The sequence below is a fragment of the Conger conger genome, chromosome 11 (assembly GCF_963514075.1).
Source record: "Conger conger chromosome 11, fConCon1.1, whole genome shotgun sequence".
In the NCBI taxonomy this organism is placed as follows: domain Eukaryota; kingdom Metazoa; phylum Chordata; class Actinopteri; order Anguilliformes; family Congridae; genus Conger; species Conger conger.
Window position 1 is genome coordinate 32912223 of NC_083770.1, and position 72089 is coordinate 32984311.

Below are 72089 nucleotides of genomic sequence, written 5' to 3' on the forward strand. Positions count from 1 at the left end.
TTGTGATGTTTATTTCAAAGGTTGACATTTAAATGCAGTGTTTAAAAATGAGCGTTTTGTGTCACGTTTGACTGTTAACAGTTGAGTCAGACACATGCTATTTGTACTGTATGTGATTTGTGAAGTCTTATCCAATCTATTTCACTTTCGGGACTTGTTAACAGAGAACTAATGCTAATTGTTTTCATTTAGAAATGTTTAAATGTTTCATTTAATCCTTTGTATAAATGATTTCAGTCTTACTTTTCCTACATACCTTTTTTTTACACTTAAGATATGTCATCTGATACTGAGTTTATTTTAAGTTTACTTTTTGCCTCAGAGTTGCCTCAGAATTACAGATGCATCCTTATGAAACAAGAGAGAAATCTTTACATCAGTTTAAATAACGCCATATAATTGAGATAAAATGCTAGCTCTGATAATCAAATCAAATCAAGTTCCTGGAAAATAATTTCATTTTTTTAATTGGAAAAAAAAACCTCTGAAGAACTGAAGATGTCCTTAGTGTATTTTAGGAAAATGTGTAATTTAAAATGACCGGTTATTTAGATTTTTGTTCAAACATTGTATTTATAGGAAATAAAAGACAATTAGATGTGAGCTCCATTTTGAAAGGTACAGATCAAGTATCCACGATACTTTTTTCTTACCTTTGATTGATACATTTTGAAATGTAGGTCTAAAGGTAAGCTAACGAGAACAATCTAAGACTATGCAAAGTTACGAACAGTTCCAAACAAAGACTCACCATCCTATTAACCATAGCCCTGGTGATGGTGTACATTGCTCATTCTATTTAGCATTCAATGTATAGCAAATAAGAGTAACTTCAACTTTTGACTGAAAGTACATTTTTTATTTAATTCAAAATTAATCTCACACTGAGAGTGGGTACTCAAAGCTAGCAGCTGAAAACCTCCTCAGATTTCAGTTCAAAAATAAAACTGTAGTGAATGGCAATTTCATTCTCACTCTTCAGTCTCTATATAGTCACAGAAGTGAATGGCAAATTATGTCTTTAACTTTGGGATTGTTTCTGTTTATCAAATTCAAAGAACCAGGAACATTTCTCTAATTTCTATTATTGGAAAATAGAAATGACTGTGATTATGATCAGCTGATTGTAGTATGTGCAATTCACCTCACACCCACACAGGAATAACAGGATACCATAATAGCAATGTCAGTGGTGGAGTAAAGGATAAAGGCAGTTCAGAGACAGTGTGAATGAAATAGAAAGATAGAAATAGAATGAGAGAGAGAGAGAGAGAGAGAGAGAGAGAGAGAGAGAAAGAGAGAGAGAGCAGTTTTCCTTGGGTGTTCGGAGCTTGGATATGTGGGGGAGAGAAGCAGGAAGCCATCTTTGGCAACAGCATTTTCTCTGTCCAGATGGGGAGTGTAGGAGAAGATGGAGCACAGAGAGACATCACAGACCCACAGCAGCCCTGATCTCCACCCATGTGTGGACAGGAAGAGAAGAAGAAAAACACGGCACAGTCATTTCACTTTCAGAAGATGTTTGGGGAAAAAACAAGACTCATTAATAGGAGTATGGCTTCTCGTCTGTCACCAAGGATCAGGGAAAGGTTGATGAAATGAGTGCTCGTGCTTGGATCTTTTTATAGTCAGCTAACAAAGAAGAAGAAACCATGTGTTGTACATGTAGTTTTGTCACATTAACCATGCATTTTCAATGGTGTACTTGTAGATAGGGAGAAAGGGGATTTTATAATACATATTTGACAATCAGAGCATTTCTACAATTCTTTTGTTGAAATGCCCCTATATGGGCAAATGCTGTACTTGAATACGGATAAATGAAATATATTCTAGATTGATTTTTACATTGAATGATTCAATTAGAGGCTGTCTGTACAGCACAAAAGTCCCTCTCACTGTGCAGAAAATGCTTTTTTTTGTGATTAAATAAAGAATAGGTCTAAAATGACAACAGCCAAACGAGGCACAGAACAGAGTAGGAGAGGGGATTGTCGATGAAAGGGACACCACGCCTACATGCGAGTGGCTTGCACAGGCACACAGACATGCATTCCACACACACACACACACACACACACACACACACGCCTACACACACACTCACATGCACACTCACTCAAGGGACAATGACGCATGTTCTCCTAGCCCAAGAAAAATGTACTTTACAGCTAACATTGTGTGCTCAAATACATAACGGACTGATTTTAAAGTGAGATTAAAAGGCATGTGGCATTAAGTAATGAAGAGTGTCATCTGAACCAAGAATATTAAAAAGAAGTTAATAGACACACCAGTTAATATGTTTATATCTCATGTATATATGCAAACATACATATACAAAAGTGCTATATATACAGGCTGATATTGTAAAATAGACTGCAAATACATTATAAATAAGAGAGATGTCTTGTATTGGAAAAAAATGCATTATTATAAATAAGCACATATAGGGAAAGGGTGGAGAGAAGGGGATGGAGCAGGGGTGAGATGCTCTATTCCGTGTATCATACCACTGCGTTCATAAGGCCTGCAATGAACACTGCCCAGTCTTACCCCGGGTCCTGGTCCGCCAGTTTGTGCAAAGATTATATGAGATTATATGAGATTATTTGGTTATTGCAGACAATCCAAACCCCCGCCTTAATGCGTTTTTGACCTGTTGGTATTAACTCTAGTTTCTACATGTGGAAATGAGAGCTATGGCCTGCTGAGGGCGGTCTCTACTGTACAGAACATTTATATTGTCAAATCTTCAACTAATGTTTACTGTGTACAATACTGTACTGAGAGCCCTTAAAAAAAGTCATTTTAAAGTTTGAAGGGAAAACATGCACATGTGCTGCATCTGGTTTTTGAGGCATGTCCAATACTACTACAATTGTCAGTAGGAAGGCCTCAAACCAACTGCACACACATGGTGGGTTTTACTCATCTGTGTCCTTTACTGCTGGTGGGGGGTCTTTGTTTCCATGGGAACCCCCTTATGGTCAGGTGACAGCAGGAGTGGTCTTGGGTCATGTGATGCACGGGAGGTCATGAGCTGCTCAGGGCTACACCCTAAACATCACCCCACAGTCTGCTGCTACTCCTCCTTCTCAACTTTCAACACGCGCGCACACACACACACACACACACACACACACACAAACGATGAACCTGTGTTTCAACTGTATTTTATTGTAATAGTTTGAAATCAATAAATGCAATTTAGTAAATATATACATGTGTCAATCATTTTCATTTTATTTAAATAAAAATATAACTCTTTTTCCAACACTGGGAAGAAATTCTGGAAACACTGACAACTGTGCTACAGTACGTGTGTCCTCTGATGTATTTTACTCGTGTGATGACATAATGCACCAGTTATTGTCACTGAACACGGGTAGTCAAAGTCACATGACTGTTGTTGCCTGTTACATGATGGTGAATAGGAGGATAAGCTCCACCCAACTCAATCATCAATGAATCAAAAATAAAGAAATGAAGACCCTGGTCGCAAAGAATGGTCAGGTACTATATGTACACATTTATCTAAGGGCCATCTTTCCCATGCGGATTGTACACAAAGTAGCACAATAAAGTAGCCAGTAAAACAAAAACATGTTTTATAAAATTCTGTGTTTAAAAAAGAGGAAGCACATTATTTACAAGCCAACTGGACGTGTACAAAGATCTCCAGATAGCAGAACCACCAAAGAGTTTACCGCACAGGACCACAGGGAAATGGGGGCCAGTGTATGACCACAAAACCAAACCCCCAATAAAATTCTAGCGCAATGTACTAAGCATAAAATTATACATTGTGTGTGTGCGTGTGCATATATGTGTGTACAGTGTTGGTGAAACTATTCTGAAATAGTTATACAAACTTACAAATACTTCACACTAAAAGTAGTTGAACTACCCTGACAAAGCTACCCTAAAGACAAATGTAACTTGCAAAACTACAATTACTCAAAACATGATCATTGCATGTTCCCCAGACATGATGCATGTGTGAATGATGACCTTTATACCACTCAGTGGGCAGAACCAGCGATGTGTGGCAACTGGCATTGGCAACTGTAGTGGAATGCAGTGCTTCTCACCAATCATGATTACAGGGAAAAGAGAAAGAGGAGGTGACATTTGGTCAAAGGGTTTTGGAAAAATCTATATTTTCGGGCCAACAGTACACACATTTGAATGTTTAACTATCAGGGAACTGCTGCAAAATGTATGTAAACTAATAGTTTAACTACACATATAACTACACATAGTAAACCAACTCCCCAACATTGTATGCATGTGTGCATATATACAGTGTAGTGTATATTGAAGGTTAAATACAGTGTAACGTAAGGTAAACAAACAAATGAGCATGTGCCTTCCTTCAGCAGAGGAAGGAACATGCTCATGGCAACATTAACAGACACGCAGTTGAACTGACCTAAAATTCTGTGTCTGTATGGAACTGAGCAGTGTGTTTTAGCAAGACTTGTTGGTAAATGCAGTATAGGTTGCTGGGGAACAGGCTGAAAAAAACATTACATCCCAGAGTAGCCCTGATTGGTCAGAGAGCTTGTAGGCCTTGTCCAATGAGTGTAGCAGCTGAGCAGAATAGTTGTGGGCAACATTAAAGTTCAAGGGAGGAATCTCAATCCCAAGGGACAGAGATTTATATTTTATATCTGACTGACAAATACACATGCTGACAATCATATTGTCTGGTCATATGCTAAAAAGACATGATTTGCAAACAGATACGAGAAGATTGATTGGTTTAATTGCAACAATACTACTGTACAGTACATGACTCTTACAACAAATACCAAAATGAGCATACAAATAACAGTAGAAGGCGCAGTTCTTTTTTCCCATGACTTTTTTCATTAAACAGGAATTGCCGTGATGTTTGGAGATTGAAGCCAGTGTTTAAAATCGTTGGCTCAGTGGAACGTCCATTTCCCAAACAACAGGTGAGTCTTGACCCTGGGAACTGAAAACTGGAACACAGGAGGATAGAGGGTTGGGGTGGGGAGTGGGGGGGGTTATGGGGGGCATCCTCTTCTTAATCTCCTTAATACTTCCTGTGTGTACCCACATATAACCAATCACCATTCTATAGCTGTATGTTGTTTCTTTGTGTGTGGTAGGGAACATATACTGCATGTGTCTGTCACTCTGCACTTCACAGAGCACATGTCTTTGTCTGTTCAGTGGATGGAGTTAGCAACCTGTAGAGAAACAGAAATAGATATTTATAAACAATAAGTAAATTATACACCCCCTGCACACACGCACACGCACACACACACATACAGGCTTGTGCAAAAATAAAATAAGCTGAAATCCCCCACCTCTCTCTCTGTCCTCATTCGCACATACACACACACACCCACACCCACACCCACACAAAGAGACAGAGAGAGAACGCAATAGAGAGAGCTGCTTAAATACCACAGCTGAGTCTCTCACAGACACAAAATAAAACAGGGGCCAACATTTCATAAAAGTAAATAAATAATAAAACACAGCTGACGTCCAACGCTGAATCCAGCAGAGAGAGCCAGCCTCGGAGCACTTAATGAGAAAAGCTCCCTTTCATTGCGGAGCGTTTGTGTTTCTCTGAACTGGAGGGAGAAAGCCTCGTCAGTCCCACAGGGGGAGCAGGTGTTCGAGTGGCTGATGTGCGCCGGACTGAATGTGCTTCTCCTCCTGACGGAGGAAATTACGCTTTTCAACGCGTTCGCAGCGCGACAGTGCTGCCGCAGCACAGTGCCTCAAGAGCCACTTTAAAGCCATTAATTGGTCGTTTGACATAAAGGGAGTCTGCCAAAATGTTGATCACACGGACACTAACCATGTTGAAAAACTTTAAACACCCGAGTCTCATCCCTTAGGGACGTTATAAATCGAATATGCATTGAGGAGAACCCCCCCCCCCCCCCCGTACCCAGAACCACAATATAAAATGACAACAATGTCCTTCCAACCATTCAGCCTATAGAATTCATACTTTCAATAGTCTCCTAGACATACAGTAGTGTACCTTTTGCGTCAACAAACAGATTGCCTGCAATCTGTGTTGATTTGCTTTGCTCATAGTTATTGGCAGGAAATGAAATCTATCTGCACTTGGGGTCTTCATGGCTTTCTCATTATCAACAAAATTTCAATCAGGTTCATTAGGGAATAATGGGTCTTAAATTAATTGTTAAATTAAAAAGTTACTGAAGGGCACCACACTCTCAATGCGTAAAGGTTTATTTCAGTCCCAATGTTCTGGTTGATGTTTTCACTGTAAGAAGAATCCAAACAAATAAAGCACAAAATAATATTCAATGTTTGTCCTGTATTTCCAGGACATGAAACTGGTGAAAAAGGACCACTTCCTTCCTGATATCCTAGTTTTCCAAGCTGTTAACACGTTACTATAATTTTAGTCAACATACACTCAGTGAGCAATTTATTAGGAAGACCTATCCATCAGCTTGTTAATGAAAATATTAAATCGGCCAATCATGTGGCAGCAACTAAATGCATAAAAGCATGCAGACAAGGTAAGGTGTTCAGCTGTTGTTCAGACCAAATGTCAGAATGGAGAAAATATGTGATCTTAGTGACTTTGACTGTGGAATCATTGTTGGTGCCAGACGTGGTGGTTTGAATATCTCAGAAACTGCTGATCTCCTGGGATTTTCACACACAACAGTTTCTAGAGGTTGTAGAATGGTGCAAAAAATAAAAAAAACATCCACTGAGTAGCAGTTCTGCGGGCAATAATGCGTTGTTAATGAGAGAGGTCAGAAGACAACTGCCAGACTGATCGAAGCTGACAAGAAGGTGACAGTAGTGCAAATAACCATGCATTACAACAGTGGTGTGCAGAAGAGCATCTCTGAACACACACCACATCAAACCTCTAAGTGGACAGGCTACAGCAGCAGTTGACCAATTAGTCTAAAAAAAAGTCTTATAAATACCTATTAAAGTCCTCACTGAATGTATCTTCTGCTGGTACATTTTTGTGGCTTTATTAACATGAACATGAAGTAGCCAATATTGCTAATGTTTTGTTACTGTATTTTTTAATGATTGCATTTGAATTTAGGAATTCATGTTAAAGGAACCATGTTAGTTACTTCTACATCTGTTGTAGATAGCCTAATTAACATGATTATCTATTATTAATGTATTCTTAATGTGCTGCTAAATAATTTGCTAATCATGCATTGCATCCTGTTAGTTCATGGAATCGTTTTACTTATTATGAACAAAGATCATATAAAAAAGTTTTTGTTAATGCATTTTTGAAAGCTTGGTTGACTTGAACAAGTATTGTGCTTTAATATAGTACTATAGTACTTTAATATGCTAATAATTCATTATTTAATGAATGCTAAGGGGTTTGTTAATGTTAGTTAATATACTCTTACTGTCCAGTATTGCCACCAAGCTTTTGGTAGATTTTGGCACAACAAATAAAAAATGTGTTAATTAGAGAATGTCTTAAAATGTACCAATTTCCAGTTAAAATGGTCAAATCAGTGGTTTCTCCATAGGTTAAAAGCTTGATTTATATGGAACTAATCTTCTGAGCATCATGGCCCATTGCATTAATGCCTGGACTTGTGACATAGGAAAGGTGGCATGGCAGAGGTGGAAACTCTGCCCTGAACACCTGCACAATGTTTTTGGATGACTGCATTTATCTGCTGAGGATGTTCCTGATGGAGACGAGAGCAAACAGTACTTTTCCACAAGATCACAGCCAGACACTGTTAGCATTTATACCGATTCTTATGAACTTTTACTTTGTCTCCCTTTTCAAGACATAAGTGAAAGTAAAGCACGATAGTCATATGTTTAAGTGGATGGTGGATAGCCCCAATAAGTGCTACCAACAGGTGTTGGTTGTTTATCCTGGCTGTTTCTTTGTGTGCCAACACAACCCAAAGAAAATGGTGCAGGTCTGGTGTCCCAGCAGAAACTGGCTGGAAAACCTCTCAGCATTATCAAAAAATGTGAGAGTGAACTGTATAAAATATGCCCCATATTAATACTGTATATTCTGATTTTTGACATCAGTAATGGGAAATAACTAGAATTATGACTCCTTCAGCCTCAATTGAGTTACATAGTTTTGCCTTGGTGAAGCATTATTAATACCCACTTAAATATACCTTGGGGCATCAGGATTTGAATACTGGTTTTAATGTTGCATTATTGGCCAGAGATATTGTGATACTTAATTCAGACTTGACCAAAGCTTGTGTTCCAGTACCTGATGGCTTGAAGGCTGTCAGTTGAACCACCTGGCGAGAGAGAGAGAAATTAAATTCAAGGTTGGAGTAATTACTGTATATCATTACAAACATTACAAACTGCTGTCACAGTGACAACCCTTCAATAATTATAATGAGTTATAAGAGAGACACAAGGAATCTAAGAGCCAGGTCTACACCTGTGTAAGATTTTGTGTAAGATATTTGTTCATAATAATACATATCACATGACCCAGCATCACAGCATTAAAAAACCTCTGTCCTTTACATTATACATAAATAAATATTGGCAGGCATGGGACATAGTCTGTGGAATAATTCTCATTAAAATCCATTACTTGTACATATGGTAGAGTGACTAAACTAAAATGGCTGTTTTTCACATATTCTCTTATTAAGGCCCATGTTCTATTCAAACCACTGTCTAGCGTTAAGGTAAATGACGGGGACCCGGAAGGTGGTTCAAGCCCTGGTGTAGCTACGATAAGATCTGCACAGCTGTTGGGTCCTGGAGCAAGGCCCTTAACCCCACATTGCTCCAATATGAAAATTAAAACTACCTCACATTTGTTTTGATATCATGAGTTTGCAGAGGCTCTTTATTGGAGAATTGGAGAATGGGAAAATCTGATTTGGAATACTGAACTCAAACCCCTTCACATCCACAGCTAATTTATTACTATCTAACCAGCCAACTATCCAACCATTTAACAACTGTCCATAGTAGCACTAAAGCCTGGTGTTAAGAAATTATTTAAATTGAGCTGGACATGTTTTAATTCGCCAGGGCCTTGAGTCACCGCTAATGTCTAACAATTGCATTTTGCTTGATAGAATAGGGCCCTATAAGATGGAAAGTCAGAAACATAAATTCACCTGCAGTGTGATTTTAATAATTTGTATTCTAAATGTGTGTTCTTCGATGATATACACAACCATGAGACTGTGCATTATTGTGAGACATCAGTACAGCTAACAAAAAACTTTAAATCTAGCTGTGTATGTGACTGTCCAGACAGAGATTATGTCTATTTTGCTCTGGGAAAAGGTCTTTGTCATTGAGTGAAAATTTTATTCAGAGAAAGTATGCAGGAAATTGCTACAATATGAAAATATTTCAAATGCCAGATTTCTTTGTTCATTTTTGCTAGGCAAACGCTATTTTGTTAGTTTTCTATTCTGAAAGTCAACTTGTTAAACAGAAAAAATGACAACAATGGCAAAGACATTTCTCAGGCTTCTACTGAAACCATGCATGTTACACTGTATGCATTTTTCAGTCAGTACAGGGTGAATCAAACAGAATAACTTAACTTGACATACTTTGAAATAAAATATGAAAGGATGTTGGTGCACTGATTGAAAGTGCATTCTTAGCATGAATAAACCAAATATGTACAAAAAATTGTACATTGCAGTATAAAAAGCCACCTATATCAAACAGGTCACTTCCAGTAGAAACTTCCAGAAATCCTATTGCGGTGTGCTCTTGTCAAAAACATTGACAAGAGCAGCATATTGAGCAGGATGGCTTTGGTTAGGGAAGAACAGGGAGGAACGGCGATGTTTTGTATTTTGATCAACATCTAGGCGTACTGGATTAAATCCTCCCCCTTAAAAAGCTGTGCTTGAGGATAATCATATAACAGGGATCTGTATTAGAGCAGATCCTCCACAAGGTCATTAGCTGCAATTACGGCTCGATCAAACTAAAACGAGGTGCTCTTCTTACACAATGGTCGCATTGACTAATCAAACATAGTAGTCATTAAAGGAAGTCAAAGAAAAAAATAAATAAATGTAGAACTATCATTTATTTGAATGTTTTCCCTCAAATACCATTTGTTTCCTTTTGTTTTCATTATACAAAGTTTTGCCATTCCAACAAAAGATTTTCAGCTGTGTAGGAGCTACGTTTACAGAAAGTTGCAGAGACAATAGAATGCAGTAAGGAACCATTTCTGTTGCAAAACAACCAAGAATATAAAAGTAAATGTGTCATAACTGCTCCACGTTTACATCTGAGGCAACCACAACCAACAAAAAAACCAGCTTTAGAAACTTTGTATAGTTTATTCTTTTGTCTTTATCTTAGTTAATTTGCTTGTGCTTTGTGAAAATTATTCTACCAAGTAATTTACTTCCTTCTGAAATTGAACCCTTTTATAAACTGAAAGTTTTTTGATTTTGCCTGTCCTTCCAAGAGGAAGGATGCCTCTCAAGACACCATTGACTGCTAAGACAATTATCTGTTCATCCATTCATGTGAAGCACCTAGCATACCAAATCAACTACTGGGTACTTAATGGTCTGTCTATTCATGGGGACAAATGAACATTTTAGTATCATTAAGGTCATACACATTACATCTACTCATGCCAGCAGGTCTTTTCACTGAGTCTCAAAAAAAAAAAAAGCTGACAGTTAACACTGAATCAGAAGGTTTGTTTTTCCACTACACATCAAAATCCCATCGTCTCCATAAATTGGATCAAGTATGACTAGACATCCCATAATAGGGCACATCATTACCAAGTTGGCTGGATCTTCTTCATCTCATTGTGTAATGATGACCCTCTTTTGAATTTAGAGTTAACGGCATGTTATTCTGCAAAGACATCTGCCATTCTGCAGAGTAGTTTGCACAAGGTAAATTATGTAAATGGTGATATATGCTATAGTAATTTAAATCCCTGTGCTCCCATGATATCATGATATTTTAGACTCCAAGATTATGTACCGCACCCTTAGTTGGTTTGTTCCAATGAGCTGGAGTACAGAGCCAAAACCCATTGTGCCCTGAATAAAATGTTGCCCCCATAAATTCTACGAGTGCCCCCCCGTCTATATTAAATTAATCAATACTAATGTATGCAGCACTCGAACATACTTAGATTCCGGGACATTTCGTTTCATTCTTTTTTCCAGGACAGACAACAAAAATCTGCGACAGTCCCGGAGAATCCAGGACGGGTGGCAACCCTAGCTTATGATATTATATATTTAGATTTCCAAAAAGCATTTTATAATGTACCACATGAGAGACTTAGCAAAATGGGGATGGCAGGAATTCCAGGAGACATTTCAGAGTGAGTTTGGAACTAGCTAAGGGACAGAACACAAATGGTTGGTTTAACAGAGACAGATTAAGCCTAGTCTTAGACTAAATTGAATTTTGAATGACTATTCCATACGAAACTCAATTGAGGTTCTCATGTGGTGAGTGTCAAGGTGAGTGTTTCTCAACTCCTGACCTCAGGACTCACCTGCCAGAAGGTTTTTGGTGCAACCAGAAGCTCACAAAATGTTCTTGATTAGTTCAATCAGGTGTGTTAGTTCCTGGTTACAACAAAAACCTTCTGGCAAGTGAGTCCTGAGGTCAGGAGTTGAGAAACACTGGTCTAGGACTAAGCTTAATCATTGTTTGTAAAACTGACCCAAAATGCAGTAGTTGGAGGGAGCTTATTTGAGCCCGGTATTGTGGAAAGCAGAGTACCACCAGGATCGGTGCTGGGACCACTGTTCTTCCTCATTTATATAAATGACCTTGACAGGGACAGTGAAAGTACACTAGTTAAATTTGCAGATGATACTATATTGGGAGGCTTAGCAATCAGATTGGAATCTATCAAAATAAATCAGGAGGATTTAAACAGAATCCGGAAGTGGGCAGAAACCTGGCAAATGAAATTCAACATGGCTAAATGTTGGCTAAGAGTCTACATATGGGAAATAAAAACATAAAGAAGGATAACTTTTTGGCTACCCATAAAACAACACATCCATTTCAAAATCCTTCTACTCACCTACAAAGCCCACCACAGCCTCGCTCCCCCCTACCTGTCCAACCTCCTCCGCCCCTACACACCCGCCCGCCTCAGATCTTTTTCGACCAGCCTGCTCAACATCCCTCCTTCCACTGTAGTTTTTGTGACCGAGCCTTCTCACATCATCCTTCACCAGTCTTTTTATGTATCTATGTGTATTTATGTATCTACTGGCATTTATGTTTTTATGTACGCATTGTAAGCATATTTGGGTTCTTGAAAATCGCTATATAAATTTAATGTATTATTATTTAACTGGAATGTGTTCATTTGAAAGACACAGTTCATATGAGGAACAGGTGATCAAACATTTCAGCTCCCTACTGTGCAAATAAATGCACACTGATGTGCTCTCCAGCAGGCTGTTGACTATTTTTCTGCATTTTTTTGGAAGAGAAACAAACATGATGTCTTCAGTGATGACAACAGGAAGCCCATGAACACTTAATGACTCATTTAACCAAGTGCCTTCTTTCATCTGGCAACATTTATATTTTATTTTCACTTTTGTGTACGGAAAATGTTGCTGACGTAACAGGAAGGTTAAATCTATTAAATCTTTTTATGAATTAAAATGCAAGAAAGAAGCAGACGCATACTGTAACAGAAAGATAAAAGTGAAAGAAATAATGTAGAGAGAGAAAGAGAGAGAGATCTAGGTGAGGGCACAACACTTGATACATCTCCAGGATTAAGGTGGAACATGATAATGCTCTTGCTCCATCCCACCAATATCATTTGGATTAGACGTACATCCGCCACTTGGCCGGTTGAGGTTTTTCATAGCAGATGGGAAACATTTTCCCCCTGATTTGTTTTGATTTCTACCTTCTATCTGATTGTGCTCTCCGTGCCAAAGTGCTGGCACAAGGTGGGCAGAACGGTAAACAGTCCTGTTCTCCAGCTGCCTGAACTCCATCTGGACCCAACAGCACTGCGGTCGTTAAAGGGATAGTTAATTTCCTCTTTTATTCTACCTTTTCAATTGGCTCAGACAGCTTTGTATGCGATTAAGGGCATTTCACATACTTATGAACATTTTTCATGACCTGCCAGTTTCACAATGGCTGGTGTTGGGGCATTGAGGGGTTATAAAATATTGAAATAGAGATGGATCAGTCCATACCAAGTCCAGTTTATTAAGCAGTATATTAAGCTGATATCTAATAGATCTACATGAATAAATTAGTATGTTTTGGTGTCTGTACTTTTAGTTCATTATTTGATGTAAGCATTAATGCATAATGCTTCAGAATGTAAGATTAAGTAAGCCTATGGTATCCCACAAGGACAATCAGCCTTCACATCTGCCTACATTTTCTAGCTAACAAAATGATTTTGGTTCATTGCTGTGGATAATAATAGGACTTGATGTTGATGATTTTTAGGACACTGCCATCTGTAATATTTTATTTTGGCCTAAACTTAAAAATGCTTCCTAATGTCTGTGCGGAATGATGATGATGAATTTATTCATCAATACCTCCATCATCACCACTATGGTCATCATAATTCATTCATCATCATCATTCTCATCACTCTCTCCCCGCAATACGGTATGTTCATATACCATAGCAGTATTAGGAACGATGTGTACTGATTATATTGGATTATACTGAAGGCACAGGAGTGATGCTGACATTGTCACAGTGACATTCAGAAAGTACGCATTTAGAGGATTACGTGTTCATAAATCTGTGAAAAACCAGGCTTGGCTCAAGTGTACCAAGACTTCAGCTATACAAGTATGTGATACATAATAAATGACATGGGTTCTACCCCCAATCTCTAGGTCCCCCCAGTGTCATTTTTGCAGTTTACCAAGTTCAATTTTTTCAAAGCAAAAATTCATGATATCACTCTATTAAGCATACCTGATTTTCTGCAGCCGGTTTCAAGGAGAAGCTCACAAAGCTCTCTTTCCTGAAACTCTCTGAAAGACAGAATTGATAATATTGAGATCGCTCCGTGCATCAGTACTGGTGCAGAGGTTGAAAACGTGAGGTCAGAAAATGGCCGCCACCCTGCCCTGTGCGACCCACCGTTCTTAATGACCAGGGAGCTGCAGGAGGTGCTGCCTGGAGCGGAGGTATCGCTGGTCTCTGGGCTGGATGTCGCCCGGGCACTGTGGGTCCAGGAGGCAGCAGCCGTTTTCTGCGATGGAAGGAAGCTGATTGGCTGGGAGCAGTTCTGAAAAGACAAGGAGAGGAATGAGACCACCTGAGTCTCACGGACCAGATCCACTCCAACGCACCAATCCCGTCTGTGTTCAGGAAAGAGTACAATAGTAATCATAGTTGTAAATATTGACTCTTTTTCCATTTTGCTCTCTCTGGCTACGTTTACACAGTCACATATCTGGTACACAAAATGCACTGTGCATTCAGACACATTACAGTCTGAAGCAGAATGTATAGACAAAATGAACAAATTATAAATAAACGAAAATCTAAACATTTCCTTATAGGGCACTGCCCTATTTTTCCATTTGCATTGAAATTGTATAGGTTTGATATAATTCTTCCTAGTCCGTGACTAAATTCAATTTGGAATGGAGATTCTCCATACAAAGCTCAATTTCATCCAGGACTAAGCTTAAACTGTGTCCCTGAACCCAGTCCTGAAAGTTCCACAATAAATACCAAAGCATGACTAAGGTGTGTGTCACTGATTCAAGGCCCAGGATTATATAAAAGTTTTTGGTGCAACACAAGGAATGTTTTATTGGAGAAACTGTGCTGTATCTCCTTCAGAATCTAGGGAGGATAAGAAAATGGCGGTAGAGGTGGGTACATGGCAGAAGAATTTGGTGCTAGTCTATTCTGAAAAAAGTTACCTCACTGGCATTCCTTCACACATACACAGACACACAGTTGAAGTGTTGCTTTCTTTAGGCCAAGAGCAGACTTACCGTAAAGGACAATGCCTTCCTCTTTTCTTTGATCCTCCTTATGGCATTCCTCACCTTTCCAGACAAACAAACAGAATCCACATTGGCTGAGGTATTTCATATTGTATACTGTGGACAGAAGGTATTGAGCTACATCACAGAAATGCATGTTGTTGTTCTGTACTGTACTGAAAGTTCTCCAACTTCACTGACAATTAAATGTTGCTGAATGTCGGCCTGTTTTAGATAGATAGATAGATAGATACTTTATTCATCCAGAGGGAAATTTTAGTTTTCTGTGTTTTCTTCACAGGTAAACAAAAAAATGGTACTGCTCTGCTCAGGCTCAACAAAGGCTCTGTGTCTCAAAGGAAGGCTCCCTCTCTCAAAGTGTTTTCTACTGCGTTTTCTGTATGGCCTGTGAGCAAGTGCAGGCAGAGGGACTAGAAGACACAGTTTCACCCGACAGGTTCAGGTGGCCTAGAGCACATGATGACTCCACTTTCAGGCCTGAAGTCCCAAAAAGACACAGATGAAATGGTATGAAGGAGCACAAGCCTATTAACATGTTCAACCTAGACGATACATTGGCAACGTACCTCACTGTTGTAAACAGCATACACTAGAAAGATATAGAGGCCCTGCAGAAGAGGGGAGAAAAAACAAGACGGTGGCAGGTATTACACATTACAGTTGACAATAAAAAGGCAGTTTTTTCCTTTGATTGTATAAAGGGGGATCTCTGAACTTCAAGGGCCGTTCCTAGTTCAGAGAAAGGTTATATGGGCCAAAAAACATTGCCAAACTTTTATTTTCCCTCCACAATTATAAATAAGAAGGTTGGATATTCATATCTTGCATTTGGGGAGATTTCTTTAGCATTTTAGATTAAAAGAAAGAAAGCCTAGCCAATACCAAGCATGTGGCCAAACACTGGCCAATGAAGGATCATTTATAAATTTTTCATGGAGGAGCATCCATAAATGTAGTAAATATGCTTAGGTTGATTTTGAGATAATGGTGAGCAAGTAATGCCTGCCCACAGCACTACAGGAAAAGATAATATTTACCATTTACTTTAGAACATTTGAGCCATTTACTGAAATATCAACATTCAGTACTCTAATCTGTTTGATAAAATAATAAGGAAAACAAACTGTTATGTTCGTGTGCCAAAAAATGTGGTAAATTAAATTGTCCTTTTTGGTTTCTTGAAAAGGTATCTGGTTTAAGCGGGCCCATTGTTACATAGAGGTGGGAGTGCTGCTGATTTGCATACTGTAGTTGCCATCCAGATTTTTAAATGTTAACCACTGCCCTCTAGTGCACTTAGGCTGTCACTGCACCTGTGATGTTTCTCCACAAAATGGTAGATAGCATTTCATGACATCGTTGCAGTTATCTTTTAGTATTGAACTGATTTTTCTCCATTAAATAAGTGTACTGAGGTCCCTGGCTGGTTTGGGAACCTTTGGTTGTTGCTTCTGAGCTCTGAAATGGGTCAACTGTAATGACCACGGGGGTGTGGACTGGTGCTCAACTTCTAAGACCAGCCTTTACTAAGGCTTCCTTCCACTCACTGATTATACGGGTGAGGTATCCTCCCTCAGACAAATTTATGCATTAATCTCTTCTTTCTTTCTTTCTCCAGGACATTCACAGTAAATCTAAATTAACAAGCACCATGCAAAGGGTCAGTCTAGGGCCAGGTGAATCTTATTCATTAAAAGCCCCGGAGTTGTAGACTCCTGGAGAGAGAGAGAGCCAGATCTGGAGGAAGTCCACTTAGGACGCAGCTGATTTACGCTGTATCGTGGCCGGTTTTATCGGCAGCCCGATAAGGAGGTGGAGGTAAATCTGGCTGGTGGACTGGCAGCCCTGGAGCCTAGCCATGACCTGTCCTTCAAAGCACACGGCTGCTCCATCCCCCGCACTGCACTTCCACTTATCAAAACACACCCTCACCCACCCAAGTCCCTGCAACACAGACACTCACACACACGGAGCAGGTCCAGCAACCCCCCTCTCAATCGCTTCTACTCTCTCCCTCCCCCTCCCTCACACATCACTCTCTTTCTCTCTCTCTCTCTCTCTCTCTCTCATCAGTCTCTCTCCTTTTCTCATTCTTCTTCTTGACTCTCAATGTATCCATCCCCCCATCTCCTTCTCATCCCACTCTCTCTATCTCTCTCTATCACCTTCTGTCTATCTGCCTCCATCTCCTACCAATGCAGGGAATTGAGAGGACATTAAAAGCGAGGACACTGCATTTTGTGAGGACCGTGTGTGTATTTTGTGAGGACCGTGTGTGTTAAGATGCTTTGTGTGAAGTGAATGGGGCTGGAGGCAGGGGGTTAAGGAGGAGTACTCACCTGGAAAGCATTGAGTGCGATGAACAGGTAGGCCAAGACTGTGGACAGGTGCACCAGAACTCCGCACAGCCAGGTGAGACCCAGAACCGGTAACAAGATCAGAACGGGCCGGGTCGCAGCCCTGCAGAACCCAAGAACCCAGGCCCACATGTTATCCCAAATATTCTGTATTATTATATCATTAAACCATAAATAACAGCCTTAGAAGCACACTAGGACATTTCACTTCATAGACTGTGTACATAATTTGATGCAAAATAATATCACCTTTATGCAAGTAATAATATCTATATAATAATTGTAGATTTTATGACTTGTAGATTACCGCATCGCTTGGCAGTTATTTCAGTTAGAATCTAGGATTCAAATTGTTAGGTTTTTTTTAAAACTGTCAAATTATGTAATTTTACATTAATTAATTATTCAACTGAATCGGCATTTGTCATGAGAGGCATTTTGAAAACGCAATGGAGCCGTCAGCTCCAGGCTGCAAGTACAGTTTGAAAAAGCAAAATGTTATTTAAGCCTTGCTCATTGAGCACCCCAGAGCCATATAGTACAGGCTACTGCAGCCTTGCAGCACCTCGTTCAATCACGACGATTCTTTAGAATCATCTAGCAAATAGCTATATAAATAAAGGCTTTTGTGAAGGGGAGGCAAGGAGGTTGTCTTTGTTAACATCGGTATTGTTGCAGAGACACTGCACCTAGGGCTAGGAGATTGAGTTTTCAACATTCAACCGTGTGTGCAAGGACAAAATGAGCAGTTCAATCCCCTCCCTCCCATTTCATTTATTTTTCACAAAGTTATACTTTTTATCCTGAAAACTCCTTTGGATTCCTTTGGAAGGAGGGTCTTGAGATGGTGATGGTAAAGACTTGCAGCTACCCACTCTCAAGATTTTTCTGTTCTTTAAAGAAAATGTAATAACACAACAATCTTGCCTTAAAGACTGTCCTTTAAATCTCTTTAATAAAAGCAACATCATCAGTGCCAATCTATTGACTAACTTGGAATAATACTTATTGTTCAGTACACCTTTAGTATTCAACCTTCCTTTCAGTTTCCCTGAACAAATGCAATGAGTGTATACATGAGAGAGAGAGAGATAGAGAGAGAGAGAGAGATAGAGAGAGAGAGAGAGAGAGAGAGAGAGAGAGAGAGAGAGAGAGAGAAGAGAGAGAGAGAGAGAGAGAGAGAGAGAGAGAGAGAGATACTCCAACAGACCTGTCCTCTCCTTACTGCCCAGGTGTTGTGTCTGACAAGACACACACACTCTCCCACATCCTGGGGATATCAGCTCCCTAAGTATGTTGTTCTCAATTCAACACCTCCATGACAGATGCATTCATTACAGTAGAATACATACTGTGGAAACATGACAAGCTAAACTGAGCCTGTTTCTCAGTTACTCTGCACTGCCCCAAGCCTGACTTATCCCCTGGAGAAGGATCTCTCTGTCTGTCTATCTGTCTGCCTGGCTGTCTGTCTGCCGCAGATGGTTTGTCGTAATGTCACAGTGACATCTGCCTCCTCTTCCTGTGTTCGGACTGAGAGAAAAGCATTCTCCATGAACACAAAAGCGTGTGTGTGTGTGTGTGTGTGTGTGCGTGCATGTGAATGTGTGGCTGTGACTCACCAAGTGAGATCCAATGCATGTATTTGGGAAGAGGAACTTGGCGTGAGCATCTTTGCACGCCGTCGAGCACTTGACACTGTAACCATGACAACCCGACATAATACCACTGCATTGACCTGGAGACACACAGAGCCAGTCACATGTCCATACGCACACATGTACATATGCACAGACAAACATACAATACAGTCACAAAACACAATACATGCATAAATCATTATAATTAAATGCTTTGTATGAATTTAAAGTTCAGAAAATGTATCTAGTGAGCTAAGCTGCTTGTCATGCTTCCCTGTCACACATTACAGCAATTAAAGCGCAGAAGCTAGCATGGACCATAAGGTGCTGAGATACATTAGTGAAGCACTGCATTGTGGGAGCTCAAGCAGCACATATACAAACAGCACTATTGACTGCACCACAATGCTCACAGAAGGGACCAATCACGTTGGCCTGTGAAGAGAAAAGGCGAACTCGGCTGAGGTGCTTACCGCCAGAACAAAAAGTACGGGGCCAACAAAGGCCCAAATGATATCAGTCTGAACATTGAGCCAGCAGTAATTGTCAGCTTTGTACTTGTCAAAAGAAACTGTCAAGGTCACAATGACAATGACAACTGGGACACCTGAATGAACGAGAGAGAGGGAGGGAGAGAGAGAAACATCAATAAATAGATGGCTTCGCCTGCGATTGTGGTGTGTGATGTGACTTGCTACACGTCGATGTCCCACAGCATTATTCAAAGTCTACTTCCCTTGGCCAATTAACTGAGGGTTATATTAATGTTAGTCTGTGTTTCATTACCTACATCCATCAATTCAATTCAATTCAATATGCTTTATTGGCATGATAGATTTGTACAATTGCATTGCCAAAGCTTGTTGGATACTATAGTAGACCATAGTTCACCTTTCCTGAGATGTATCACTGTGTGTGCAAGTGTGTGCTAGTATGCAGTTGTGCTTGTGTATATGTGCTGTTGTGTCTGTACTGTTATATGCTGTCCGTTTATTTCATTCATTACTGATGTCTGCCTTTGCCCATTGTCCTACACTAAAGCACTTTGTGGCAGCTGGGCTCGGTTTGTGAGAAGGAAGCAGGGCAATCCAAGGACCACGTCTACTGGTTAAGTAGACACACAGCTGGACCATTATGGATCAGTTCAGGATTTAAAAACTGTGCTTCTTTCCACAGTAGACGGCTGAGACCAGGTGAACCAACACACAAGAAAGAGAGACAGCCGTGGTTGTGGAGCTGAAGAAAGCACTGTGAACAGAGCTGAAAAGCTAACTTTTTTATTATTATTTTGTCTATTACAAATAAATGCTTGAGTGGCTAGAATTTACACAGGCATATCTCATGAAAATGTATGCATCTCCTAAAGTAAAGGGCATGGCAGAAATGATTATATTTTTTTGAATAAGCTTGTGCATAAGCATGCTTGTTTGCATGTGCATTGTATCTGTGAGGGTCTCTTGTGTTGGGTTTTCAATTTGTTGTTTTCAATGAGAGGAGGGAGAGAAATGTTTGAACTAAACCCTGACTAGTTTGCAAGCTTTAGTTTGTTAATTTGGCTGTCTACAAGGGTTTGTTTTCAGTGACTGTGCTATCTTTAATTAACTTGGAGGATGACACACAAGGATGTGGCAATATTGTCAGATAATGTATTGTGCTGCTGGCTAAAGACAATGAAAGAAAAAGAAAATTACAGTCTAAGATGAAGCTGCGTGTGTGTGTGTGTGTGTGTGTGTGTGTGTGTCTTCCTGTACCCCAGCCAATTAGATAATACAGCCTCATCCTGCGGTCCTCGTTCATGTTGACAGCCACCACCTTGCTCCACAGCAGCAGGCCTTCCACCAGCATCCAGGTAAAGGAAGCCATGAAGAACAGGTGCAGGCCTGCTGTCACCACCAGGCACACCTCCTAGTGGACAAACATGGAATGACAAAAGGGAAGTACAATTAGCATAAACATGTCATTGAGTGTGTATGAGCATGGGACCCTTGATTGCTCACAACAGAAACCCACCTGGTGGGGTGCTGCAGAATCACTGCACATCAGGAGCAGTTCAGCAGTGCCCAGCGCCACAATGAGGTTCTTATGGACTGTGTTCCGGTCTGATTTGGGCACGCTTCACAGGAAGAGGAGAGAAAAAGGCTGTTTACAGAGGAGAACGCTGTGGTTTGAGCAGGAGGAGGGAAGCCTACAGTGAAAACAGTTCTTGGGGGTTTGGAAACCTGCACGCTCACCCCACAGCTACGAAGAGGATGAAGGTAAGGATGAGGCCACACAGAGACACTCCACAGCCAATGAGAGTCAGGACCTGCAGGGCACTCTGGTCCTCTGGACTCCTCTGCAATGACCAGACCAGGGCCCAATGTTAGGGACCAGGGCCCAATGTTAGGGACCAGGGCCAATATATAACTTGGAAGATGCCACACTACAAAAATGGCTATAAAATAAATATCTTGTACCTGAACTTCATAGACTTGCAGAAGCAGAGCAAAGTTAGTGGTGTGGTTGCAGTAACAGGAAGTGGAGCTCCTGCGGGTGGAAATGACGTGGCACCCCTCTGTGGACCAACCTCCTCCTACGTCCGGCCTAAGGGAGAACCGGAAAAAGCAGCCAGGCTGGGGTTTATCCATTCAATATCAAGGAATATCCAAGTCTGATGACATACTAAATATGGTTTTATCAGGGAGGCCCCATGTATGAACACTTCTGAGACAACCTGGAATCTGGGAAGATAATAGGTAGCACACCCTGACAGAAAAGCAAACTGTGATGGAAAGCTTTGAATTTATAATCTCTTCATAAATAAAATAAAAATAATTCTATGTAATTTGTGGAATCCTCAGGTCCATCAAGGCTGTGGCATTAGGAGAAGCATACCCCCTATGTTACTTTATAAACCATCTCTGGGCAAGAAACCACACCTGTGAGGCTACACCTCTGAGTGGTCAAAAAACTAACATAACAATGAGACTTATCATTGAACATAAGGAAGAACACTTCTAGATGTCAGCCATTGTACAGAATGAACTCAGTGCAGAACAGCATGTATTGCCAGTGAGCAGTGCTACTGAATGAATGTGCCTGCAGTCAAGTGAGACCAGGTTCCCTGAGCAGGTTTGCTTACTGACATGGGAAAGGGTTACACATACATTTGGTAAGGATTGCCCCAGGAAAAACAACATCTTCATGGGGTCTTACCCACACTCACAGATACCCCAGTGGAAATTAGTGAAGTGCGTATGACTCTACACATATCTCTTGCAAACTGTTGACATGTAATAAGTGCTTATGTAGCAACCGTATCATCCAACTACCAGTCCAACCTTTAATATGTCACTCTTCAACAATGACATCTGAAACAATTTCCCTTGCTCTCTTGCTGACAAGCTAGTAGACATCAAACAGTTGTTCCACTCGGAATCGGGATGGGGATGTGAATATCTCTGAGCTTCACCCTCTTTGATGCTGCAGCCCAAAGCAGTTGGCATGTTTTTTGTCACACATTACCTCCAGGAGAAATGGCAAGTGTCAATGCTGGAGTCAATCAAGGTTCACTAGCCAATCCAATCATATCTTCCCGATCTGCGTTTCAGCACTATTACGCATCATAGTAGAGAAGTAGACCGGAGACAGAATTGATTTCAGGTTTTAAACACCAACATCTGGCAACCACCAAGTTGACCTCAGAGGACAGTATCTTGATGATTGCCCCCTGGTAGCCCACACACCTGAGACCCTCTCAGCAAGGAGAATGGGGCTGACTATCAACACACAAAAAACAGAGATAATCTGCTGACCTCCTACCATGAGAACCTTCATTACATTTACATTTTTGGCATTAGGCAGACGCTCTTATTTTGGCTACACAGGGATTAGAACCACTGACCTTGCGTGTCCCAGTCATTTACCTTAACCACTACGCTACAGGCCACCGTTCACAACACCTGACCTCTGTTCAAGTACCTGGGATGCATAATATCCAACAACTGCACAATGATCAATGAGAAATAGCCTCAAGGGTTGGCCGTTTTCCTGAACAGCAGCCTCAGCCTCCAGACCAAAGTGCTTATTTACTGGACAGTCTACCTGTATAGATGTGAGGCAAGGGCCATCTGCAGCCGGTGGTGCAGTGGTTAGCACTGTTTCCTCACAAGAACGAGGTTCTAGGTTTGAGTCTCGGCTAACCGGATGCACTCAGTTCTACCTGAGTTTGCATGGTTTTCCTCCGGGTGCTCCACTTTCCTCCCACACCTAAATACTGCAATCTAGATGTCTAGAGGAGTGGAAATCTAGGTTGAGAGACATTTTGACAAACAGACTTGGTTAACCCCAATATACCTCAGGTTTTACCTGCAGGCAGAGTCACAGACTGACCTACGGCCAGCTACATCTTGGTCAATGCACCGCTGATTGGCAGAAGAAACAGTTCAAGGACCAAATGAAGACTATACTGAAGAGAGGCTAGATCATCCCCTCTTCATTGGAAGAACTTCCAATGGTTCCTGCTGTACCCTCTGAGGTTCTCACTCAAGGGGAACATGCTTGTATAGCTACCCTATACCCCCCAACATCACATTTACATGCCTAGTCTATAACCGCAGCAGCTCATCCAGGGTAGGGCTATACAGCTCCCAAAAGACCTATGAATAGGAGAATGTGGTTAATGGATATAATGGACAACCAGCAAGCAATGCAAGCAAGCGTGTGCAAGTGTGTGTGCATGTGTATATGGGTCTGTCTATGTGTGTATCATTGTGTTTTTATGTGTAAATAGAATATAATCAAGTACAAACCAAATGTGTACTCTGTTGAGATTGGAAGAGACTTTTGGTTGGATAATAATAATTATATATAATAATTTATGGCTGGTTATGTTTGCTCAAAGTGAACGTGAACAAATAAATAAACTCATCTGAAGGGCAAATATGTGGCCCTCTTTGAGTTGGGATTGTATAAGATTTGAAGCAAGAAGAAGTGGATAATCTTGCTTGTGTACTGTATCCATTATCTTTTAATGGATACTAATAAACTATCACAACAGAAACTCCACCTGAACCTTTGGTAAAGAAGTAGAGATGAATTGAGGATGGCAACCATCAGGATACCATAACTGTTTCTAGGCGGAGGAACACCCTATAAGGTAAATGGCTACCTGAGTCAGATTGATGCGTACTGACCCCATGCCCTATGTACTCAATGCTGGTGAATCACAACCATTAAGTACACTGGAAGACCAAGAATGTCTTACATGTGTTTCCATTATACTTGGAACATAATACAAGGTAAAATCAATAACAAAGTAAGATGAAGAAAAACAAGAACAAGTAGAGGAGGATAAGGAGGAGAAAAATAAATATTTTCTTTGAGTACAAGAAATGCATGCTTAAGCTTTAATTACATTAGGTAGTCACAGTCGCCATTAATTAAAAAGGGCAGTTCAAAGGTGTGAAGCCATGTGTGAGTAACATTACAGCACCGATGGCGACTTACGTGAGACTGAAATCCCAGAATGCACACACAGGGTCATATGCTGTCCCAGGAATGCTCTGGAAGGAACAGAACAGTCAGTACAGCTTCAAAGACCAGACAAAATTAAAATTAATAAAATGTAGGCAGTAGTGTGATTTCGATTTAGGTAAATCAAACCAATCTTCATAATTTTTTACCTGAATGACCTTTTTTTAAATACATTTGGAGAATAGGCCATTTGGAATGGGCAATGGTTTGAAACCACAGCTGATACTGCATACCCCACTGCTGATTCGGGAGACAGTAGCCATCCCTGGTTCTCCTCTGAAACACGTGGTTTCGCCAGCAGCTTCTTTGACTACAGTTAAGCTCACATTGAGCTGTGTTGGAGGAAGAACTTTCATATGCAGTTTTGGCTGCAATCTACGGGTGCCTCCAGAAAGCGATGAATTCAGAACCTTATCGCACTGAACCCTCCTTTTCGCAGGGCAATTATGCAATTGCAGATTGCACCCATTGGAGCTGGCAAGTTTCGGATCCTATCACAGACCGTGGTGCCTTAACCAAATTAACTATCCAGTAGCCCTCTCCACTGACTTCTACTGAATTTAGGCCTTTGATTTCATCTACTCTGAATACCTGTCTGAATCTGAGCCCTGTACTGCATTGCTTGAGCACTGGAGGAGAGTTCTAAGTCCTAACCTCAGGTCTGTGCTGGAGCTGGAAGTGAACCGCCATGCTGACAGGCTGGCCATCCCCAAGCACCGTGCTGGAGATGACAGAAGACCCCAGTACTGTCCCCATATACCTGCAATACACAGCACAAGGCAAGGAGTGAGGGCCAGGGAATGCCTGCCTGTCAAACACAGTCTTTGAACTAAAACTACATTGTAACCATTTATATACACAGGGACTAAAAGTACACCAGCACCATGATAATATGCTCAAGGTCTGCTGATGAAAAATGAGCTTTTCAGCCAGAAAAACAATCTCGAACATCACACTGAAACTATACTTTCGCATTATGAGCACCCAAGGACCATAATGTAGTCCCCAGGCTAGCACTATATTTATATTTAGCTGGATCCAGTTGTACAGTGAATAATGGGTTTCCTTTCTCTAAAACCATTTTCAGATACTATGCTGAGCAATCCAGCACTTACTTCTGAGTACCGTCAGTGACAGCAGGAAACAGGGTGGTGTTGCTCTGGGTCTGAAACAGCGGCCGCAGAGAACCATACCAAGTGTTCATCAGGGTAACCTTCCGGAAACCTGGGTGGTTACATTAGGCACACAGTTAACAAAATGTGGCATTCAGCGGCAACAGAATGTTTGGGCCACCTCTCTATACAGCATATTCACTCAGTGATAGCTATTTTGTGATTTTCTCACCAATATCATGAAGAGTCTGCATATCTTGGGTTGGGACTGAGATGCAGTCGAGGCCGGTGTCATTTTCAAATTCAAGTCCACAGAACTCAGAACCACTGGTGTCACCTCCCAAACTCTTCTGTTGGACAGTCAGCTCTGAATAAATCAACACACAATACTTTTGTTTAGAAAAGCACATAACATCAATTTAGCTGACTTTATTCATAGCTATTCACCACATAAAGTACATAGATGCAGTTAAATATGTTCTTAAAAGCAGCGGTGCTACATAATAGGATAGTTAAGTCTATTAGACTCACAAAAAGAGCTAGAATCAATGAGCACACATCACTGCTAGCATGGGCAGCTATTCTGATGACATTCTCATGAAATGGAATGTTTTGTGCTGTCTTAGATAGAATACGACTGCATACGGGAAGAGAAAATTATGGTGAGAAAATTTACAAGAGCAATGCATGCCTAACTATACACACCTTGGCTTGGTTTCCTGTGTGTTTTGGTGTGTATGCATCCTTTGCCTATATTTGTATGTATGTGTACTCATGCGTGCCTTTATCAAGAATGTATGTGTACTGTCTATATGTTTATGTATATTTGAAACTGTGTATGTGTGTGTGTGCAGTCTAACTCACTGATATTGTCTGTCTGGATCAGAAGCGTGTCACTCTCAGCCATCATCAGAGGTTGTAGATTGGTCACCATCCTGTCAATGCTCTCTACTACTGCCATCGGTCCATTTACAACCTATAAAAACAGATAAAATAAAATACGTCCCTCTTCAGTGGTGACCCTTGGTATGGCAGAGGGCTGGGGGAGGTGATACAACTGCGAGATTGTTCATGACAACCAACCAAAGGTTAGACCTACTGAAAGGGCTAGTCTCTCTCTCTCTCTCTCTCTCTCTCTCTCTCTCTCTCTCTATCACACAATGCATCAAAGCTCTAATGAATAGGCTAGAGAAGACCTAAGTCTACAAAATAAGTCTAATAAATACCTAATACTTACTTTACTCACTGAGTGTATACAGTGCTATACTATACACTAAAATGCATTTATGATCAATATCATATTGTATTGTCTCTCATATCAGCCATTTAAACTTTTGATTATTACACAATGATATTCTCTTTTTGTATGAAGGAAAAAGGTATCAGACTCTTTTGCATTTACTGCCCTCTAGTGGGGAAATGTGGAATGCTTCCTGGCTGGGCTGTGTACTGCCTGTTTTGCGGTGGCAGGGTGTTTGGGGCTGTTACCTGTGTAATAGCGTGCCATGTGGGAGCGTTCTCCTGACTGACTATCCTGTCTGCCACGGTCACGAAGTGCTGAGTGACGGCCGCGGCATCGTGGCTCTCGTTCGACTGCGTCGGGACCTGCGCAGCGCGGGCCAGGAACTGGACCAGGTGAAGCATGTCGGAAGGTTCCAGGTCAGTCGGCGACTCTTCCAAGGCCTGACTGGAAACGTTGAGCAGGCCGGATACCTGACCCCAGGTCAGCTCCTGAGGCTCGTCAGGGACCAGCCCCTCTGTTACCTGTGTCTGTCACAAACAAAGGGGCCAGTGGTTTCAAACATACATTCCCTCATTTTCTAGGTCTATGATCAACTTTTCTGTGACCCAACCCTTAGTAACGTGCTGTCTGATATATGTTCAAATGTGGAAATTTGATTGTTTCGAAATATACAGTATGTTAAAGTACCTGTATCGACACTCACCAGTTTAGCGTGTTTATTTTCAATACGCCAATTGTCCATAGAAGGCATATCTCATTACCAATAAGTACATATCTAAAGATTCATAAATTAGTTTTATGTTACATTTATAGAAAATCTGGTTTATAGGAAAATGTTGAAAGCAGACTTAAGCGGCACACTTTAAACAGAAATGAATACTGGCTCAAGGTGAATGGAGCTTATTTAGCAAGCAGTCATTAATCCTGACAATGAGTAACTCCGTCACTGCACCTTCTGTTTCCCTACATGATTTAGGGGAAGAGAGGAGATGGAGGGAGGAATGAAAGAGGGATGCACCAATGTAACGTACCAGGGTGCTGTTGGAAAGCTGCATCAGGTGCTGCATGAAGGGACTTGGCTTCCCATTGTGCGCTTCGTTCAGCTCCTGTATCTTTGTGAAGCGTTCTGCAAGACACCACGACATGGCCGTACACTTAACATGCTGTGAATAAACACCAAATCACTGCCAGGCATACACTGCATATGCAACAAACACAGTGCTAACAAACAGAACAAAGAAGAAATGCCAAAGTTATGTCCAAAACTCCTTGTGTTCAAACGCTGAACACACACAAAATGCCAGTATTCCAGGTCAGACAAGGGACATCAACGTCCATTTTGCAGACACAGACCTGTGCATCAGTCTGTGCCAGCTGTATGGATCGGTGTTTTTGTGTCTACATCTCTGTTTATATGTTACATTACATTACATTACGTGGCATTTAGCAGACGCTCTTATCCAGAGCGACGTACAACAAAGTGCAAATCAATCACAAGAACAAGTGCAAAAGTAGACCTGAGAGGACAGTACAGTTCCGAGTCCTAGTGTAAGCATACAGAAATTCAGAATCCTTGAAGAGTACAATCAACTTTCAAACTAGCATACCACAGTTGGCAGCTAGAATACAACAACAGCCAATATGTTAGAGTCAGTGTCTGTTTTCGTGTCTATGCCTGTCTGTGTCAGCTTCTGTGTCAGTGTGACTGATTAAATGGCTGTGTCTGTGAGAATGTATCTGTGTGTAACAGCATGTGAACGTGTTGGTGATTAGCTACAGGCAGATAAGGTGTTGGGGTATACAGGTAAGGATTAAAGTGTGCAAGGGTAGAGGAACAGACATGCCCAGGGATGGGGAAACACAGGTGCTAGGGTTTGGAGAAGGAGGTGTAGCGGTCTGAGTTGCTGAAGCAGTAGACGTGTAAAGGCATATGAGTGTGGAGCTGTTGAGAAGCTAACGGGGTGACTTTAGAAGCTGGTGCAGCAATCTCAGTCACACGTGTCCCAACATGTTCTGAGAAAATCCGTATTTCTGTCACACCATATTTCAGTGGGTTTTCTGACAAATGCCATTGCTGTATGTTCTCATTGATTTACGTAGTCCAGGGAACATGGTCACCCTAGCTATGATGGGTGAGATATGCAGAGAGATAGAGATGTGTAGGTGTCTTTGCTGAAAAAACTCGAGCTACATTTTGAAACAGCTCAAGCTACAAGCTACCAGGTCAGACAAGTTACCTGGTTGACCAGTTCAGACCGGCTTCCAGCTTGACATAGTTTGAACAACCCAAGCTATGTTTTTAAATAGCTGGTAACTGGTTGACCAGCTGCTGTACCAGCCCAGACAAGCTACCAGGACCCACTGGTTGACCAACTCATACCCAGCTTGACCAGCTTTATGACCAGCTTGACCAACTCAATTTTCAAGATGGTCAAGCTCGCATAGTTGGAATTTACAGCAGAGAGCCCAGCCCAGAACAATGGAGGTGTAGCACTTACCCGTGCTGGTGGTGCAGACAAAGGGCAGTGTGTCTGTGCAGGGGACATAGGTGTAGCGGGATAGCTGCCTGGAGGAAAGGGCCTGGCAGTGTTTGGCTTTTGTCTGCCTGTAGACTGCTGCATCATCAAGAAAACAAATAGGTTATTACATTACATTACATTAATGGCATTTGGCTGAGCAACTTACAGTTGATTAGACTAAGCAGGAGACAATCCTCCCCTGGAGCAATCCATCCCCAGGATTAAGGACATTGCTCATGGGCCCAAAGGCTGTGCGGATCTTATTGTGGCTCCACCGACCTTGCGGGTCCCAGTCATGTACCTTAACCACTACACTACAGGCCACCCGCTACAGGTTATACTACCGTCACTACCTTCAGCACAGCTACCAAACAATATAATCAACATACTATCGACATTTATACTATTATACAAACAAAAGATTGAGCACAGACATTTATACAAATATTATGCCACAAGGGGCAATCAGGTGGTATAGAGAGTATATGCCACAATGATTTATTCCCAAACCCCTTTACAAGCTAAGCTAATACTTCACAGAATTGGTGAGTAGTAGTGTCAGTTCTATTATTATTATTATTATTATTGCTATTGTTATAATTATTATTTCTGATACATTGATTATAGCGGCCATCTTCCATTGCCAACAGCCATTTTGCAGCAGAATGCTCAATACATGTAATGGTGGAGAAGTAAGTTTTCTTTTAGCCCTCATCTTAATAAGATTTCCATTCACCCAGCTAATACGATTTGACGTGTACATGATCCCAGCATTTGCTTTGACAAGAAGACATTTCCAGACTCCCTTTGAAGCTCTCTGATGGAATCTGCAGTTTATCACAGAGCGTCAGTTGTGTAATCACTCATTTTACATCAATGGGAACTTGCACCGTATCTCCACCGGAAAGGATGAGCCTCATTTCAAAAATCTTATTTATCCTCTGCCATGAGTGAAACTAAGATGAGGAAAGAAATTTCCCCCTCCAAAGCTATTTCATTTTGATGAATGTTTGAATGTTTTTACTTTTCTAAGCTCCCACTGTGTGGTCCACTTTATAAAACTGAGACAGCCAATTTCCTGTTCTACAGTAAGCCAGGGATCCTGCTTAGTGGAGTCAGCACTGGGAATCTCCCACAACCCTTCCCATAGTTCTAGAAACTCACACCCCTAAAACAATTACACCCCCCCCCCCAAACCCATATTCCAATAGGCATCTATTTGCAGTTCACACAGCCTTTTGCTAAATGTGTGAGGTCAAAATGTACTCATTCACCAGGTGATCAAAACTACCCAGCTCAAATGGTTATACCTGGTGACATGGTCAGCAGTTTGAAAATTATTTTTGATGAGGAAAATAAATAATTTCTGTATGGGTTTCTTAAAAACAAGCATATGATAGAGGAATTCTGTGGACCTAGATTCATTCCACAAAATTTCAAATGCAATAATTTATTTGATAGATTTGAAGCTTCTTCCACCAAATAAATAAGTAGTGACTATATTTCCAGAACATGCAATACATGGTCCAGAACACTGACTGTCCTACTCGATACCGATTCTCTTTCAAAATTATCTTCCCACAATTCTTGAAACAGCTTGAAATGCTCAGAAAGCAGTTAACATGGCTAAAAACAATTAACACACAAAACAAGACTTCAAAAACCATTTACAAAATAAACAATACTCTCCTTTTGAGTAAAGCTATAATTAAAAAGTTTTACTCCAAAGCAGATACAGACACAAAGTTGAAAAACAAAAGCTCAAAAACGAAAATGGTAGGCTATTCCTGAAAGACCTTTTTCATTCACATTTCAATTTCCAAATCATAATTTCTGAAGAAACTGGCTCACACACATCTGCACATCAGAACAATGTCTACAGTAATGTTTCTTGTGTTCTCTTGAAAAACCTGTTTGCAGATGCCAAGCACTCACAAGCAATTGAATTATTTCAAACATAACCTGTGCAGAAACTATTTTCTTTATTGTCCATCAGTACCTTATCATGAATGGTTTCGTATTTCTTTCAGAATATTATTTTTTCTTAGTTCACAAAACTGCATACACTTTTAGTTTATTTTCCTATTCTATAGCGAAATCGTGTTTACTTGGGAGAAATCTTTAATTTGTTAAACTTTTACATGACAGTACTCTTATTGAACCAAAAGGTGGTATGAGATGTAATGTAATGTAATGAGACCATACATAAGACACATCATGATAATAGCAGTTTCAATTTATGAACATAATAGATTTAGATATGCATTTAACCCTTCCTAGTAACTTAGGAGCAGTGGGCAGCCACAGTGTAGCACCTGGAAACAAACTCCATTTGTTTCCAGGTGCAAGGCCAGTGCCTTGGTCAATAGAGCAAGCAATTGCTTGGAGCAATAAAACATTGTATGTCAAGGAATTAAACAAATGTGTTGCCATCCAGGGAATGATGGTAGACATACTGAACAGGCTACACCAATGTTTCTTCAGTTTAAGTGATTCTAATGTGGTGGCCTGCCTTGTAGTTGTGTTAGATAAGCCATTCAAAATATGATTCAGGATTTAAATCATAAAGCAAGAAATGCACTAAGGTACTTTTGTTAGCAGTAAAAACGTACAGTCAGCTCGAGAATTATTTGCACCCTAGCAATGAAACAACATAAAATTGTCAAATTTAGCTAGTTAATCCCAGGCTAAAGTCTAACTACAGTATATGGTATCATTCCATCACTTTCTGTTTCACTAGAGTATAAAAATGAGATAACAACCATGAAAAATCCCTTTGTCATCCATCAGCATGTGAAAAGCCAAAGAAGTCAAGAGAAACAGATGGTAATTGACTATCAGATGTCTGATAATGGGTACAAAAAAAACATAAAAATACCGCTTATAATACCTATACATACCGCAGACAATAATAAAAAAAGGAATGGTTGCAAACTTCCCAGGAAGAGGAGGCAAGTGCACATTGTCCCCATGGACAGTAAGGAAGATGGTGAGGGAGGCCATAAAGAACTTGGTTGGTTGCATCTCGCAGTCACCAAGTCTCAAAAAGAACCGTGAAATGGCACCTCCATAATCCATACTCTTTGGAAGGGTGGCATGAAGACAGCCCTTATTAAGCACAACTTTCTTTGCCATACATACCATCAATATGTTTGGTGGCAGAAGAGGAATGCATACAAGGAGAAGCACCTCATACCTACTGTAAAATATTGCGGTGTGTCATTGATGTTTTGGGGATACTTTGCTGCCAGTGGTGCAAGGCCACTATTTAAGATCAATGGCATAATTAATTCAGCAAAGAACCAGAAAATTGTGGCAGAAAATCTGTGTCTCTGCTAGCTGGTCGTAGGTGGATTTTCCAGCTGGACAATGACTCCAAACATACATCAGAATCCACACGGAAATGGTTAAGTGAAAACTACATCCATGATCTGCAATGGAGATCTCAGTCTCCTTACTTAAATTCCATGAAAAACCCGTGGTCTGAACTGAAGAGGGCAGTCCATGAGGGCATTACCCCAAATGTGTTCTCTAGTCTTAAAAAAATAATAGAAAAGACACAGCTGTCATCTTTGCCAGGGGTGGTTGCACAAAGTATTAAACCAGACGTGCCAATAATTGTGTACCTGTTTTTTATGGAAATATAGCATCTTTCCACAGCTCAAGGTTGCTTAAAAAAGAGACTGAGATCAATTCTAAATGATCCTGAAGCACATGCATTCAAGGCCTATGATCATGACAAAGCACTTATTTTTAACTGGCCGCACCTGAGCCAGACACACCATTGAAAGATGCCACAAAAATCTCTGCTGCATTCTGAGAAATGTTCTGGCTCAGCCAAAGCTAGACATATTTTGATTCATAGTTTATCTTCTCCAACCAAAACTCAACCTAATGTCAAAATGCATTTGTTACTGAAAACTCACAGCAGGGATGCATTTTGGCACCATACTGGTGCTATTAACAGCTGGCAGCTTGACCAACCAGACTGTTTCAAAGCAATGCTGCCAAGGCAAATTAATCAGCCAGTCTAGATCAGTTGATTGCTGATGAGCTTCCCTGTTACCACAATCATTCAGGCTTGTTTACAGGATTTTTCCATTCCATTTTATTGTTTGACCGCTTCTTGTTTTATCTTGTTTATCTATTTGCTCCTGTGCCTCCTATGTGCTGAATATTTGTACTGCATATGGGATCAATAAAGATGATACACCCCAAGGCGAACAGTAACAATGCCTGTGAAATTATCTCTCAAGTAACCCACTCACTCCAAATGCGATCCCCTGATGCCCCAATCATTATTCTTGGGGATATGAACAATTGCTCTTTGTCTAAAACACTCAGAGACTTCCACCAGTACGTTACGTGCCCCACTAGACACAATAAAACACTGGACTTGTGTTATTGTTCAGTAAAAAATGCATTCAAGTCCATTCCCCTCCCACCTTTAGGCTCATCTGATCACAATTGTGATCATCCCCTCATATCAAACTGCTCTTAAGAGGGGCAAGGTACAGACTGTATATATTAAGGACTGGTCAGAGGATGCTTGCCTGTCTCTTCAGGGGTGCCTGGACTGCACAGATTGGGATATATTTAAGGACTCATGCTCTGATATTGATGAATTGACTGATGTTACCAGTAGTTGGGTGTCTTACTGTGAGGATATTGTTATTCCAACTAAGGCCTTGAAAGTATACCCCAACAGTAAACCGTGGGTTTCTAAGTCTCTCATGGGTCTTTTGCATGAAAAGAAAAGAGCCTTTAAGGAGGGTAACTTGCAGGTATTGCACAAACTTCAAAAAGATATAAAATGGGAAATCAGGGGAGGCAAACTTAAGTATAAAGATAAATTAGAAACACAGCTCAAAATGAACAACCTGGGTTCTGCCTGGGATAGTATGAAGACTATTGTAGGGCTTAAGGAAAGGGGAAAGAGAAAGTTAGAATTTAACAACAAATCTGACTCAGTACTGGCAGAGGATCTCAACAGGTTCTCTGTCAGATTTGACACACATGACTTCAGCAACAGACATTCTGAACTCAAGAGGAGTCTCCTGGCATCCCCCCCGTTTATCCCTAGTTTCAATGAGTATAGTGTTGTTAGGTGCTTTAAACACTGCAGACCGAAAAAAAGCTCTGGCCCAGATAACATCAGTGGCCGCATGCTAAAAGTGTGTGCCGAACAGTTAGGCCCTATCTTTCATCACATATTCAATTTGTCACTCTTCCAGCAGAGGGTGCCATCTCTATGGAAGCAGTCTGTAGTGGTGCCTGTTGCCAAGGTCAGTCGCCCCCAAACCCTTAATGATTTCAGGCCGGTTGCCCTCACATCCCTTGTTGCAAAATCCTTTGAGAAGTTGATTAAAGCTGAGTTCCTAGTTAAGGTGGAACCCCTCTTGGATCCTTTTCAGTTTGCCTATAGGGCCAAGAGGGGGGTGCAGGATGCTACCATCACTCTACTTAATCTTCTCTATAAACATCTGGAGAAGAGTGGGAATCATGCTAGGTTGCTCTTTGTTGATTTCTCCTCAGCATTTAATACCATCCAACCCCACCTGCTAACTGAGAAATTACTGAGCAACTTTAGCTTTGATCCAAGACTCCTGACTGGTTGGCTACTTGACTTCCTTACGCAGAGAGTTCAGAGGGTGAAGGTGAATAATGTGCTGTCCAGTGCCCTAACATCGTCCACCGGCTCACCTCAGGGGTGTGTCCTCTCCCCTCTATTGTACATTCTGTATACCAATGACTGCCTTAGCCAACATGACAACAGGTACATTATAAAATTTGCAGATGACTCTGTAATCGTCAGTCTGTTGAATACTCATGAGAATGAGCATGGCCCTGTCATTGATGACTTTGTGTCCTGGTGTGAAGATGCCTTTTTGCATCTTAACATCAGTAAAACTAAGGACATGTCTATAGACTTCAGACGCCTCCCCCCTGCTCCAGTGCATAGTGTAATCAAGGGGCAGGATGTTTATATGGTATCATGTTATAAGTATCTGGGCACCTTGATTGATGACCGGCTTAAGTTCGACTTGAACACCACTTCTGTGTGCAAGAGAGGACAACAAAGACTCTCTGCTCTCAGGAAACTTGCTAAGTTTCAGGTGTTCTATAGAGCTTTTATTGAGTCTGTCCTGACGTTCTCCATTATCTGCTGGTATGGAAACGTCACTATCAAAGACAAGAATGCACTTTCTAAAATTGTGAATGTGGCCAATAAGATAGTGGGAGTGAAGTTCAATAGTCTTACTGAGTATTTCAACAAGCAGGTGTTTAACAAAGCCATGAATATCTATCAAGATACAAGTCATCCTCTGTATACAGAATACATGTTGTTGCCATCTGGCTTACGATTTAACACTCCCATTGCTTTAAAACAGAGGTACAAAAATTCCTTTATCCCTCTTTCTATCCAAGCACTGAATGCACACAACAGAAGAAGATAGCCTTGTCCATTTAGTGACCCCATACCCCAATCCACTACCTCTTTTTAAATCTACCTCATATTTATTGAAACTGTGTCTTGATTTTAAATGACTTTTTAATGCACTGCCAATATTTATCACAACTGAACTATTTATTATGCTTCTTGTGCAGAATCTGTCTGTCTGTCAGTATTGTGTTATGCCTATTGTTGTGTGGTATGTGTGTGGTCCTGCTGCAAACAAATTGCCCATTTAGGACAAAGAATAAACTGAACTGAATGTACAATAACAGTTATCACTTGATGAACAGCACACATGGCCTATGCAAAGATTGCATGCATCCATATGTCTCCATGCGTGTATGTGTGTGTCTGTGTAAAACACTGCCAATATCTTCCTTGGGTTTGATCATTTAAAAAATGTAAAAAATAAAAAACATGTATTCTATGTTCTGTAAATATCGGAATTGTAATTGTAATGTACGGCTTTACTGGTTTTTCAAGAAGCAATAAAAAAGTAACACAGCTCCTACGAGCACATGATGGAGAGTAACTCAATGCAAGCTCACCTGGGCAGAGCAGCTGAACTGGGATCAGTCTCACATCGGGGTGGAGGGTCATGTTGCTGGTGCTCCATGCAAACAGTGGGTCTGGGGTCAGTTGAGAGCAGGTGCCGAGCTCCACGACCTGTCTCTCCCCTAGCACCGTGTCCCAAATCCTCAGATCCGTAACATTACCCACAAAGGGCTCGGTGAAGTCTCCCCCGAACGAGTCCTGGTCCTGCCCGATGATGAATATGCCCTCCCCGTGGATGTCCCTGGGCGTGTCCCCTCCGGACCCGGCATCCCGCCTCTCCCCGTCCACGTAGATGGCCCAGTAGCCATCCCGTTTGCGCCAGGTGACGCAAAGCTGGTGCCACCCGCCATCGTTGGGGAAGGAGGCCTTGTAGGGGCGGTGCTGGCCGTGCACGATGAGTGCCAGCAGGACACGCCCCGCCGTGTCCACGCGACCCCTCAGCTGGAACTCGTTGGTGAAGACCGGAGCCGCGTAGCTGAAGACTGTGGACACCTGGGCGTGGCGAGGGTCCCACAGCACCCGGACGCACACGCTGATGGCCGACAGGGGCTGGAACTGCAGGTCGAGACGGGCGAAGCCCTCTTGAGCCTCCAAGGGGAAGGTCAGGGCGGTCAGAGACACGTCTGCGGAGGGAGGAAGTGTAGAGATAGCGTTAGCTTTTTTAGCGAATTTGGAATTGGCCAGATATGCGTGAACAAATTGTGGGAATGTGCAGACGTCTGTCGACTAGTCCCTTGTGCTTAACCACCATTACAGAAGCCTCCAGTCTGTAAGCAGGGATTTTCAAATTAAATAGACCCTGTTCCCATGGCAATGTAGACAACCTGTTACCGTCTCTTTTCTACCCACTGGATTGACTCTGTTAACGAGATTGAGCGGTAATATCTCACACTGTTTGGAGAGTGTCCGCAAACTCCTGGTTGGCCTATCGGGGTCTCTGACCCACACAGGCCTGTCCAGCCCTGCCTCCCTCAGCAGCTTCAGAGTGCCGTTCTCCTCCCTGTTGCGCCCCATAGTGGCCAGAGTACCGAACTGCACCAGACAGAAACGTTCAGCCTGCCAGAAGTCCAGGGAGATGTTGATCAGCTGGAACACTGTCTCCAGGGTCTGGAGAGTTGCGTGGGACTCATCTGCACCTTTTAGCAGGAGGACCAAATGTAAATGAACAACTGTTATTGCAATTGCTGATGATTTGGGTTTGCTTTCAGAATGTTGTTGGTTCAGATCCTAAATGGTCCAATGAGCCCTTGAGTGAAACCTGAATTTAATGAAATCTCACCCTGACTTCAATGAATATCAAGCTGTAAAAAGGCAGTATTTTGAATGTAAGCTCTGTATGTCGATTCAGCTGGCCTGCCAAGTAGAATTAATAAGCAATAGCAATATATTTGTGTGTTATGAGTATGAATTTAATTACTGTAATTTATTTTATTACTTAACCAGTCAACTGAGACACAAGGCTCATATGTAGTGGTCATATACTGCAGAATTAAAATTTTTAGAGAAATGTAAGTGACTGTATAGCCTATCAAATGTAGAGGAATAATGATTGCCTTTACATACAGCCACTCAGAAGATCTCAAAAAGCAATGGTTCCACCCACCTCTGTCCGTCCAAGACTGCACGGGTTCACAGCTGCAGAGCACCTTTAGCCAAATAGAGAGAAAAAAGGCACTATTAATACCAGACTGTGGTATGTCTGTGTGTGTGTGCGTGTGTGTGCACGTTTGTGTGTGTGCGCCTGCGTGTGTGTGTGTGTGCGTGCGTGCATGCGTGTGTGTGTTTGTGTGCGTGCGTGTGTGTGGGAGGTACGGGGGAAGTTGAGTCGACAGACATTATTTTGGACAGAACTGCATTCAAGTCCAGCATTTCAAACTAAATGTACGACATCAGAAAGAAACAGCCTGCCCCTTGGTTTTAACGCAACTTTCCATTTTACAAACTATCCATTCAATTGAGAAACAGTGAACATTTTATAACATACAGCAAAGATTAGTGCATTGAACATTATAGTACACACAACAAAGTGATATGATATACTTTACCACAAAGAAATTCACCACAAAGGCAATTTTCAGCCAGACTCCTGACATGGTTAGCAGTTGGTGTTTCAGCTGAAACAAAGCAAACAGTTTACTTCCCTTTGGACAATTACATAATATTAGCATAATATTTCCATCAGTAAAACCAAAAAATTTCCATCTCTTCCAGAAAAAGATAAACTGACTTTACACTACAAATCAAAAAAGTTAATATTCTATCTCGGTAACATGCAGCTGCATCATATACTGCTCAGAGGCAGTAGGCAGAAGGTAAGGGGATTTTGGTAGACTGTAAAAAAAAGAGCTGCGTATCACAGTGATTTTCCATAAATTACGCATGGTTAAAGAAATCGTAAAAGCAGAACAGAATGTAGTTAACCTCTGTGGTCCATGAGTCGGTGAGCCCAACGCTAACCAGATCGTACAGAAGCAAACAGCCTTACAAAGAGCTGAGGAAGATCTGGAGTCCTCCAGGGCTTGTCCGGCGTGTAGCGCGTCGAGCGTCCAGCATCCACAGCCTCGGTCAGGTCCCTCAGGTACGTCCACGGTCAGAGCACAGTCCTCCACTCCTCCTCCACCCTCATTTTCCCACTCTGCAGGACCCACTGCCCCGACTGGCAAAACCCACTGCGACCAAGTAGGAGGTGAAATCAGACCTTTTCTGCACCCCCCCCCCCCCCCCCCCATCCACACACATACACACCAACACCACTTGGCCCTTGATTCAGTAGCCTCTTTGTCATGCAAATGGGGCCAGTTTTAAAAAAAGCCTTCTTGCGCAAGCAGTGTCAGGCTTTGGCGTATAGAGTTCATCAAGGACCCGGTGGCAGCCAGAGCTCAGGCAGCCTGGGCGTTATTTATGCCCACTGTTCCCTTTTCCTTACAGACTGCAGAAGCGCTCTCTTAACACTTCCTCCTCCAGTGTAAACCAATACAGAGGGTGGCATCAAAGTCTTCTCGTAACAGATGAAAAAATCAACTGTATTCCTCTCTGCACCAAAAAAACGAAACAAAATAAATAAGTAATAAATACATCAAATATTAAATATTTTGTTTTAGTGTCCCTTATAGTAACTTTGTTACCAGACTGAAAGAAAGAATGATGGAAAAGAGAACAAGAAAAACATATTACACTCTCAAATCTTTGTCTGGCTCTTTGTGGGGAGTTTCCATGGTAGGGAGCCCCACAGTACCACTCACTGAGAAGGATAGAGGGGCACTCTTGTTTCTTATTTGTTTTTGTTCCTTTTTTGAAGGGTTTGGCTTCTGGTGTACCCCTAAGCATATACAAACACACACACAGACACACACACACACTCACAAACGCATACACACTGGCATATTAGATCCTTAGACAAAACGAATGACATCGCTAATGCCCAAAGTACAATAATCTGTAAGACAAATGTCCTCATTAGTATTCTTCTGAGCACAATCTTGGAGTTTGCCAACTATAAAGAGTGAGATTTTCTCAGCAAAGAACCATCAAATTTGATAAGTTATACAAGCATTTTCTGTCTCTGGTCATTGAGACATTTAACATCTCATAAACCTTACAGTCAAGTACAGTCAATCTACTATATTCCTGTCTGCCCCCCAAAGATTTAAAAATAAATAAATAAATATACACAATATTGTGCAATATTTTTCATTTCTGCTTCAGTGTAACTTTCTGATATGATGATTTCTGATCATTTAATTTCATAGCTGCATTTCCTGACCATAAGTTGAACCCAAATCTTTTTCGAATTTAATGCATGCCAACTATTTTGGTTGCTAATGGCTGGTCGCTTTCTATTAACACAAATTCATACAATCCATGATAAGAAATCCATAAAATTTGATTTTGTGTTATAACATAAGAACATCTGAGGAGGTAACTGAAATGCAGCTTGATCAGTTACGTTTCTATGGAACAAATTTATCCCCCACCCCCCCAAAAATAGACTGGTGACCAAATACAAGAGATGTGATACATGTACTGAGATCAATGTGGGTGGGGGAATTTTAAGTGAATGAGTTATCTGTACTTCTTGCCCCGTGCTCCCTGCCCCCTTTACTTTAGTGCGGTCAGGATTCCTGGACACCACTCCCCCCATATGCCGAAGACTAGTATTTATGGTTGGCTTTTGTTAGCCCTTGGGTGACCACTTCCCGCCCCCTTGCATTGTTATATACCAGCATTGCTGCTCTCTTCAATTTCAGCTCTTATAAATGGTCCAGCAATGAAGAGCTCATTCCCATGCCCCCTGTGTCCAGCTGTGTCCAGCCCCAAACCTGCCACCGTCAGCAGTGTGACCTCATCTGAGCTCATGTAATAACACAAAAATATAGCCCAATGCTGAAATACCCAATCACGTGTGCAATGGTAAGCATTGCCAGTTATATTAAAAGCATATTATAAAATAGGAAATTAATTTAGACTGGAGAAATGCATGAGCGGAGTGGTTGGTCCTCCCAAGTCGGATGAAAGATATCGCCAAAGGAACCTTGAATCCCTGCACAAATAAAAGTATGAAGCTACGTATAACTTGGTCCGGGTGAATCCTCAATTTTGACTGCCTAGAAGGTGCATTAAAGTCGTTTGAAATTAGAACAGCGAGTGAGGTCATTGGAGAGAACTTTTAGAATTTGGAATCTTGATTTGTCCTAGCAGGAGAGGCACACTGCAGCCTCCCTTCACAACTTTTCCTAAATATGTCATCCATATAAGTCTGTTCATGGTGTAGAATTTTAAAAATATACCAGGGTAAAAGTCCTAAAGTGAACCCATCCCCTACCCTGTCTCCCCTTCTGCCTGTGGCACATCAATTAGTGTTATTCACATCTAGTGAGTCCAAGACGTTGCTTAGTCCCATTCAGAGGACAAGTATTTCATTTAATGTTAGTCATTAGTACAGTGTTTTTCAACCTTGGGGTCGCGACCCCACGTGGGGTCCCGCGGAATTCAAATGGGGTCGCCTGAAATGTGTAGTAGTTGATTAAATTCTTTGTTTTTTTTATCAAGCCTTGTAGCTTACCTAACTGTACATGTATTTCCTGATCAGGGAAAATAAAATGTCACTTTGTGCACTAATCTGGCTACTCTGTATTTGCAACACAGTATAACAAACATGATCAAGAACTAATTCTAGAAAAAAAAAAGTCTCTGGGGTCGCCAGAAATTTGTGATGTCAAAATGGGGTCACAAGCCAAAAAAGGTTGGGAACCACTGCATTAGTAGAATAACTGACAATCTACTATACTCTTTTCATCCATTTCTTTGATGACAGAACTTGAAAAAGCAAGCTCAATTCCAAACAACTTTTCAAAACTTTCAAGGGAAGTTTTCATGTATTTTTTTTGTGTATGAACTATTTGCTTGTATTCCAAAAATGGGGAATAGGAATTGACAGGAGAGATACAAATCGCAAGCCATTTATAAAGAGGAAATGCTAAAATGAACGTCAAGCAGTAATTAACAGGGTCCTAGCAGCATGTGGCAATTACACATTTTTTAAGCTGTAAGGAAGGACACACATTGCATGAATGGTCAAACAAATGTGAGTCTCTGTTCCCTAGCAAAGAGATCAACATACATACAGGTTTTACAATGATGATTGGCCATTGCAGAGCCTGTCACGTGCACACTAACAGCTGATTGGCTTATGGCAGGCATCTTTTTTAGATATGACTTCATTATTTTACATCCAATTGGGGCTGACACAAAGAAATGGCATGCAAAACTTGATTGGTCAAGCAGTTAGTTTTTATTTATATTTCTCTTATAGCACTTCCTGTTGGCGAAATGACAGAAAACGTGCATGTTGCCTCGGAATCAACTACTACATATGATATATACATTTTATATAAGTTATATATAGTATATAAGTTCAATGATGACTGAGCAAAGTGTTCAGGAGTTACTGTTGTGTTAGTAAAAATAGGCATGCCCAAAACAATTCATTGACATGTTATGAATAAATATTTCCTTTTTTCCGGGTTCTTCCAGGTATATTTGGTGTCAAATTTAGTGAATGATGGAAAAATCTAATATATATGTATGATTTCCCACTAACCATAGCCAGATACACTCTTCTAATAAGCAAATATTTGTGCCCCCAATGGCCAACTAATCCCAAATCGTATGTGACACTACCAAGTCAAGACATCAACGTACTCACCAGGTTTTTCAAGGATTAAACAAAACATTCATGAGTGTTTTTAGTAAATGGCCCTGCCCACAGCAATTGATTGACATGTCATGGACAAATGGTTTCAAAACAGTGATAACGTTTGTTTGGGTCCCACCAGGCATGTGTATTACATTTAGATTGGATCAACTTTGTAGAAGATGCTTTAAAAAATTTATTTTAAATGGTTGCTTATAATGGGGTCTATTACAGAGATGTAGCATACAACATTTAAACCGTATTTGTCTAAAGGTTGGAGAGTTTTGGGCATTTGCTTCTCATAGGGCCACCTATTGGTAGTGTGGTCAAAACTCGTGTGCATCCACAGAGTCATGGACTGCACATATGAATCAAATTTGGTGAAGATCGGACACTGTATTCAGAAGTTTTAGCCATGCCCACATCAGTTTATTTGACGCGTCTTTGAAAAACGGTTTGCAGGATGAACCTGCATCAATGAAGAAAAGCTATTGCGATGTATGGCATGACTCCAGGGCAGGCAGATGGACTTCATCTCACCATTCCAAAATTTGCAAGGGCTACTATCTCAGCTAATAATAAGACACTGTAACCTTGTTATTTGTACACAATTTTGACTACATGCCTAAATTTCAGTGTACAAGTACATAAGTACATGACTCATTTCAACAGTCTGGAGACAGCTTTCAGTTTTAAATTGCCCTCGGAAACCCTCTCAATCTCTTCTCTCTCACTCTCCATGTCTTTCACATTCACATTCACATTACCTAGAGCAGTTCTTGAAATTCTGAAATCACTTCTGCCAGACAGAGAATGTCCCCAGATGAAGTGAAAGTGAATTCTATTCCCTCAGAGTCACTGCACATCATATCAAGGGGGAGCGCCCTAAATTGCAGTGATCCCATACCACCTGAAAAGAACAACCACAGTGAACCATGAACCGCACAGCTGATGTGCCATGACTCAGTTGTACAATGAAAACCATGAGTCTACATTGCCCGATGTGTTTGTGCTCACAGGACAGTGAATGAACTGCCATGTTCACAAAGCCAAACAAGTGGTTTATTCCACGTCCTCTAGAGCAGAGGTTTTCAAACTCAACCCTGGACCGATTGAGCATGCATGTTTTCATTCGTAACATAATTGTAACTCTGAATAGCTATTGTTATGGAAATTGTTATTAATTTGACAGTCAATGTCTACTGAAAGGTTATTTGTCGTCTTAAAGTTGCATTATGGTATAAATGCATGATGGATAAATATTCCACATTTGCATCTCAGATATTTGAATCAGTCAGTTCAGGTAATGCTTTGAGTTTCTGTAATGTCCTGTGTGACAGATTATGCCTTCAAATATTTTTTTATCCTCAACTGATCTTGCCTGGTGCAACTGAACCAACTAGAGGACCAAATGGCGGGGTTTGCACTTTTTGCAACTATTTCATAGATTTCATTACACCAGACAAGCTCAGTTAACTGTAGAAAAAGTAGAAAAGTATTTGAATCCAAAAACAAATATTTGACCCAGGTCTGCTGGCTACTGAACCTAAATTATTTGTGAAAAATGAAGATGCTAAACTTGGATTTTGTTGGAATAATTGGAAGTACAAAACGATGATAGAACTTGAACACATTTTAAACAACCCAAAGTAAACAGGGCTGCGGCAAAAACCAGCAAACACAGCGGGTTACATGACTGAGTTTGAAAACCACAGTCATAAAATGTAGTAGGTAGTGAAGAACAACATGATGTTGCTGTGGTTACATGTTTAAAAGAATTTTTCTTTGATTCTTTTTATCCTGATGAGGCCCACAGACCACCATTGCAGGCAGGTTATGAATCTGAGGTTCCATATGGGGCAGGGGCAGGAGCAGATCTCATCTAATGACTCATTGGAGCATCGGCATGCCAAAGGGCCGCACAATGAATCACTGCGTTGTAAAAGCAGCGCTGGTCAACACAAATGTGCCCCATTAGATTGGGACACGCAGGAGGCTTTGGAGCATTTTCAAAGGGCACCCTGAGCAACAGACGACCACAACATGAATACAAGCCAGGATAAAAAACTGCCTTTTAAACACTGCATTGTCCACAGGCACAGGCAGGACATGACCAGCGCACTGGGCCCCTGAAACAGACTTCAGCACACAGACACTTTCTCCCTGTACACAGCAAAATGTTCTATGTAAAACTCCTATAGAGTACTTTTAATTCTAATGGAGCACATATCATCCAAGCTTGACTGATAGAAAGCACTGTTAGAATGAATTGAACTCAAGACATTTTGCTATGTGTGTGCGTGAAGATGAAGGCCTCGTCTCTATGAACTCAATGACTGAAATGTTTTGTTAATGTCTAGGAAACCTCTTCTGCTTAACAGATTGTTATAGTTTCAGTTTATCCTTCTAATAAAATCTGTGACTCAGCCAGTTGCACAAATGCTGATGATTGCAATTGACATACTGTATGGTAAAAGCAGGTGCGCGATTAACCAAAGTGAGGCCATTTTGTAAGAAGTAAAGTTGAGGACCCATTTGTGATTTTTGTACTGAGATTGTATCATATATAGTTTTTTCAATCATTCTGTAAGGCAAAGTAATCATCAGCTTTGTCACTGTGTGTGGGTTACATTCATTAAAAACTCATGGAACACTGTAACCAGGTTTACCAGACATGTTTTCAAAGACGTGAACCTTACTTAAAGGTAGCTAATGTTCACAAAGTCAAACTCTTCCCCATGAACCTTTGTGAACATTAGCACACAGCTGTACTAGAAAAGGTCAATTACGGCGGAAAACGATGAAGACACTAACTAAGTGAACAACTAAGAGAGAACAACAAGCCCACAATTGGAATAAATTATATATTTGTTCCAAATATTTTCTATGGGTTATCCATGTTCATCTTATTAAAATGATTTCAATGACAAGCAGAGCAGAACCTTCCATTTGAAATTTTTCATCGGTAATTTAGAGGAACACATTTTTCTCTGTGTTGAATGCAGGGATATGCCTGGATGGAATGCATGGATATTTAGAAGAATTCAGGGTTGAGGAGCTTTAGCAACTTCTAGTTGCTGAAGTACTGTAGCTCTGAGAACAGAAAACCACAGATCTATTCACATGTTTCTGGACAAACACAGCAAACATTTCAGGTATGTTTTGTGCTGCTGAATTGGAGTGTTAGCTTGCACACTAAAACAGACTGTTTCTTGATCCTTTTTTTATTATTATTTTGATGTTATTTTTATTGGCTGTTACATGGGGTATCTTGCTTGTCATCAATCACAGTTTATGTGGTGTGTCCTCAACAGCCGCAGTTAAATGCCTTGCCACGCTCAAAGTCGATTGGTTACTTGTAGATGGAAAACAGGACAATGGTGCAGTTTAATGCAGTTAAGAAGTCAATGAACACAAATTATTTCCCCTCATCATTTTCTCACTGTGTTTTACACTCATAAAACACATTTTATAGGCCCTAACCGAGGTCTCAATGTTGCCTGTCCAAACACTTGGGTTTCGCTGTCTCTTTAAGGCATCGTTTTTTTTGTTCAAAAGTCATTTCTCACTCTCTTGCTCCACTTCTATTAAAATGCATCTCCATGCCAGGGAAGGCTAACAGCTCCTTTTAATCAACATTAGCTCACCATGTGTCCTGAGTGAACAAAAAAGGGAAACATAGTTCTAGCTTTCCCACTACAGGAAAAAAAGACATAAAGTGGTTAAGTTAATTGAACCCCCCCCCCCCCCCTCCCCCCCCCCCTTCTTCCTCTGCAGCCTTTGCATCCACTGCCACCCAGCACATTTCCATGGCAACCTGGGAGTTCTAAGAATGGCATGGCAACGTCAAACATTCTCTGGGCCCACATTATTGGAGACAAAGGGGCAGTGACCTCCTTGTAGTGCAAGGAGGAGGTTCTTTCCCAGAAGTGCTAGCAGTGTGGAGCAGGGTATACTCTGTGATAGAGCAGTCCCACTGTCATTGTCTTTTTCTCATCACATGCAATGGGACTGACATTGGATGGTCTGAAATTTCTAAATCGCTGAAAATCCTGAATTCAGCCAGCATAGCCAGGTGACCAAAGAAAATATGAGAGGCATTTGAAGGTCACTGCCTGAGAAATTTACCCTCTGTGATAATTTTCATTCTCCAAGGACAGTCTGAGGCACATTATCAAGGAGAATAGTGACACCAAATTCTCTCATTACTTTAAGTACAAGTGTTATGAATAGGGCCGTTTCAGAGACAGTGCTACTTGCATACAACTTGCAGCAGCCTATAGAGACAGGTCCAAGTTAGTGAGCCAGGTCAGAGAGAATCTGCCACAAAGTGAATTTCTTTGATGCCACCCACAGCAATAATTTGAATGCTCGGGGCACAATTTCTGCGGAGTTGTCCCGGAACTTCCACTCGAAGAGTCGATGTGCAGTCCTGGCATGATGCAGGGATCCTGTTGAGGATGACCCACCATCACCTGCCTAGGCTGAAACCTGGAGGCTCTGTGGAAGGATCATGTGGTGTGACATGGAAACAGGGATCTCGCATGGGTCCTTCATGATTTGCCCAGTCCCAGAACAGTGATGCAGTACCCCTCTTGAGAATTAAATTACAGCACAGAATGCATTCTGGTACAAGCCCCCTATATAGAGTCAGACCAAGGGAGCAAAGGCAGGGTGGAATACAAATTGCTCTAGCACACAGCCTACACCAGCAAAGAGAGAGAGGTGTCTTAAGGAAGGCAAGTGGGCTTCTTAAAATCTTTACTTACTTTCCTGAATCAGCAGGCTTGTATTTTGAAGATAATTATGCCCATATAATTTGAAAATATTCGATAAGATTTAGTTTGGTTTTCAGTATACTTAAGTAAAAATATTATGCAGTACTACTGAACTTGCTGCGCTATATCATTTTGGCTAGAACTTGAGCCATACAGTTCCCATCCACAAACTGTGACTATGGGAACCTAAAAAATGTGTGCATGAATGTAAACGTGACCCTGAGATAACGGTCACGAGGTCCATCAGTGTGGTCGTGGCGGTGGGGGTGATCAGGTCATCACAAGAGGAGGATGAGCTCATATAGGGCCGAGTCATGATATCCAACCCCCGTGCAGCCAGCCTATCAGATTTGAATGACACAACATGATCTGTCCCATCCTCTTGCTTTCTGAAATGGGACGGAAATTAAATTTCTCATATTTTTTAGGTACGGTCCCAAAATAAAAGGACAAACAAATAAATAAATAAGTAGATGAAATGAGTGAGGAGTCGGGCGCTGTTGTAAATCTGCCGGAGGGGAAAATGGCGGAGCGCTTGCCTCGTAAACAAACATTCCTGCCACGCCGGCCTTTGGGAGCATGTTTGTCTGCCCTAATCTGGCCCCGGCAGACACGCTTTATGGCCGTCCCTCTGGGCCATCATTCAGGGCCCCTGTCTGCCCAGGGTGATGGCTCTATCGTCTCCACGGAGACGGGCTCGGAGGCACCGCTATAAACGCCCAGGGGGGAAACAAAGAGGCAGGGATAAGAGGCCAAAAGACAGCGCGAGGAGATGGCCAGCCCCCAGCCCTATCCACCCCCGTACACCCCAATACATTCTGGGCAAACCGGGCCACACTGGAATCTAATGTTTGGAATGACCGGAATCTCATTTCTGTAATCTGAAACACAGCTATTTCAAAATTCTTAGAAATTTGTTTTGTCAGTTTCTGGACACTTTTCAAATGTGACGTCTGAAACTGGGGAGGCACAAGTTGGTCAAAAAGTGCCGATGAAGTGCAAACCATGGAGATGAAGGAAGCTAAACATTGTGTTTGTAATCAGGTATTTAGGCTTGTTTATTATGAAATGGTGCAAAACAGAACAATAAATAAACACTGAGCTTGGAACAGATATAACAATCAGACGAAACTTCCACTCAAAATAATGGAATTGAACTGCTTTCTTACTGGAATTGAAGACCATACCAATGGAAAGAAGCTGCTGTGTGTTGAGCTTAGCCACTGCTTAAGTGCTCATCAGCATTATGGACACCGCTCTCGTACATTCATGTTTATGCTGTGGATTATACAGTCAGAAAAATGTACTTTTTTCTATGCGATTTGTATGTATGACAATTAATTTCTACTGTCAGATGGAAGACATCTTAAATATTTTGAAAATGGACAATCCACAAATACTCTGGAATGCATGAACTGCATGTCTCTAGTATGACAGAGAAGAGCACTCTCTACTACAACACAAATGAAGTTCATTGACCATCAGCCAACAAAACATAATGATCATCTGTACTGTGCAATTAGAGTGTGGGAAGCTCAAACCAGTACAGATATGTGTGATATTCCACACAGACACATTACATTACATTACATTACATTACGTGGTCTTTAGCAGACGCTCTTATCCAGAGCGACGTACAACAAAGTGCAAATCAATCACAAGAACAAGTGCAAAAGTAGACCTGAGAGGACACACACACACACACACACACATGCAAACATGCACACACACACACACACACACATGCACACATGCATACACACACACACACGTGCACACACACGCGCACACACACACACACGCACACGTGCACACATGCACGTGCGTGCAGACACGCACACGTGCAGACACGCACACGTGCACAGACACACACACACACACACACAGACACAAACGCACACAGGCAGGCACACACACGCACACACGCACAGACACACACACACACATGCACACGCGCACAGACACACACACGCACATGTGGACAGACACACACACGGACACACACACGCACACACACGCGCGCACAGACACACACACACACGCGCACACACACACGCTCACATGTGGACAGACACACACACGCACGCGCACACACACGCGCGCACAGACACACGCGCACACACACACACACAGACACACACACACACGCGCACAGACACACTCAAGCACAAGTGGACAGACACACACACACGCACACACACACACACACACACGCACAGACAGACACACACACGCGCACAGACAGACACACACACGTGCACAGACACACACACACATGCACGCACACACACACACACACACACACACACACACACACATCACCATGAAAACACAGCCGTTTCCATAAGTACTCCATCACTTCACAGATTTACTCATTTGCACATTTAATTTCCTAGCTGGAAATTAAAGAAATATAAAAAGACCAAAATATATAAAGAAAAAGAAAACTATTCTCATGTGCTGGTGTGGGATAAAATAGAGGGCGATGGAAAGTTTTATGATCCCAATCTGTGAACCTTTAGAAAGGCAGACTCCTCTTTACCTGCATTGGCAGCTCTGCTGAAGGTGAACCATTGTCGCTTTTTTCCAGACAGGAACGCAGACCTCTTTGTTGCACCTTCAAAGCTTTCAAATGTTCAAACTCCATGAACCTCACATTTATCAAAAATCAATTGAAAGAAAAGCAATAGAGGAAATGAAAATTTGTGGGGGGAAAAAAGCGACTCTTTTTCTCTCTGTATATGCGAGTTCAGCCAGGTCTCCTTTATACGCTTGTGTAAAAGGCCTTTGAAGTTTTTTTTTTTGGTGTGTGTGTGGGGGGGGGGTGTTTGGATGGAAGGGGTGAGGATAAATGCTGCCTCAAATAAATATCTGTCCTCTTTTTTAGGGAAAACATTGGCATTTGTGGTCAAAGCTGAAGGGCCATTTTGTTTAATATTGAAACTAAAAAAAAAGCTACGGAATTCAGAAAGATACTGTCTACTTGGCCAAAAAAAGGACATGCCACTTTGGATCCAAGTGTTCTATAATTTTTCCATTTTATTCAATATTTTTAAGGTCGACATTTATTTCAACATAGCTGATAGGCAGCTGAAAAAGGAAGATAGTAAAGGAAAAAATTATAAAGATAGTACTTCATAAAAATTGGCAAAGCAGTTCACTTAATTGCACTGAATTAATCTCCTCAAGGCAGCTGTCTATATTCTAACAAAACAAATGATTTTGATGAATAGCATCTTTCAAAATATAAAAAATGAGTCAATTTAACTGGTGAAGCTCATGCATGTTTTCATGTTCACTGCAGACGAGTATACTATGGCCTTTTTCTTTAACTAGCAGGGGTATTACGTACAGACACCAGAAAGCAGGCGGTTGGTATCAATGCTTTTTATGGTATATGCTTTATAGAATAAAATTAAGATTAATACAATTATGATAATGATAAATGCTAGTACGTCAAATCATTTATGTGATTATTTAGGTTATTTAGATGACTTGCAAAAACATGAAAACAACGAGGAAAATAGGTCACTGCCACAGTATGGGGCCATTAAGTATGCAGACTACTTTATTGCAAACTTATGACCGAAGAAAGGACGAACGATATTCAACAAAAGTGTGTGTCCACTTTCAGAATTTCTTTTTCCAAAAAGAGCCCTATGATTCCATAGAAGAACCCTGCCTAGTTAAAGGGTTCTTTGTTGGGCTAAATTATTTGTTTTGGAGATTTCACACCTCACTCCTATGAAAGAGGGTTCCATAAAGCACTAAAAAGGGTTACTCAAAAGAGACAAGGCAAAGAGCCCTTTTTTTTGAGACTGTACAGTGGGCAGCATCAGGTTTCGTCCCCTTAGACATCCCTGTAGAGCTCAGCAGCGCACTGTATCCTGCACTGCACTGAGAACAGGCAGAGCTCAGATTCCCTTTGACATGCTGACACCATGTGGCAATACTCTCCACACACCAGGCCCTCCTGCGTATCACAGAGACGATGCCATCAGCTGCCTGTCCCTCCACATCTACAGACCCAGAAATAAATCAGACGACCGCTTTGGGAACCATTCTGCTTAGAGGCTAAAAATAATGTGCAAGACGGGTAAATAAGCACGACAGAAATGCTTTTTTTTCTCTCAAAAAGTGTTTCAACCAAGACGAGAGAAAGGAAAAGCTGTGGAATAATTTGTCAACGTTTCCTCATCAAAATCTGTCTGTTAAAATCTCTGCTGCACCAATTATTTTGAGGCAGTGGAAATCCCTGTGCCCTTTTTTTAGCAACTTCCCTCCTAGTGCTCGACACCTCAGCGTTAATCTGGGTACTCTGAGAAAGCTGCAATGCTATTGATCACCGGGGACAGCTGAGGCCTGTGGTCTAGTGCATGCTAATTACAGCAGCCACCCACAATTTAAGCACAAAATCTGTTTTCTGAGCGGTGAGCGAGGCTACTGAGGAGGACTGCCTGACAGCTTCTGAGAAAAATACAGGCTGGAGGAATATCATAATCACACAAAGAGACAGACAGACAGACTGCTGCCATCTCATTGGTCTGGCCCTCATTCTTTTACCTCTCACAAACACACCACACCACACATGCACACACATACCCACGCACACACACACACTCATGCATACAGGCAGTCATGCACACACACACCACACCACACACATGCACACATACCACACATATATGCATACACACACTCATGCATACAGACAGGCATGTACACACACACCACACATACACGCACACACACACACACGCATACAGGCAGGCATGCACACACACACCATACCACACATGCAAACACATATACACGCACACATGCATACAGGCAGGCATGCACACATACACATGCACACACCAATACACAGTGTGCATGGCTAGGGTTAATATCCAAACAATCGAATGACAATGTGAGAAAATGGGGTGTTTAGGTTAAAAATAGAACCCATTTGCCAGTGTTTTATGAACCAAGCAGCGTGTGCGCACATACACACACACACACACACACACACACACACACACACACACACACACACCATTTGCAGGTGAGAGGTGTCTGTCCCTGTAAACCAAGAGTAGAAATGCAAAGCTGAAAGTGACTTATCAACACTTCATTATTTCACTCTTTTTGTCTTCCCCATCTCTGTGTTCTCTCACTCTCAATTCTCAAGTGTGGAAAAGCCGTGACTTCCTGGAGGACACGCTTATTGTTAACCGAGTAAAACTTCATGGTAGCAGCTTTTTTCTACAGTACAGTAGTGTTTTTCAGGTGGGCTCTGAGGGCAAATTTACCTACCCAGTTCCTAAAATACATTAAAGAACTCTGTTTGAAAATAATTTACACATTCAGTATTTCCTGCATTTAGTAGGCACAGCGATTCATAGTAAGTCAGATTTTGACGGAGTTTGTTGCCATTTGATGACACTGGATTAAACTAAATTTACGATTTTAACACTTTTGAGGTTGTTCTATTCCCTTCAATAAACCCTTTCATCTGCTAAAAAATAGAAATATAATGGCCATGAAATTAACGTTATTTCTCTAAGTATGGTAAGCCTATTGTAAGTGAACAAGAGAGAGTCAGCTGGGAATTGAATGGCCATTTAGATGTGTAATTAACATAATTAATTTCATCTGGGTGTCTTTAGAAGACATAATTTTAAAATGTGTAATTCCACTAATTAAATTCAATGAGCTAAACTTTATTAAGTAAAAAAATGCTAATACAATATGCTTCATCATCTTTTTTTAAATAGCTCTGGAGGACAAAATTATAATGATAGTGAGTTGTTCATTTGTACATTCAGTGAGCACTTTATTAGGTATTTATTAGACCTATTTTTAGACTTATTAAGTCTTGTGTGTTGTGTGTTCAGAGATGCTCTTCTGCATACCACTGCTGTAATGTGTGGTTATTCGCGTTACTGTCACCTTCCTGTCAGCTTTGACCAGTCTGGCCCTTCTCCTCTGACCTCTCTCATTAACAAAGTGTTTCTGCCTACATAACTGCTGCTGACTGGATGTTTTTTGTTGTTCACACAATTCTCTGACTCTAGAGACTGTTGTGCATGAAAGTCAGTCATTTCTGAGATACTCAAACCACCCTGTCTGGCATCAACAATCATTCCACAGTCAAAGTCGCTTGGATCACAATTCTTCCTCATTCTGAAACAGCTGAACCTCTTGACCATGCCTGCATGCCTTTATGCATTTAGTTGCAGCCACATGATTGGCTAATTCAATATTTGCATTAACAAGCTGGTGTACAGGTCTACCTAATAAAGTGCTCACTGAGTGTATATGAATTTCTATAGGAGTCATATAGGAGCCTGGAGTACTGCAAAAGCCAATAACACTCAGTTGGTGGATAAAAGGGGACTTGCATATCACAGCTATGCGACTGCCCTGAACCATTCTTCCAAATAATGCTACTGTTAGGAGAAAGAAACACCTCTACAATGGTTCATTAGGAAGATCACAAGGGAGATTTTCAGGAATTTAGCAGTGAGAATATAGTCTCTAAAATCTATTCATGGGATACTTAGCCAGTAATTTATGTGCCGTTGAGCTCAGGAGACATTGGGTATCTTTGTTCTGGCAGAGGCCTTTCCCAGGTTTCAACCACAGCATGGTTGTGGATATGTACTGTAACAGGACCAGAAAATATGATTTCAAATGATCATACCGGTAGTATAATGCACATTGCAAGTCTGTTATTTAGGAGCATTTTATCAGGTTTGAAAGATAAAACATCAAGATAAATTTCTTCTCATTTATCCCTTCTGTACAAGGCTTAATATGACCTAAGGGTTTTTTATGTAAGAAAACATAAATGTCACTGGCACCACAATAGCAGATAAAGTGGCTTATAGTGTACCCAAATGTTGTGCAGTTGTGTAACTTTTTTTAAGTTTTTTAAAGTTGAAGAGTTTGACAATTCGGCGGGCCGCATTTCATACTTAAATATTACAGAAGCGGATGTGATAACGAAGGAAGCGTTTGCGCGGTTCTTTTGTCGAACGGTTATGTGCAAACACCTTGTCATTTTGATCTGCAGGCAGACTGGAGGTGAGCATCATTATACCGTCTCCTGAAAACGGGATGTGGCTCGGCTGCCTTCGCTGCCTTGATGCGTGTCAATAGCAGACACAGCGCAGTCCCGTTTATTCTGAAGCGCCGTGCTCCTTTTCTTCCTTGCTGCTGAACTCCCCCTTTGAAGGGAATCACTATTGTATCCACGGAGTTAGTCTTTTAGAGCCTACCTGTAGGCCTGAAGGCAGTGCGTTTGGAATGTAGCAAGCCAAGCCCTGATTTCCATAGTGTATCCTTCTTATCGCTGTCTGACATCGCCGAACCCGCTTGATCGTGCGGCTCAAACGTCGACATCTGTCATTTCTCAAGATCACTAAAATGTCAATAAGATTTACAGGTTGTACTGTGTCACATGTCATAATATTAGATCTTAAAAAACTAGCATATACTGTATGTCAGTGCTTAAATGCCACAACAGTTATGCACTGTGCAATTTCAGAACCACGCTAGAACATCTGAGATAATGTAATATGACAATAAATGGACATAAATGGAGAGACATAAAATAACGCAGAATTATTGCTTTTCGAGAAACACGCCTGGACAGCACTGCTGTCGTACTATCCAGTATTACATGATCAAATAAGCATTTTATTAAATATAAAATGTGGAGCAGTGTGGTGGGGTAAATTTGCAAGGAGCTGGCATGAGGTTTGACATAGTGTGTTGAAAGCTGCAAATGAACGCTCAGAGGCTTAACTACAGCACTTGCAATCAGAATATAATGCACCATTTTGTTTAAAGCCAAGCCCTTCTACTGATTTTATAGTGTGTTACTGTTTAAGAGCAAAAAGAATGATTATTAATGCAGGGGATGTTAAACTCTCTTATAATGTAGACCACATTAAATATTAATAGGGGAAGTTTCACAGTAAAATGCATGGAGTCAATGATTTTATTGACTCCATCCATTATTAGCAATATGGGAATTTTAAATTAAGTATAAGGGAAAGCAGTGGAAATATTTATGGAAGAACAGACTTATGCTTATGATAAAATGAATGCTATAACATATTTGATGATATGCTACAGTTTTTTTACATTGAGTTGTCTTTTACCTTTGGTGTAACTTTCATAACAATTAATGCAAAATTCAAAATTCTGTTTATTAAATATAATTTGATACGCTCCAAATTTATGCTGACGCAAAAGAACACAAGGGAAGACAAGACATTTTATTGGAATCAGAAGGCAACATATTTAATCACCTAAATAGTACAATACAATGCCATATAACAAAATCCCACCAACAAACAGGATGCAGTGTTCTGCCAAAACATGCCACAACAGATTGTCCATTGCTCTTACTGAAATCAGAGTAAAGATTTTCATTGCACATCTCAATGAGAGAAACAAATTTGGGTACCTTTATATTCATATCAGTCCTGCAGGAATGTTCCTTCATTTACTGTATGAATTAACATCCATTTCCTTTCACAGCGAATGTTGGCTCATCATTGCAGGCTAGCCCTGAAGTCAATGCAGAGTACACCGTACGGCAATTTCATGCTTGACACCTTTTTGATCCTAGCGCAGGTGACACATTTTCTATCACAAAGCTGAGGAAACTCTTTCATGGGGTTTCGGGAAAAGGGAAATTGATAATACAAAGCATCTCAGTTTGTATAAATTGGTTTGCTCAACCTTTAGCCCGTTCATGATTTGGCCTTTGCCTGCAACAACTACTTTAGCATCCTCTGAGCTGAAGCCAGCCTGAAGAAGAAGGCTTCACTGTGCACAACAGCAACCCCATACAGTCACAGCCGTGTCCCATGAGCTACTCTTTCACACAACCCCCCATTTACTCCTCCTCAGGGTTCTAAACAATACTAAGATAATAATTCATCAAATAATGAATGACAGATGAAGAAATGACCAATAAAGAAAAGTGGGTGTTAAAAAGTAAGTAAGTAAGAGTAAGAATGAGATGATATGTGGTTCTAATTTAGGAAATTGAATTTTGGCATTTTAAAAATGAATTGTAAATGAGACTTACAAACGTATGAACCTGTATTAAACTCACAGATGTGTGAATTGCAGCATCGTTTGCTGTATGGAAAATGCACGGAATGATTTATTTTTATATGTGCATTGCTATGTACCACACCCAAATTACATTATATGGGTCAAATGACAAGTAGGAGTGCTAATCGTGGCTCAGTTTTGCATTTTAGTTCAGAATGGATAAGGTTAGTGGGGTGAATTCAGGTAATTAGATTCTGAGTCTGCCCTCACCAACAGTTTTAATAAGATACCCACAACACTGCACATTTTTACAATCTGCATGTTCTTAGCTATACATAGGCCAAATTCCGATATAACGTGAATGTATAGAACACTGTTTTGTAATCACACAGCCAAAATCCACCACATTAGATACACAGCATGAACGCACAGATATACTTCACTTAACTTACAAATCATTCAAGCATCAGACCACATTGTTTCTACTGTGCCTTTTCCATTTAATGTGGAATATTTTATATAAGAGCCATACACAGCAAATCAGGGAAAAAAAGCTAAACATTTATAATAGACTTTGAATAGAAGCATAGGTTCCCATTCAATAGATAAAAAATATCTATTCAATTGTCTTCAAGTTACACATGACTTTTCTCTGAAACCGTTTCAATATCTTGCAGTTAAATGCTTAACAAGGCAAACGACACACCCAGAACACATGCATGTCACATTCCTAAATGAATACCTCAAAATTCCACTAGATGCTGCTGTGGTGCAAGAACTCCCCTGTGCTCCCTGTATCGCAGGGGCACGCTTTCCAATATCCAGTTATTAAAGGCGTTCTTACATTTACTTCCTGCTCATCCCTACATTTTAATTAGTTACATATGATCTCTTAATGTAAGACAGGTTTTTAAGCGTCGTTATAAACTCCATTTCCGGAAATGTAAGCTATATGTCCATAATTCATCCAGTATGTTTACTGTAAGTGGCCCATATATAGCTCTTTGGCGTGCGTTATTTCATTACTGCGAAGTAACCAACACATAATGCATAATTAACATCAAATGAAGCATACCCGCGCACCTGTTTTGGTAATGAATGCTCGTAGCGCTGCCGTTCATTATAACATCGCCCAGGAAGTGCAATGTTCATTCACCTGTGCTTCCTTTTACAAACTGAAGTTACGGGCTATGTATATTGATGAAGGGAAGGCAATTACAGCCACAAACACTGACAGATTTGTCAGGACAGCTGTGCAATTACAGAGAACAGAAGCCTCCATTTAATACAGCTCAGCACCTCCACGCTGTGACTTGTGTACCCCATCCCCCACAATCCTCTGCAGCCACTGGAATTACCCTATTCACCGCTCATCAGCACCTGCAAGGTAGCCGTAAATGAGATAATTAGATATTTTTGCATAGGATGACAAGATTTGTTGAACTTGAGCACATTACCCTCATTAGTCATCAAGGATATCCTAAGAAATCTTATTGTTGACTCAGATTATAGCGCGTTACTCTTAAACATGATGCCAATCCCATGTAGCTGCCTCTGTTAGGACAGCACGCTACAGTTAATATTGTACAGTCATGTGCATTGAGGTTCATACACTGTCAGGGATCTTAAATATTACATTTGCTGCCCGGCCGTTTTTCTTACCGCGTATGAATAAAACTAAGATTATTATTAGGGGAGATGCTCCGGTCGATGTAAGTGCTGGTTGACGTTATGACGCCTTTTTAACTCCAATGACAGCGAAATATAGGAATATATCACATGCCCTGTTCAACGCTGTGTGAGCGCTGAGTGACGAGCCGTGAACGGGTCTGGTTTACGAGGCATGCAGAATGTGCTCCGTGCTTGGCCGCATGTTTACCTTTCGGAGGCTAAGTGTTGGACGCTCGGTTCGTCTGTCCTAATTACGGATATAAGCGGAGGCAATGGTCAGCCTGCATGCAGTAGGTGGCCATGGCGAGGCAATATGTTTTAAAGGCTGTAACTGTGGACGGGTATGTAGGCAACAGGCAGGCCTGTGAACTATTGTAGACATGTGTGAGTGTGAACATATTAGGCACGAGCTTATTAATGGATAGTCTTTCATTATTAATACAAAATGCCTGGTCAATTGTAATCAGTTTGAAAGTGTATTATCTGTAGGCTACGGAAACAGAAGGAAAAGATTCCACCAATTTTTTTAAACAAATAAAATCACTTATTATTTGCACTCTATTTAGCTCTCATGGTCCAAGCCATCAAAACGTTTCCTATTTACATTATCAGAAACAGATGCACAAAATTGATAAACCACACTATTCTGTTCCTAGTGTTAGCATAATATGTACTAGGAACAACCTAACACTGTTTCGCAGTGTGCTTTACTGTGGTGAGTTACTCATTAGGGCTTCAATGAGACAGGTGAGTATAACTCCAGGGCTGAAGTTTTTATTCTGAAGTAACTCCATGCCTTCGAAAGTATCCAACTGCAGTGGCTGTTCTGTTAGGTGTTAATGGCCATGGGTTCCTCTAAACCGTTGTCCAAGGATTTCAGAATATAGATGGTTCATTTCCATCAAGAAAGAGAAGGCTACAAAAAACTCTCTCAATGTTTCAAACTACCTATTTCCACTGTCAGAAACATTATTAGAAAATGGAAGATACATGGAACAGTTTAAGTCAAGGCAAGGTCTGGAAGCCCGAGACCTGGTGAGAAATGCCCAGAAGAACCCACACATCACTGCAAAAGAGCTGCAAAATGAGTAGCAGTCACAGGTCTAGCTGTTCACACGATATCAAAACGTCATTTAAACAACAAAAACCTACATGACAGAGTTGAATGCCTGAAAAAATGACCTCCACCTCCGTCTGAATTATGCAAAAGAAAACACTGAGAAGGCTGAAGCCTTTTGGAACAATGTGCTTTGGACTGACAAAAAACGAAATTGAAGTTTTTGGCCACCACTAAAGAATGTATGGTTGGAGAAAAAAGGGTGAAGCCTTTGTAGAAAAGAACACCTTTCCAACTCTTAAGCATGGAAGTGGATCCATTATGCTTTGGGGTTCTGTGGCAGCTGAGGGCACAGGAAATATGTGCGAGTGGAAGGAAGAATGGATTCCACCAAATATCAAGAAAGTCTAGAGGCTAATGTGTTGAAGGTTAGTTCAGACATTGAAGTTGAAGAGAGGTTAGGTATTCCAGCAAGACGAAATTATAATCAAGCTAAAACACAGATTTCTTAATAACTCTTGATAAAGTTTCAAATCGCCCTGTCACTCACACATGGGAAGCATGTTGCTATAATACATAAGTGAAAACAAACCCATCATTCTTCCGCAAATGGAACAGTGTGAAATCCCTGTTTCAACATGCCCTGTGTTAGTTTATGTTCCCCCCTCCCCTATATACTATATACATTATTTTATTCTATCAAACAGCACAGTATTAAGCAGTGAAACATAAAAACAACAAAAAAGAACGTACAATAATCTGGTCTGGTGATTTTGCTGGTGTCAACTGTTACTAGTCTGTACATTGGCCATAGTGTTCAGCAGTTATTCATTTATATTTTTTCATAAAACATCTTGTAGTAGCATGATTGCTCATTGGGGGTGGGGGAGTACAACAATTTCCTGTATCTCTCAGGAGCTCAGGAGATATTTGGTGCTTACTCAGGAGTGAAACCATCAAATTAAAATGTTTGTGCTGACAAAGGACAAATGTGTTTTTTTCTCCCCCTCTAGCAAACGATGCAAGATTGTGTCTAGTTGCTAAAAGTGTCAAGAAATAAATGTCTCCTGGCCGACGTCTCTAATGAAACGCGTGCATGGGATTAGTCGGAGCGAGGGAGCAGGGGTGAGCGGGGAGTGTGTACGCGGGCGGACCCTGGTTTCGGCTGCTCCAGCAGGGGCTTCTGAGAGCGGCCTCCCTTCCTCCCTCCGGTGGGCGTTGGACCTCCTCTCCTTCCCTCCCCGCCGCACACTTGCCCCGGCCAGCTCTTTCATATTCATAAATCAGAATTTCACGCGTTGGCAAGCATTACCACGTGGGCTGGGAACGCCACCAGGAGACAGAGCCCCCTCTGCCTGGGAAGTGGCGCTTGAAAAATGATCCAGATCGATGGGGGCCACAGACCAGCTCCCAATTTTCATACGTGTGTATACCATGCATATATATGTTTGCCTTCGCCGGGAGCGGCAGTAAAATGAATATCAATGAGTAAGCATGAATAAGCGCTCTGCCATCCTGCTCTGTCACTGATGGATGAACGGGGGACCTGGGTGGGGTGTTCTCCAGGCCCTGTGAAGATCTCCACGGCAGGCATGGGTGCAGTTTGGGGGCTAGGGCACGGGGAAGAGCTGGGGAGAGGTGCGCTACAGGGCCCCAGTGACCCAAACACTGCTTAGCATTTCCCAGGTGTGCTTCTGAGATCCTCACCTCTTCTCCTTGGGGTTTGCTTATTTTAGGAGCTTCCTTTCTGCATGTGCTGCTCATGCTTCCTAATGGGTAAAAATGTGGCTTGTTTATCATCTGAGTATTAGGTGCTTAAAGGCATTGTAAGCTCTTCCACTCTGTACTGTATTTATTTTTGTGCATTTACAGTGCATTCGTGCACTAATTTATTCTGCATATATAGTGAAGTTATTCTGACGCACACGTATTAGGACAGTGACAATTTTTGTTGTTTTGGCTCTGTATTCCAGCACATTGTATTTGAAATAAAACCATGGCTAAAGAGCAGACTATTAGCTTTCATTTGAAGGTTTATAATCCCTTCAATATAGGGGAGCAAATGTAATTGGACAAATGAACATAATCTGACTTAAAATTGCCATATTTAGTACTGCATTCGATGACTGCCTGAAGTCTGAGATGCACAGACATCACCAGACGCTGGGTGCCTTCCCTGGTGATGGTCTGCCAGGTCTGTACTGCAGCCATCTTCAGTCTCTGGTCCTTTCTGGGGCGTTTTGCTTTCCGTCTTGTCACACATGTTCAGTTGGATTCAGGACAGGTGACTGACTTAGCCAGTCAAGGACATTCCACATTTTGGCTAGGATAATTCCCAGGTTGCTTCTGCTGTGTGTTTGTGGTCACTGCCCTGCTGCAAGGTGAAGCCCCATCCCATGAGTTTTGAGACATTTCGTTGGATGCAGATCCAGCTACAAATTAAAAAATATATGGAATACAAATAGTCTGTCTCAATATGTTTCATTTAAATGCCACTCAAATGAGCAAATATAAAGATGAGTTGTGGTGTCTATTGTATGTAATGTGGAGAGCACTCAGTTCTTGTCTCCTTGAACACATATGAACTGCATTTTCATGGATTTTATTAGCACTCTGACAATGTATGTTTAAATTCAAGCTCCAGTTGTATTGCATATGCAGATCACACAAGAGTTGGGAGATGCAGTGCATGTTTTAATGCAGAATACAGAACATTCTGTTGCTTTCAATGGATGCTCCATGGGATGGCCAGCAACATTTGTGAAGCCCGACCCTCATCAGCTGATGTGGCTGACCTGTGCTGAGCAGGCAACAGTAAGCTAATCATCTCTGTGCTTTTCCGTTCAGAAACCGCTCTGTAACTACTGTAGCTGATAGACATCCAACCAAATTAGTTCCTGCTAAAACAAGAGGGACTGGAGTGCCAGTGTTCTCCAGCGACAATTTTATTTGTGCATTTCATATGGTCCACCTCTCCCCGCTTTCATTGTGAATGAGTACACAATGTGCCATTTGAGTATTTGAAAAAAATGCAGTCCATTTTGGTCTGAATATCGTTGTTTGGTCTCCCACCAAAAATCGCAGAGTGACTCACCGCCCTGCGCGCCGGCCAATGGCTGGGGCCAGCGCACAGGCGTGGCGACTGTGGCAGATGGCTAACACAGGCTCCGGGAGAACGCTGGTGCTGAACAGAGCCCTTCCAGGCCAAGCTAGAGCCCCCCCCCCCCCCCCCCCTTTCCTCATTCCACCTCCCAGGGGTGGGGATTTGAATGAGGCCCCCGCCGTCATTAGATCCAAACCACTACAGATGGTTATTTATGCAGTCTTAATACACAGTCTGAAAGAAGGAGCGAAATCCAAACCTATGTTAATCTTGTTTACTGAAGACTGCTTTTTGGCTGTTCCGTCGAGGGGCTTTTGTTACTGTAGTTGTTGAGGAAGAATTAAAGTTCTGAAATGACTTGGGCGGTGAGGACAGATAAATTCTCGCAGAAGCGAGAAAGAAACGGAAGGAAACGGTTGATGTTTTTTCGCGGGGACAACAAGAGCGGGGAACGTACGACGTTGCCAAAACGAGACTTTTTGCTTAATTACCTTGACCTCAACGATGTTGGGGTGGAGGTCTTTAAGGGAAGCACCGCACACTAAACAGGGAATATATTCTTAAAATTGAACTGCCGTGTCGCCATCGGCCTGCAAATGAGCAGTCATTGCCCATAATACAGATGGCACAGCGAACACTTCCAGCCTCCCCACTGTTCTTTGTTTGTCCTCCGTCTCTTTTTTCCGCTAATGTATTGGGTATAGGGTGTGTAATGATCCTTGGGCACAGCCATATCCGTTGACAGGCCTTTCTGTCATACCGATTACCATCAACGCATTCATTGATTTGTGTGCCTTTATTGCCTCTCTTTTTTAAAGCATGCTGTTTCCTCCTATTAGACTTGATCCATAATTGGGGGGCCTTGCTTAAGTGATTCGGCTACAGCGCCCCCCCCCCCCCCCCGAAAGCCCCCGTCACTGTCAGCCCTCCTTATTTCATTACCGATTCGGCAGACTTGATAAAACAGCAGGGGCGCCCCGTTCCGAGCCCCTTAATCACGCCGTCCGCCGCCCCAGCCCAGATGCAGAGGTGGTCAAGCGTCGCACACAAATCACAGCAAATGGAGCCGTTGCGCTTTTTTTCCGCTGCCTAGTTACAGAAACTGATCGCGGCATGCAGAACACCGTAAAAGCGCAATAAACGCCGAAAAAAGAAACCCTCTCCCTTAATTGGATAGAAAAATGGAGGTTCGTTTTTCCCTCTTTTTGCTGCTCAAAAAAGAGCACTGTGAAGTTGCCTAATAGCCTCCATAAAAAGAGAGCTTGTCTGCGGGCTTTCTCCCTCTTTGGCCTTTGTCACAGATAAACGCGTTCACACTGGGCTAATTGCTTTACCTGTTACAGGGCCGTGTCTCCAGTGACAGAAACGCACACAGCACAGCTCATAGATCTCTTCCAATCGCAGGCTCTTTTTTTTTTAAAGCCTGACCTTTTAAAGCTGAAACACAAACATTTAGCTGCAGTTGCAGTTTTTTAAGAAGTGGTGAGTTTGACCCCACATTTGAACTCTCAAAGTAAGGAAGCTGAAAAGTAAAAGCTTCTAAGTTTCCATTGAACCTTCCCACACTGCATTTTGATTAACTGTGGGATTGTCTTTTTCTTCTAGGCTCAGACTGTTTTTTCGGACAGGTAAGAGTCTAGACAATGAATGGGTTAGAGCGACTGTAATTCATGAATGTTAATGGTAAAGTGAACATTTATGATTTGTATTGTACATTCCGATGATAGTGGCGGATAGACCGGTTGTAGTGCTGTATAGTGGACAGGACACTGGACTCCACACTGAGGGTTTGCATGCACAGGTCATCAGTGAGTACCATGCTTAATAAGCTGCGAGTTGAGATAGGAAAAATAAAGAATGTTCATCGCTTTTTGAGGAACTGAAAGCTATTGACAGAGAAAAGAAATGGTCAGAATGGGATGTTGGTTGGACACTGAGTTTAAAGCTAGTGAGGGAAGGTTGTTGTGTTTTTAAAGACACTGTATTAGAGAGGGTGTCGGCCATTCAGCAGCCTAGATCTGACAGCCCAACTTAAATTGCTGTAAAAAAAGATATCATTCTTATATTTGGATGGCCAATTCTACTTCAGGTTTGGACTGAAATTCATGGTATCTAAGTCTATTTGATTTCAGCCCCTGTCCCTTGTTGCAAGGGGTGTTCTGTGGTTCCTGACGTAAAATAACTTTTGTGAAAAAAAGAAAAAAATGCAGCTTATATCAAAGTGAAGGTTCCCCAGGAGGTGCTCAGTGTGTAAATCCCCAATGTACAAATGACATCATCATGTCATGATACAGTACACTGATGTCATGACATGCCCTCTGGCCCACAAGATATAAATCATCAGCTCATTTTTAAAACTTCTTACTGCTGTCTGCATCATTTTTCATTTTTTTTAGCTATGTCTCGAGAGGAACCTCCATCCACTCACAGTAAAACTGTTTCATAGAGCAAAACATTGGGGATTTTATCTGATCTCAGGTCTATGAAACCTGTTGTTGCAGGAACCAACCAATTTGGACACTGTGGAAAAACCAGACCCACCCGTGGCCCACCCAGCTGTCTCTCGCTATATTGCCTAAGGTTTGTACAAGTGGATCAGGATATTATGCCAGCATGTCTAGCAAAACCCGGTACGAAGATCAGTTTCCTTTAATGATGACAATCTTCCAATCGAAGCATTGAACAGACAGGAAGTGGGCCTGGAGCATTGGCCAGAACCACACAGCTGGTCCTGGACAGATGCTGGTTTGCAGGAATGCAATGTGGCATGTTGCATTTGAACAGCTCTCGACCACTCTCAATCTGAGAAAGGGAAAAGCTTTAGATAGGGCAAGGCCTTGCTTGAATCACTCATGAATCTCAGGTTTTTTTTTTAAACAGGAAATGTACCAGAAATGGTGCCAAGGTCATTTTGTGCCGTATCTTATTTGGAGATGGAGGGAAGGTGGGGGGATGGGGTTAAAGTGAAACCCTCTCGAATGTTATGATTTATTTAAGTAGGGAGAAAATATGAATAATGTATCTGTGAAGTGGAACATTAATCCCTTTTGTACTAATTGTCAGGAAGGCTTGCATGCTCTGTCTCAGGGTGGTGGAGCTGCAAGACCCCAAGATCACAGGGGTGCGATTCAAAGCTGCCTGTCCTGCAGCCACTGGTATCCACTTGCAAATTAGCACAAGGAGTCTAATTAATGCCGGGCTAATGAAAGCGCCATTTGAATACTGTTGAAAAAATAATCGGGGTTCCCTTTCTCAGCTGTATCGCTCACACCATTGAAGTTGATTTGCAGAGCGCATCAATATGTGAACAAAGTTTGGGGGGGGGAGAATTTGCATTCATTTGAAGAATGGGACTGTTATTTATGCTGTTGCTATTGGCACACTTCGGGGTCCCATGAGAGACTTTGCCATTGCAGACAGCAGAGCAATATTCATAGAACGTGTGTAACGGGATATAATGGCAACTTGAAGAATTCTTCCCCTTCTTGTAGTTGTTGTTTGTCGTTGATGTGGATGTTGTTGTTGTTTTGAGAGAGAGAGAGAGGAGCCCTTCCCGAAAGCAGAGAGGATCAGGCCTGCTATCCCAGCTGCCATGCCCTGCAGTCTCTTCGGCCCACTTTGAAGATGTTGGGCTCCAGTAAAGCGGGGCCCAGGGCCTGGGGCGCGCCCCTCTCTGTGCGGTCCTGGAGCCCCGGTTTGGCGCCGTCTGAAGACGAGTCGCTCCAGCCTCCGCACTCGCCCCCAGGCACGGCAGAAGCAGAGTAATCTGTGCCCACACTTCTCATCCGCTGCTGCTTTTTATATTCCAACCCCCCCCCATTCCTCCTTCCCCCTCTGCCCCATCCCCCCCCACCGCCCCAGCCCTATGGTTCCCATCCCCTCAAACTCTCGGTGGCGTCTTTGGGCTGCGAGCAGCACATGCTTTGTCACTGCCAGAGCGGTGGCGGCTCCTTCCCAGGCCGGTCCGCCGGGACGCCCGGGCTCTACCGGACGCCCTTCAGAGACCGGGGCCCGCGAAGATAGATGGGCCAGGCGCGGGAGTGCCAGTCCGCCAGCCTGATTTATGGAGCCACATTTCATTATGAGGAGCGGCGAGGGCCTCTGGAGGGACGCTTATGGATCGCTGAAGATGTGAGGCAGCTCTGCCCTCAAGGCCTGCAGGCCTCTGCAACGCCATGATGCCAAGTACCAAACAGCTACTCCAGAATGATCATCATTTGTCAAGCGCGGGAGCCATAGATCTCCTTTAAACACAGAGAGTGGAGAAAAAGAGGGGGGGGGGGAATTACGGCCTCCTCCACTCTGTGAACATTGATCTCCACGGCTGCAGCTTTTAGAAACTCCTATTATGTCTTTATTGTTGGGAGGAAGTGAAGGTATGAATGGCCATGTTGGTCTTTGGAGGTACAGTCCAGTGAGCTCCATAAGTCTTTGGAAATATTATTTCTTCATTTGGCTCTGTACTTTACAATTTTACATTTGTAATCAAACAATTCACATGTTGTTAAATTGCAGATTCACAGCTTTTATTAAAGATTTTTATACACTTTGTGCCAATGAAAATCAAGGAAGCCTTAATGCGAAGAATTCTTGCCATAATGAATAAAAAACCCCAGACCTGTCCAACAGATCAGAAACACTCTTCAGGAGGCAGCCATGGACATATCAGTGACTACTGTCCAGAAACAGAGCTACAGAGGCTACACTGCAAACCACTAATTAGCTACAAAAACAGGATGGCCTGGTCAGTTTGCTAAGAAGTACCTAAAAGAGCCTGCAAAGTTCTGGAAAAGGGTCTTTTGGACAGATGAGACCAATATTGATTTGCATCAAAGTGATGGCAAGAGCAAAGTAGTGTGGAGGCCAAAAGGAACTGCACACGATCCAAAACACCCCCCCTCCCATCTGTGGGGGTGTTACAATTTGGGCGTGTATGGCTGTCTTAGGTGTGGCTCACTTGCCTTTATTAATAATGTAATTGCTGATAGCCACAGCAGAATAAATTCTGAAGTATACAGAAGCATCCTGTGCTCTCTTTCTTCGTAATGATAACTAAACATTTTATTTTGGTAAGCCTTTGTTTGGCCTGACTTTTTTCTTCTTATTTCTCATCTTCGTAATGGTTTCCTTGACTTTCATCTGCACAACTCTGGTCCTCATGACGATAAATGGCAGAATCTAAAGTCAATAAAAATCCTAGAATCATGACTAGATACTGAAAGCTCTCTTATTACCTTACTAAGGAAGTGATTGAACACGCCTGATTGGTCAGAAACACTTTTGAAGCTACTTGTCCCAAATATTATGGTGCCTTGAAATGGCAGGGGCTATGTATAAAAAGAGCTATAATTTCTATGTGGTGAAACCAAAATAAATATCAAAATACTCTTTAATAAAAGATGAAAATCTGCATTTTAAACACATGTGAATTGTCTGATTACAAGTCTAAAAGTACAGAGTACAGAGCCAAATCAAGAAAAATGTCTTTGTCCTAAGATTTATGGAGCTCACTGTATATCCTAGGCAAACACATGGTTTTGCATTGTGGTTGGCTATTTCAATATGTTGTTTTTCGTACATAATATTACCATTTTAATCAATGCAGTGCAGATTGGAGATTGTATGCATTGTTGTTCTGGTATCATATTTTTAATTGGAGGCAAAGGGTCTTCAGAAATCTGTACGGACATCATGATGCAGTGCACTAATAAATCACGCCTATTTATTGAAGTGCTGACTCCAAACAAGTACTATCTCACCCTCCGTGTTGCAGTCATCAGTATCTGTTTTCTTTATTTAACATAATGATATTGTTGCCAGATCCTCCCAGTCCACCGTCTACACCCCCCCCCCCCCCCACCCCGTACCCCCCAGCACCTGTCTGGGGTGGGGCCAGGGTGACATCTGTCTTGCAGGGGTGTCACTGGGGTCCTGCGCTGACAGGCTGCATATGAATTCTGTGTTTGTGGGGGATGTAGCTCTAAACTGCTGGAGCTGGTGCCAGAGGGATCAGGTTTAGAGGCCTGAGGGCCAGAATCACCAGCTGACACTGGAAGCTCTAATGACTCTGTGGGTGGAGGTGTTCTCCATTCAGGGGGTAGGGGCGGGGGGCGCAGGGACTGCGCTGCCCCTTCCCGGAGACCAATGAGCAGGTTCTGAGTTTACAGTGATCCAAATGCATTTTGGCCCACATTGTAGTGTGGGTGGGCTGATGGTCCACCTGATATTATGGCCTATACATAGACTGTGAATCAGTACATTGCTTTATATATTTTTGCTGAACATTAAACATATTAATCTCAAGGTGGAGATGTACCTCACACATTTATAGATTATGTATTCACTCACGGCAATATATACACACACACATGCATACACTGTTTTATTTATGACCTTTTTTTCATTTAACTACTGCAGATTACAGATACTCTTTTGTGCCTGGGTAGAAAAAAGCACCTCAACATGCTTTCAGTCATTTTCCATAACTGGGTTAAGTCTCTAATGTCATTTTTTTTTGACGGATCCCTTAAAAAAATAAATGTGAAAATTTAGTAAGTACAAATGGAATTTGACAATAAGTAAGGGAATACTGGCAATGTACAATATGTAAGCAGTGTTTTGAAACAGTTATTTCAATTAAAAATAAGATAAACTGCTGATTAATTCAGTATACTACCCAATTACAGATCAAACAGGTCTCCTGGGGGTTGCAATACCCCAAAGACAGCAGATGCTGAACAGAAACTCAGGCATATTTAATATGGCTATGAAATATTAAGATGGTTTGTGGCACTGGCGTGGTGCTGGTTTCTGCATTGTTGAAATATAGCTCTCTGTGTGACACTGGTGTGAGCAGCATTAGGCTGATATTAAGGATAGATTACAGTTTGTGGTGGGTGGCACATCGCACTGATTTAAACAGAGCACGGGAGAATGGGTCGGGGTTTTTTCTGCTGTAAATCAGAACATGCTCTGTTCTGCTATGTGGTTAGGCGAAAGGTCACGACGGGGACTAAATTCATTGTAATTTTCGCGCAGATTATAAAACACCTCACTTCACGCAGTATAGAAATATACAGATTCGATATGGATTGATTTGTCGACGAACTACTGTTATTGAAAGTAATCTGATTTGAACAATCACACTTTAAATAGACCTCATTTGCATTCTAATATTAAGCACAATAGCATACATCTTACGGCGCTGTACATTGTGCTTACTGTTAGAGGCACGCCGTACTGTAAACATGAACAACTCATTTGTGACTTCTCCTGCATACACAATCAAACTTCGTCGTGCTCGCCAGAGAGGATTTTGTTCATCTCTCCATTTGAGAGACGCAACAAACTGCTGTAACAGCTCTCCAGGTAGCAGGTCCGTCGGCCCGGTTTGATTCCCTTCTCCCCAGTGCTGCCAGTTTTTAACCACCACTTTGTGTCTCCACAGACCCCGGCAGCTACAAGCCGGTTGGTGCGAAATTTAGCGTCGCCATAACACATAAATCATCTTTTAAAAGACGCAACGAGCAGGTGCGGATATTAACAACACGCACGCTGCATTTCCACCGCGATAAATAATTTATCAAACCCACATGCGGGCCGGAACGTTGCTGGTGCCGTGCGCTGCGTTATTTATTTTGTCCCACGCAGTGTTTATTCCTCTGACGGCGTTTTGGAGGAGGGCCTGTCGGTCGCGGTAATGAACTCTTCCGGGCGGCGCTTGCGTCCCCCCGGTGAGCGCTGTGGCAGCTGTGGTCATCGCTCTCTGACCGGTGGGGGCCCTCTGCCTCTCGCGCAACCGCCGCCCATTTGTCATGCAGCACTTAATAGAGCCGCGCATGGGAGTCCGGGGACACGTTTGCGGAGCAGCGCTGACGGAAGGGAGAGCGGAGCGTCCGCAGAGGCAGGCCTGTCACGGATGAGTGGTTGCTTCGCTGCAGCGCCGTGGGTGTGGACTCGTTTACAGACATAGGGAGTTGGGAGAGCCCTGGAGACCGCGTTCCCCAGGTTACCCCTTCCCTCTACCGGCTGCTAGCCTGCTCCCGCTGTAAGAGAGACAAGCCCGCAATACCCCTGCCGCTCTCTTAAAAACTCCTTCAACTATCCAAACATCTCCCTCATTTATTTTCAGCCGTCATTTGTATTTTGGCATTATGGGTGTAGGTTTTTGTATGATTAGATTCGTTTTTTATAATAGGCATTTCCATGAAAAAAATAAACACAAAAATTCTAGCACGACGTTGTCCATTACGTAACAGCCCCCTAGGATGTGAGCACCTTTACTGTTGGCCCTGTAGCCCGTAGATGTTTAGTTATCCGCTAGTATTAAGTGTCTACCTAAATAGTTTATGAGGAATAAGCTGCTGAGAAAGTGTTGCCAGCGGCAGCTCATTGAACAATGCATATAAGATCCCTTCTGGGAACGCTTGAAAGAACTCAAGTTCCTGCTGGTAAAGAGACAGGGATTGGTAGGAAGAGAGATAGTGTCGACACCTCTCTCAGCTTTCATTTCATCACGCTGTAGATTTATACCGCAGGATTCTTGTTCGTTTTAGTTGTTCAAACCTAAAGATTTCACTAAAACGAATGGGGGCGATACAGATTAAGACTAGTTTTCCTACGATATTCTCGAGCTCCTAGTGGATTTCATTCTACACTTGAATCTGGGCCTTTGGGATAAACTGTCTGCTGAAGCCCTCTTTGGTTTAAGCTTTTATTAAAACATATCTGGAATATATCAAAGTTTATTTTGAAAACAGTAAAAAATGAGAAAAATGTTCATTGAAATGAAAATGCAAATATCTCTGGAAAAAAAAAGAGACTAACGGTGTGTTTTATTTCTCCAACTATTGCACTGTTGAGTCACTGCTTGGGTATGAACACTAGGTCATGGACAGCATTACAATTATCTATAATTGGTTATTTAATAACATAGTAATACAGGACTACCATCATACTACCATATGATGATTCATGCCCATTAGAGGCCTTAATGTTGATTGGAGAACAGTTATAAATTTGCTTGTGAGAAATAATTTTATGTTTGCTTGTTTGTGAGTGGCTTATTTTTTATAATCAAGCTAGTTTTATAGCACTTCAGTTTAGTATTAGGCATCTTTTGAAGATTGATGGAAATAAGGCAGTATATGAGAAATTTCTAGGTAATACAATCCCATTCCCAAATTGGATCATTGGTAAACTGACCATAGTGCTTTAGGGAAAAGCACAAACCAATTACAAACTACTATATATCTACGGTACAAAGTCAGTGGAGTAGCAATTATTGTATGATGCCACATCTACCATATTTTAATGGAAAGACACATGTGTGTGCACTTAAGTCGGTGTGGATCTGAACTAAGTCACTTTGAATCATCTGTGAGAAGGATGGCAAGAACTTGCTCATCCAAGGCTAGTGGTCACTAGTCATAAACCATTGCATGACAATGTGTATGAAAATAGTTACGCCAAATAATAATCATTATTTAATAATAGTTGCACGTAAAGAGTTAAAATATAGCTAGATGACTAGACTGAAACGTAGTCCTAACTCGTCAGCAATACTGTCTCTATAAAAACAAAACAAAAGGTATATATAATTAATTACAAATTATAATTGTCAGCAGTAGGCCTACAGTCCTAGTAGTGTGAAAGTAGAATAAATAAAATAGCCAGAAGGCAAAGGGCAAGCACCTGCATATTGTGCTGTTTTTATATTTTTCAGTTGACTCAACATGTAAATCTTGAATACGTAATCTAATTGGCCAGAAGCAACGGCTTCAATAAGCATACAATATGAATTCACAG

At 41.6% G+C, this 72089-nt stretch overlaps 1 protein-coding gene across 3 annotated transcripts; it reads right to left on the reverse strand.

Moving 5' to 3' along the window:
* Positions 1 to 3160: 3160 nt before the first annotated feature.
* adgrd2 (adhesion G protein-coupled receptor D2) lies at positions 3161 to 39084 on the reverse strand. Of its 3 annotated transcripts, none has more exons than XM_061259513.1 (26): positions 38906 to 39084; positions 38466 to 38534; positions 38024 to 38066; positions 37311 to 37550; positions 36414 to 37043; positions 29388 to 29504; positions 27921 to 28015; positions 27135 to 27416; positions 26511 to 26622; positions 25879 to 26013; positions 25650 to 25758; positions 25189 to 25294; positions 24508 to 24563; positions 21477 to 21603; positions 21252 to 21355; positions 21031 to 21133; positions 20772 to 20925; positions 19494 to 19627; positions 19003 to 19118; positions 17363 to 17483; positions 15590 to 15631; positions 15012 to 15065; positions 14143 to 14290; positions 13975 to 14033; positions 8273 to 8303; positions 3161 to 5222 (listed from the first exon to the last, which is right to left on the reverse strand). In XM_061259513.1, the coding sequence occupies exons 2-26, from the start codon at positions 38511 to 38513 to the stop codon at positions 5215 to 5217; spliced, it is 3174 nt and encodes a 1057-aa protein (XP_061115497.1). In that variant the 5' UTR covers positions 38514 to 38534; positions 38906 to 39084; the 3' UTR covers positions 3161 to 5214. The 3 variants fall into 3 exon arrangements, with proteins under 3 accessions (XP_061115497.1, XP_061115495.1, XP_061115494.1); XM_061259511.1 differs by having other exon boundaries at positions 29388 to 29501; positions 37311 to 37556; XM_061259510.1 differs by having other exon boundaries at positions 37311 to 37556.
* Positions 39085 to 72089: the final 33005 nt, after the last annotated feature.

Bases quoted from the DNA above. Each gene is read 5' to 3' on its own strand.
- adgrd2 (XM_061259510.1), bottom strand. From the start codon at position 38,513: ATGTCAGGAGTCTGGCTGAAAATTGCCTTTGTGGTGAATTTCTTTGTG. The intron at 26,623-27,134 runs GTAACAGCCCCA...CTGTTTTTATAG, and splicing joins CATGGCACGCTATTACACAG to GTTGTAAATGGACCGATGGC. The intron at 20,926-21,030 runs GTGGGTTTCTGT...TTTGTCCACTAG, and splicing joins ATTCTGCAGCACCCCACCAG to GAGGTGTGCCTGGTGGTGAC.